The sequence below is a fragment of the Amborella trichopoda genome, chromosome 4, assembly GCF_054954075.1.
Source record: "Amborella trichopoda isolate Santa Cruz 75 chromosome 4, AtrichopodaSantaCruz75HAP2 v2.0, whole genome shotgun sequence".
NCBI classification, from domain to species: Eukaryota; Viridiplantae; Streptophyta; class Magnoliopsida; order Amborellales; family Amborellaceae; genus Amborella; species Amborella trichopoda.
The window spans coordinates 14810773-14871720 of NC_142339.1; the positions used below are offsets into that span (position 1 = coordinate 14810773).

Consider the following 60948-nt stretch of genomic DNA (forward strand, 5'->3'; position numbering starts at 1 on the left):
AACTTCTTCCACACTTAATCATGCATATATTTCAGCAAACAAATGAGAATGCATCATAATCCACCCTTTTTCGACCAATTTCAATAGCCTTTTGTACAAATTTCTTTCATTCGTCATGCCACATATCTTTAGTTTGTGGGTTTCTCCTTCAAAGGCAACATATAGATCTTTACTATACAAAAGATCTTCCATCTTGGATTTCTAAGTTGCCCAATTTCTTCATTTACATAAACCATTTTGCTAATGGTTCATTCTACACATGAAAAACTACTAATAACCCTAGCTATGATACCACTTTTTGGGGAAGCGATACCCCATCAGTCTCTGCACGAGTAAACTAAATCATGAAGCAGAAAAGAGGCAACAAGCAAACAAAAATCATTCATAAAAAGCAGGTGAAGAAGAGTACTCGATTTATAAGAGGAAGATCCTTCTTACAAAGGGAAAACCATGAGACAAATTTGAAGATCCATTGTGCATCATATTGAGCTGCAATATTCTCTCTAAACCGATTTCTCTCTTGGTGTAACAAACGATGAAAATTGTTGCGACCCAAGTAAATAATTTAAGAGGAAAAGGTTTATAAAAGGTTGACACCTTAAAATGTAGGATTAAAAAATCCACCAAAAAGGTTGTTTTGGCGTTGAAAAAACCTTTAATTGATTATCCCTGCATCCAAATATATGGATATGGGGCAAAACAAAAAAACATTTCAAGTTCCAAAAATAATATATTTTGCAACATATTATTTAGACAATCCATTTTCAAAATTTTTATGAGTTTATAGATTTGAACCATTTTTAAACATGAAAATAGATTCTCGCACTATCTTACGAATCTTTTATACCAAAATTGTATCTTATGGCAAAATTTGGAGGTGTGCTTTACTTTGATGGTTTAAGATTGCAAATATATGAAAATCACACCCAATTTAAGGCACTAACCAATTTAAGGTACTAAAGGGCTGTTTGGATACCTGAAAATGTATTGTCTGTGAAATATATTATACCCGTAATACATTACTGCATAATACATTACCTGCAAATAAATTATTTTGGGTAGTATTTAGATGCAACCTAGGAAATACATTGTTACTGTTTGCCTATGTCCTTAAGAAATATGGGAAATGCATTATCAACATATTTTTTTTATTTTTTATTTTTTTTTTGGCTTTATACCTAAAACATGGTTCATCGTACAATCCATATTAGTACGTAGCTTAAACTTTATAATTGCATCAAGAATAAGAATTAGCCACACCTTTTGTATGCATTTGCATCTTGACTTGGAATCACATGTTTTCAAGATATTAACTTTTTGGAGTAACATACTTTTATTATGATTCATCATATTTTTTATGTTTTCTTTTCTTGTGCTAAAGCCTTTCGATTATCTCTTTCCAGATAACTTCCATGGCAAATTTCAAAGAAAAAAAAAGTTTGGAGAAATTTAGCTAGTAACCTAAAAGGCTAATAGGTTTATGCCTAAGATGTATTGAAAGAGAAATTATGTTGGGGCAATGGAGGAGATTGAAAAGATAAATTAATTTAAAAAAATTATGAAAAAAAAAACAATTCAAACACACTAATTTGACGATTCTATGTGAGTGAACTCAAGTATTTCGAAAATATCAGCAAACAATAGTAGCAAAAAAAAAAACCAAAAAAAATAAACAGAGAACCCAAATCCGTTTTTTTTTGGAACAATAGCTAGTAGTTGCATAACTCAAAAAATAAGCCTTGGATATCTGGAAATAAACGATCCGTTTTTTTTGGAATTTTTTGGAATAATGGGCTGGGCCTGCCAGGTTAGAAGGCCGAGAACCAAAATCCTTTTTATGGAACAACAGGCATAACCCAAAAAATAGAAATAAACCATAGCTAGGTTGAAGAAGATAGCTAGGTTAAAGAAGATGGGGCTCGTGATTATTTTTGAGGTTAAAAATAGAAATAAACAATAGCTAGGTTGAAGAAGATGGGCTCGTGAGACACACGAGAGAGATTTCCGCCGATTACCCGTAAAGCGCGTAATAGATTTATTGATTTTTGAAGAAATCTCGGATAATCATTTTCCGCCGATTACCTGCCTAAAGCGGGTAATAGATTTATTGATTTTTGAAGAAATATTAAGTAATCTTTTTCTATAATTTATTTTTATGTAATAGATTTTCAGGTTCCCAAACAGCCCCTAAATGTGCATACTATTCACATGTCCTGCAAATTGAAGGGTTTCCAGAGTATTTTTGAAATTTTAGAACTATTTAGGGGCATTTTAGAGTCTTAAATTGATTATTTGGATCTCAAATTAATTTTAAGATTTTATAGGCTTATAAAATGTGCAATGTCACATTGTGGGAGTCTTATGTTGTTGGAATAGATTTTATTTAATGAAAGAAGAAAGTTCTCTTGCTTGATTTACAGTCTTCTCTTGGCTTGATTTACAACCAATATTTTTCTCCATTTATTGGAGGCTTTTTATTGTTTGAAGATCGGAAAGAAGGTGGATTTCTTTTCCCACCGTGCCATCCTACATCACTTCACCTATTGAAAATTAATCCAATAAATAGCAGTTTACACATAGACACATAAATGAGTTCACAAAACAGCCATTTATACTGCAAGATAATTCCGGCTCATCAGCAACACTTCTCATGAAAAAACCGGTCTTTATTGGAATACACAGTTCTTTTGCATGGAGAATTCTAGGCAGTTTTCGGAATAATCCACTATACACTACCTGACTTTGGCATATTTGCAATTGCAAAAACTCACAAGTATGTTTGAATAATTACCGCAGATTTTGATAATCATCAATCCTTAGAAATGCAAGGAACATGTGACCTTCAGTCACCCCAGTAAACAGCAAACTATATGGTCATCACAAGAGGGGATCGAAATATATTAAAGAATCATCCAATCGAACAAAAATTCCTAAATTTGCACGAGCATTGTGAATGAATACTTGGCAAAGCCGGAGAACTACCATGGATTACCCTGAATTTTGAGACTTACCCATAACACCAGTCATCTTTCAATTCGGCCTAGGATCCACAGAGCTACTTGGTTGTTAAAACGTGATGCCACTAAAGGCATCACTTCTAAAGGCACAGCAACTGTGCTCAGCCTTCACACCATGAATAACAATCAAAGGGACTATGAGGGCTTCTTTTGGTGAAGGGCCGCAGAAGCTATGGAGGCCTCTGCTATCAATGCAATGGGTTGGCGAGCTTGCAAGCAAGCTCCAATGTCGAAGGGGTGTAGTTGCGATCCATCAAACAATAGATTTACACCAGGGAGAACAACAACTTTGCTCTCAGAATCATCAGGTTCTGGTTTCGTAACTGTGGATCCTTCCTGAAGACCAGGCTCATCAATGGGCCTTGTTGCAGCCTCATACACAGGGGAAAGAGCATATGATCTGAAAATGATTTAAAGAAAAAAAAACAGAAAATGAATTAGATTTTCCTATCATGTTTGATAAGAGGAATAGAACAGAACAAATGTTTGCAAGTTTTTTAATCGCACTTTTGGCGTTGATGTGCCACTTAGCTGTAGGAAACCTCTTTTCTTTCTTGGATTGCACCATTGGTGCCCACATATTCAATTCTTTGGCTTTTGATTGGTACCCGAAAAGAAAAAAAAGCGCAACAGCAGAGGCTACAAGCAATAAAGGGCATTTCAGACTATTCAGTCAATCAGCACGATCATGAGACACTTCCATCAATAGTTGAGAGAAAACTAGTTACTGCCTAATTTTTGAAAAATGAACTAGTTACTGACTAATTCACCTCAAAGTCAAAACACAATACTCAAGCAGTAATTATTCAGACAACCAACTATAAACTACTGACCCCAATGGTGACGACAAAAACCTTTGTGAGTTTGAGGGGACATGCAAAAGCATTAATTATATATATATATGTATACATACATGTATATATATATATATATGGAAAACCAAGGGGCCGTCGCTTGGTGTGATGGTAAAAGGCTAGGGTAGCCGGCACAAGAGTGCGGGTTTGAGTCTTAAGAGCAGCCACTTTGCGCATAAAAATCCAAAGGTCAGGATCATTTCCAGCTCATCCCTCCCGGGATCCTGCATAGGCGGGACCAGCACCGGGTTACAGCCCTTTTATATGGAAGATGAGTTCAAACGTAACTCCTACTCTTTATATCAAGCTATTACTTCACTTTACCAGGGAATAGGTATAAATCGATACCAGCATCTTTCATTGAGATTTACCTTTCTACCACAAATGTCCTTATTAGACACTCCTGCATATCACCCATGCCCTTTTTTTTTTCCCATGACTCTTTCTATTAATGATGTAAACTTGTATGTGGGTGTTAGGTATAACATTTTTGAAACAAAAAATTGCCGCCATGTGCACAATCTAATAACTTAAAGGGAGGAGGGTTACAAATGCTGGGTAACTACAGCTGTAGAACAATGAGTCATTCCTTCTCTGGCCAGGTGAGCAGCAATTGAGTTTTTCTTCTCACCAAGTGTGTCTAGAAGAAACCAAAAGATCATGACACAATTGGAAAAATTGCTCAAAGAGGTGTGCCAACCTCCATAGGCAAAGGGTAGACTTGTTGGGCCAGGAAATGACATTTTGTGAATCAACTTCAAGAATAACTGTTTAAGCCCCAACTTGCATCGAATCATTGCATGGTGAGCAGCAGGCTTTGAATTTCGATAAAAAAGACATCACCAATACCAGCAGGTTCAGAGTAGATGAGTAGGATCCCACTGATGTGGGTTTCAAAGGTGCCCCCAGATCAGGTCGGCCTAGTTTCCCCATGGCGCTGCCATTGAAGTTTAATTTGATGGTTCCTTTACTTGTGGCAACCACAAGAAGGATCTTGGGCTCTTCTGTACATATTTCTATGCTGGGTTGCTAAAGAATTCAGCATTATTTCTTAATGCTAATCATTCATAAGGGAAGCTTCACCAGTTTGAATCAACTATATATATATGATACAATTCAACCTTTATTCTCAAAGATCTAGTTTCCATTTTCAAACTTCTCATGGAGTTGCAGCCAACATGACACCTATCACATTTGCTCCACTTCTCTGCAGAGCATTCAAATCTCTTCAATATTTCTAGTGCCACTTGGTCTCTCACCTTTCCAAAGTTCTTATATTCACAAGAACCCAAGGGGTATGCCGGGAGTTGCTCTTTGAACCCTGGGAACATAATGAGTTGAATTTTAGTGCATGTCATCCTAGAAGATAGTGCTAGTGGGTTCTTTGTAATGATCCTCCCCCTCTATAATTTTCAGTGGCCAAAACAGGTTACCTCTTCTTGCATCTTGGCTTGATGTGTATTTAACCTCTTCATGTGACTCTGTGTGGAGTCACTTTAATCAAATAGATTGAAATTCTGGACCTCATAATGTCATGATTGGTCCATGAAGAGATCAATATACGCATGGCAATTATTATTTCTTCAAAGAACAAACAGAGAACTAACATCGGTGAAATGATGAACCAAGCTATGGTTCAGCCTACAACTTTCTCTAATTCTAAAAATAGTATAATTCTCTCTTAAAATATCTTCATCCTAAATCATTAAGACTGCTCGCTCAAAAGATCACTAAGATAACGCTAATTGATCCTATAAACACTTGTTTAGAGTCTCCCGGAAATCAAGATCCTTAAAAGGTCATTCTGGCCCTTTTGCCACCAGCATAAAAGGATAATACCCCAAGTAGAAGGTCCAAAACTTTTCCCGCTTCTTGATGCAGTGGGCAGATTTCATTGTCTTTTAATCATGGTGGGGACTTAAGGATCCTATCACCTTCAGAAAAAAAAAGAAAAACTACATGTCAAAACTTGCCGGAGTTAAAATCCAAAGTTTCCAGGTGTCTGGAGGGGCACAGGGATGGTGAAACTTTATTAAAAATTCCAAAATCATGGCAAAAAAACCATTTTTTTCCTGTTAGTTACTGTCATCATTGACTCCAAGTTCTGATGAAATCTAGCAGGAAATATCAGCAAATTCCAGTGAAAATTCAATGATGAAAATTAAAAACAGGTTCATATTTTGGATCCACAACCTGCTACCCCTTGGTTTGAACAAAATGAGATCCCTATCAAGTATAATGCGACTCCCAGTGCTCATGTTGCCTGCACATAAAAGATCCTTATATTCTAACTTATTACACACTTAGGAAATTCTAAGCTTTGCAAAAGGATCTAACACATGACTCTGAAGTGATCAAGAGCACTGGCTGTGCTTTAACAACCCCTATTATTCTCTGATAAGTATTAAGACCCAAAAATTATTGTGTGAAAAGACCTAATTTCTTAAAAATGCCTGCTTCAGAAGGAGGGTATCTATGAAAAGACCTAATTACTTAAAAGATCAAGAAGGTGCATTCGACCTAGCACAGCTTTCTTACCATTACATTTTAACACTTCTGTAAGGCTTTGTCAGTAATTTTATGGAATTCCTCCACATACAGATTTTTGATAGTCGGCCTGCCAAGTACCTACCACGGCCAAAATCCATAGACACTTCTAATCCAATTATGGTGTAATGAAGGAAAAGGAACTCACAAACAGATGCAAGGCAAAACAGTTACTCAAAAAAACCAGTTAGTATGTAACACTCAATATAACAGTGAAGAGGCAAATTCAAAAGTACACCCATGTCACCAATTTTTATTGATGCAGCTCGCAGAACTGATATACACTGTGTTCCAGGTTTGTTGAAGGACAAGTGTAATCACACATCCATATGCATAAGCATGGGGGTGAAAGATATATTCCATTATCTGGTAAGTACTATCAGCATCAGCCCAAACATGTCAAATGTACGTTTAAAATAAAAGCATATGGGCTGTTTAATAAGCACTTGATTTCTATTTTTATGATTATATACTTCAGATTTTAAAAGTAAAACATCATGCAGCACTTTGCTTCTTCAATGGTATATAAAGTAAGATTCAGACTTATGTAGTCACAAAAATCATCAGTAAATAAACCATGGACAAGCGGCTTAAAACAAACTTAAATTAAGAATTATGGGAACTCTGCTAAAAGATGCAACAAAATTTACCTGAGAATGCTACCATCAAAACTTAAAATTTCAGATCGGCATCTTTGCCGATTTAACAGTTTGAGTCGCTGATGTTCACTTGAGCTTCTCGATATTGACAAGGAAGGCTCCAAAAGAGAATTCCATCTCCCACTAGCATAGCTTACAAGTTGGCGGGGTGATTCTGAATCCCTTGCATGCTGTTGTTCTCTGTGGTATAAAAGTCTCGCAACAGGACCAGTTGCCTGGTACTCCATACATGTTTCACGTAACCTTTTCCTTAGAGCTTGCATGGCTTCATGATGATCAAAAAGTGAATCTGTTTGAAGCAACTGGGAGGACACGACCCGATTGCATATCAGGCCACACAATTTTGGACTGAAAAGTGGAATACCAAATTCAAGGCTAAGTGGAACCCAGTCATATGTTTGCCCATCAAGAGAGGCATTTTCAGATTCATCTTTCTTATATAGCTTTATTAGGCGAATATAACCGATTGTCAATAATTTTATCTTGTTTGACAAATCTATCAACAAGGAGTTCAACTTTGTCGTTTCCTCTTTTGATAGTCCCATTTCTTCCCCTACACTGGCAATTGACCCATTGACGTTTCTAAGAGGCAATGGGATGTCCTTCGTAATTGGCCTTTCAGAGTCATCAAGATCATGTTTACTGAGAGGCATTACCAGCACAGCTGAATGCTTCAGAAGTGAATTTAAACAATGCAGAAGTATGTTACCATTTACCAAGTTACCCTCAAACTTCCCTCCTAAACCTCCAACTGCAGATCCATCCCATCCCCATATTAGGGCTTTTTGACAACCTGCCAAGGGTGCTGGAAGCAATCTCAGACACTGCCCTTTCATCAGTACAACTGATAAAGGTCCATTACCCACAGTTGAATACAGTGCCAGTTTCATCCATGGAGTCATGGACGAATAAGAGGGTGGGCCAAAGTGGATAGGACCAGAAGGTCCTGGTAGAACTGATGAAGAAGGAAGGGGAACCATTGATACTATGATGTCATAATCACGATGAAACAATCGTTCTAGTGTTACTGGAGCGAGACCAGCCAAGCTCTCACAACGAAGAATATCCACACGATATTTTCTTCTCTTCTTAATAGTGTTCTGTCCAGTACTGAAACTTTCAGTTAGGACAGTATTTCCACCTTTCCATAAATCATTCTCTCTATCCAAATTTCCGTTTTGATTCACGTAATCAGAATGTGAAATGGCTCCAACTTCTTGCACAACACTTTTTAATAAATAAGAATCCGCAGGAGAACCAATTTGAACACTTCCAGAAGATAATAAATCCAGAGGATGATCATTGATCTTTTCTTCTACTTCAGTTGAAGAATAGATAGCAGATTCTTCTATGAAATTTTCATCTGTACCAGAAGCAGCCTCAGCTGAGCTTGAAGTGAGAATTCCCATTGTATCATTGGCATCCACAGCCACATCAGCACTTACTCCACCTGATCTCAGGCATTCCAAAGTGCATCGAAGACTATATGCATGATTGGCAAATTCTTGCAGTTCACCCTCAAATTTTGTGCCTTCTAGTGATTGAAGATCTTTACAAAGCTCCCCAATGCTAGCATCACCTAGTTTTCCTGCTTCGTATAGTGTTACGGCATGAGACTTCAGGCCTACATAAACAATAAACAATAAAGTCACACAATAAGCAATAAAGTCACCACAAAATAAGCAATAAGCAATAACTTCATAAACAATAAGCAATAACTTCAGGCCTACATAAACAATAAGCAATAAAGTCACCACAAAATGAAGGACATAAGATAGAACCCCTCAGCATCTAACAAAGCATACATGAAATCATAAAGGGTGTGGAACAAAAAGGAATGGTATCCGGGAAGAAGATTGAACTTCCTTTTCTGAAATGCCAGGCACATTCCAGTAAGCTGAGAACTGCATGCTTAATGATATGATCAATAACTGATTCATATTTGTCAAACCAAATCCTGGTTTATGTGTCAACTGGAATTTTCCTTGCATTGATAATATGAAGGTTTGAGATTTCAAACAGTTATAATAGAAGGTAAACAACAAGCAACTGCTAACTCCAGTGCCTTTTTCACCAGAGTTAGGCTTTCATTTTGACTCTCGGTTTTTCCTTTTTCATCCATTTTCTGAAATAATGAAACTGTACTTCTCATTTCCAATATATACAAGATAAGGAAAGTGCCAATAAAGTCTCATCTTTCTAGTTTAGAACTGGGAGCAAAGACCCAAGCAATTCAAAGAACCCATATGCTCCTATATAAAATTATGCAGAAGTATTAGTCTTTAAATCAAGCTAATATGTTAGACAAGCAGCCATAGGCATCAATTCCATGACACACTCAAAAGGTTAATTGGAAATATATATATATATATATATACATATATATATATATATATATAGGATATATTAGGGTATTCACACTATAGAGTAATTTATACTTGTACTCAACAAAATTTGGACACCTCTATACCTTTGTTTTGTACATGGAGTATTTTTTTAATAAGGGTATTTTTGGCCATTAGGAGTGTGACATCATCTACATGGGATGTGACATCACACCCCATGTAGATGATGTCGCATCCCTTCTAATGACCAAAAATACCCTTGTTAAAAAATGTTCCATGTATAAAACAAGGGTTTATAGGTGTCCAAAATTTGTTGAGTACAATAATAAATTACTCTATATTGTGAGCACCCTAACATAACCCAATATGTTAGAGCCTTACTTTGATTGTTTAGGGCCTCGGCTCTATATATATATATATATATATATATAAATATGGGAAATGCTGGCATAGGCCCACTAGCCTACAGCTACATATTGGCCCAAATTGAATCTCGGCAGATCTGACGGACACGAGCTCATTTCCTATTTTAATTTTAATTTTTTTTTCTACAAATCCAAATCATGTGAAATTTTAAGCTACTATTCTTCTCATCAACGTGCACCTAATAAAAATATTAAAAAAATAATTTACAAAATATAAATTGACCAAAATACCCTTGTAATGTTTTAGGGGTATTTTGGACAATTTATTTTTCACGAAATATTTTTTTGATATTTTTATTGGATTATAATATTTTTAAAGAACACACGCCCAAAATTTCAAGTGATTTGGATTTATATAAAAAAAATTAAAATTAAAATACGAAATGCAATCGTGATCATTGGATCGGCCCAGATTGAATCTGGGCTGTTGGGCCTATATGTAATTGCAAGCTAATGGGCCTATGCCAGCATTTCCTTATATATATATAACCTCATCATCATAGTCTTTTCGCAATTAATTGAGGTCAGCTACATGAATTTTGGTCCGTCATTCTGCTCTATTAAAGGTCATACCCTCAATGAGCCCAGTGTGTGCATATATATATATATATATATATATATATATAGATATATATATATATATATATATATAGAGAGAGAGAGAGAGAGAGGAGAGGCTCTAAACAATCAAAGTAAAGCGCACCGTCAAATATTGTCGAGAAATGTGGTTTCATACTGGAAATCTTTACGATAGCCTTAAAATATATTTTCATATTTAATTATAAAATTTAAAGCTTCAAGAATAGTGTAGACTGAGCAGATCTATGAAAACTTGAAAATTGATGGTCCAAAAATGCATTACAAGATGCATTTTTTTCCAAAAACTTGAAATCCATTTTTTTCTCATGCCCATACATCTTGATGTCGAGATGATTAATTTGAGGGCATCAAAAAAACCTCTTCTAGTGAAATTTTTGAGGTGAGCTCTAATTTGATTGTTTAGAACCACAGCTCTATATAAACTTTTTGTTATATGTGTGTGTGTGTGTGTCTATATAAATATATATATATATATATATATATATATATATATATTTATTTATTTCTTTAAGTTCTGGTTTTTCTAAAAATTCAAACTTAATTGTTTGTCCTACACTAGATGTTTCTATTCTTGTATTATTAATTGTCATGGGATATAGTAAGGTTAGGAATGGAATTCCAAGTATGACTGCCTGACTTATATATATATATATATAGGGATTGAAATTCTGCAATTGATTGCAAAATTTCAATTGCTTCTCTGGTTTTAAAATTTATGCCTAAGATGTCGGAAAAACTATTTACAGATTTACTAAAAAAGACAAAAATACTCATACTACTTAAAATTGCTAGTGTACCTTCAGCAAAATGAAACAACACTAGCTTGGCAGAAAATTAGAGAATGATCAGACCTGGCGAAACAGAGCCCATCATAAGAAATGATGTGATATTTGCATCAACAATAAAAGCAACACGGACAGGGCCAGAAATCGTCCGCAATTTATCTGGTCCTTGACGTTCAACAACTGGAACGGCGTTTCCATCAGCAGACATGTCTGCAGAGCTCATACTGGCATGAGAGCCATCTTCTTCATCACTAAGTATGCTACTAATGTAGCCCGGTCCATTTGATTCTTGAAGAACTGAAGATGGGTCAAGTACTTTTACAGCCCAGCCCAGTCGACAAGCAAACGATGCAGCAGCCTGAAGCTGTGAAAGATCTGCCTGTAATGTTGCAGCCAGCTCAGCAACAGTGGCATTCTCACTCGAAACGACAAAAACAGCATAGAGTAACCTGGACAATGACCTCGATGTTTCAGGATTGAAGTCAAATAAGCTTATATCGAGCCAATCGTGACATTAGGACAAAGATTAATACTTTTTTTTTTCTCAGAAACATCCTATGGTGAAGGGGAGAACTTACTCCTCAATAGGATCCTCATATGACTGCTCCCTGTTGGAGATGAAACCTTCCAACTGAGAAACTGCAATAGATGTGATTATAATTTAAAAGTCATATTCCAGAGCCCAGAGTACAACGATCATGACAAGCTATGGCAAATGCAAACTCAGTGTATGCTGCTAGAGTAACAAAATTTGTAGTGTCTTTGCCATTTCTTATAACTCAGATTGAATGCAAATTACATGTTATATACATTGATGCATTTCTGTAATTGAACAACCTGCACAAAAGGAAACTTGTAATTTCACCATGCTCTCGAAGTTGGCAATGAAAGGCTAGTTTCAGAAAGAAACATCAAAGAAAAGTTTCCCATGATTGAAGAGCCACAAATAACATGTCACGTTATGGGTGAGTCAATTGTAACTTGGAAGTACAAGCTGCATAATTGTAGAGTACACAGTCATGTTAAAAAACCCTCGGTTTGATTCTATGCCTGTGCCATTTCTTGAGTAGTTTGCGCCCATTTGTTGAAGGTTTTAACTAACCTATAATTTCAAACTCACCACCAAGGTTCTCCTCATGGGTTCTGACTGCCAGGATGGATGAGTACATCTGAGGCACCACAATCAACCTATAATTTCAAACTTACACTACTGTATTCAACAATAGGTAGCCTTGTGGATGCCAACTCTCTCCACAAAGATCTAAGCATGGTCTTAGTATACTTCCCAGAACTTTTAAAGCAAGTGAACTTATTCATCTTCAATCAAATTGTCTCCTTGTGGATGTGCACTTCTCTCCATAAGGATGTACACAAGGTTGTCAGTGTAAATCAATATATGTCTCCTTGATTTATTAAACAAACCAAGCATCCAAAAGATGACACGACACAACCAGATAACAGTATTAGCACATCAACTGTTTTTTTTTTGAGAAAGGTTCACTATGATTTAGCACATCTAACTGTCATCAAGCACATAAGTTAGATCATACTTCAAGTGAGTAGGATTTTACAATTTCTACTACATAATAATCTTGACAGAGACAATTATAGAGTGGACAATCACCAGTAACAATAGCCACAATAAACATGGGGTTTCACAAGCATACTCTGTATTAAACTATAACATGAATCATAAAAATCGTGCACAAGCCTCTTCCCAGAAAATGCCACATATTACAATAATGAAATGCCTAAACAACCACAACACTCCCCTCCTCCCTGGCCATTCATAAACAGAAGAGAATACATCAAGTTGCACCAAGTCGAATAGAAGAGGGGCAGGTGGTTTTCTTTGTTTCGGTGGGTTGGGTGATGTTGGGAGTGGTTTGAGGACAAGGAGAAGAGGAACAACAGAGAGTGGATAGAGAAGAACAAGGAAAAAGCAAGCAAATAGGAACGGTCCTCAGCAAGCAAGGAGCTCATACCTACTCCTTCCCACCAATACGTTTGAGTTTCTATAAATGTGGGGAAAGAGTGCCCAGAGAGTACCACTCAAGTAAATGACTTTTTCCATTATGTCAGCCAGGTGCCAAAGGAAGTGGCTCTCTACTGGTGCCCATTGGATGACACTGGAACGTAAATTCAACAGGTGAAGGTGCTGAGAAAGAGACTGCACATGATCTTAACCTCGTCAAGACAACTAACACCTCAGTCATACAAGAGTCATCATATCAATGGAGTTGGCAAAAAATTCAAAAACCTTGATTACCCATGGAGCACTCATCAAAGTTAAAATTGATCAATCTAGGAAGGGGAGGGGCACAACAAACATGTTTTACACTTCTGATCCGACTAAGAAGGCATCACACAACACTCAACAATAATGTCTTTGACCCCATGGAAATCAAGGCAGGACAAGGCCCAAAAGGCAATCAATCTCTTACCCTCGCATTATAGCAGAGCGTATCCTTTTAGCAATATGATACTTTGTATTTTTAATTTCATATTGTGCATGGACAAAGTTGTAATACTTGTTGTTCCAATATCTATTGTTTTTGTAATGTATATTTCATTAACTCATGTATATGAAAGGTATGCAAGCAGAATATTATAAACATATATATATATATATATAGGGAAAAGTTTATATAGAGCCTAGACTCTAAACAATCAAATTAGAGCCTACCTCAAAAATTTCACTAGAAGAGGTCGTTTTGATGCCCAAATATCCTCAAATTGATCATAGCGACAGCAAGATATATGGACTTGAGAAAAACATGGATTTCAACTTTTGGAATAGTGCATCTTGTAACACATTTTTGGATTGTCAATTTTTAAGTTATTCATGTTTTCATAGATCTGCTGGATCTACACTATTTTTTAAGCTTTAAATTTTATAATTAAAGATGAAAAATATATTTTAAGGCTAGTCAAAGATTTCCAGTATTGAAACAACATTTCTCGACACTATTTGAAGGTCGGCTCTAATTTGATTGTTTAGAGCCTCGGCTTTATACAAACCGCATCCCTATATATATATATATATAAAGATTAGGAGCGCAACATCGTGTATTGGCCTCGCGTGCGCCAACGGTGTTGATCTTCTTTTTTCAATCGAATGTTCCCAATTCAAAAACCCTCTCTCCTTGAACATTTGAAACTATCCGTTTCCCGTACCTCACTCAATCGCCTGATAGAGGGCAGACCTTTTCCCTCCCTCTATGCACTCCCTCTCTCTCGCACGAAGCCACCCTCTATGCTCTCTCTCTCATCGCCCCTAGCCATTTCCGCCCCTCTCTCTCTCATTTTGAATCTAAAGCACGCCCTCGCGTAGGCCATTTGGAATCTGAAGCATGCTCCTCCCTCTCTCATCTAAAGCACGCCCCTCTCTCTCATCTGAAGCACGCCCCTCTCTCTCTCATCTAAAGCACTATCTTTGAGGCCATTTCAGGTATGGATTCTTCCCTCTTTTTTTTTTTTTTAAGCTGCTTCATCCATTTTGAATCTGAATCATATTGCAGTAGGGTTTGCCATTTTTAATCTGAAGCATATTGCAGTAGGGTTTTCTTACTTTCCGAGTTCCTTGATTAATCTCACAATATTTTTAGATCTGTATTTTTGGGTTTTTTGGATGAGTGATGCTTGCTTATGGTTTGTAAAGATTGTATGAGCTCAAAACCATTTTACAAAATGAATCAAGCTTTGATTGGGGTTTTCTTTGCCACATTTAGGGGTTTTTAGTTTTTCAGTCATTGAATGTTTTACACAGAGCAAAAAAACTACGACCAAAGGAATTCTGTACAAATTAATATATTACAGATTTTTTTGCCACATTTGGGGGTTTTGGTTTTTCAATCATTGACTGTGTTACACAGAGCAACAAAACTACGATCATAGAAATTCTATACAAATTAATATATCACAGAATTTTTTGCCACATTTGGGGGTTTTGGTTTTTCAGTGATTGAATGTGTTACACAGAGCAACAAAACTATGATCAAAGAAACTTTGTAGAAATTAATATATGCCAGAATTTTTTTCCACATTTGGGGGTCTTGGTTTTCAGTGATTGAATGTGTTACACATAGCAACAAAACTATGATCATAGATCTGTATTTTTGGATGAGTGATGCTTGTTTATGGTCTGTAAAATTGTATGAGCTCAAAACGATTTTACAAAATGAATCAGGCTTTGTTTGGAGTTTTTTTTATGGTACGAGCTTTGACAAACCTGATTTGGGGGTCTGTCAAAATGAATCAGTCTGTCAAAAATCAGGTTTTTTTGGATGAATCAGTTTGTCAAAGATTGTAATGACTTAAAAGACCCCCAAACTCAGTCTGTCAAAGATTGTAATGACTTAAAAGACCCCCAAACTAAGCATGATTCATCCAAAAAAAGCCTGATTTTTGACAGACTGATTCATTCTGATAGACCCCCAAATCAGGTTTGTCAAAGCTCGTACCATAAAAAAACCCCAAACAAATCCTAATTCATTTTGTAAAATGGTTTTGAGCTCATACAATTTTACAAACCATAAGCAAGCATCACTCATCAAAAAACCCCAAAAATACAAATCTATAATCATAGTTTTGTTGCTTAGTGTAACACACTTAATCACTGAAAAACCAAGACCCCCAAATGTGGCAAAAAATTCTGGCATATATTAATTTCTACAGAGTTTCTCTAATCATAGTTTTGTTGCTCTATGTAACACATTCAATCACTGAAAACCAAAACCCCTAAATGTGGCAAAAAATTCTGTGATATATTAATGTGTACAGAATTTCTATTATCGTAGTTTTGTTGCTCTATGTAACACATTCAATGGTTGAAAAACCAAAACCCCCAAATGTGGCAAACAAATCTATAATATATTACTTTGTACAGAATTCTTATGGTTGTAGTTTTTTTGCTCTGTGTAAAACATTCAATTACTGAAAAACCAAAAACCCCCATATGTGGCAAAAAAAACCCAATCAAAGCCTGATTCATTTTGTAAAATGGTTTTGAGCTCATACAATTTTACAGACCATAAGCAAGCATCACTCATCCAAAAAACCCAAAAACACAGATCTAAAAATATTGTGCAATTAATCAAGGAACTCGAAAAGTAAGAAAACCCTACTGCAATATGCTTGAGATTAAAAATGGCAAACCCTACTGCAGTATGATTTAGATTCAAAACGGATGAAGCAGCTTAAAAAGAAAAAAAAGGATGAATCCATACCTAAAATGGCCTCAAAGATAGTGCTTCAGATGAGAGAGAGAGGGGAGTGCTTTAGATGAGAGAGAAGAGCGTGCTTCAGATTCAAAATGGCCTACGCGAGGGCGTGCTTCAGATTCAAAATGAGAGAGAGAGCGGCAGAAATGGCTAGGGGCGATGAGAGAGATAGCACAGAGGGTAGAGGGTTGCTTCCTGCGAGAGAGAGGGAGTGCATAGAGAGAGAGAGGGAGGGAGAATGTCTGCCCTTTGTCAGGCGATTCAGTGAGGTACGGGAAATGGACAGTTTCAGACGTTCAAGGAGAGAGAGGGTTTTTGAATTGGGAATGTCCGATTGAAAAAAGAAGATCAACACCGTTGGCGCACGCGAGCCCAATACCCGACGGCGCGCACCTAATCTTTTCCCATATATATATATACACACACACACACACACACATAGTTTTTGTAATGTATATATACATTAATTCATGTATATGAAAAGTATGCGAGCAGAATATTATAAACCTTCATATATATATATATATATATATATATATATATATATATATGGAAAAAGGTTTTGTCAGCCCATGGGTTTATGGAATAGTGTAAGCCTAATAGCCCAGATTGAATCTGGACCGATCCAATGATCAAAATTGTATATGCGAAATATTTTTTTAATATTTTTATTAGGTGCGCCTTGATGAGAAGAGTTTATGCTCCAAATTTCATACTATTTGGATTTATTTAAAAAATATTAAAATTATAATATCGATATACAGTCCTGACAATCAGATCGGCCCAGATTCAATCTAAGCATTGGGCTTATATTATTCCATCAGCTAGTGGGCTCACCCTAGCATCTTCCTATATATATATATATATATATATATATATAGGAAAAAGCTAGGGTGAGCCCACTAGTTCACAGGAAAAAATGAGTCCAACTGTCCAAAGTGAATATGGGCTGATCTGACGATCACGGATGTCCGGTAGCATTTGAATTTTAATTTTTTTCTACGAATCCAAATCACTTAAAATTTTAGGCGTGTGTTCTTCTCATCAAGCCGCACTTAATAAAGATATAAAAATAATAATTCTTGAAAAGAATTGACCAAAATACCCCTGAAACGTTTCGGGGGTATGTTGATCAATTTATTTCATGTAAAATATTTTTTTGATATTTTTCAAAGATTCACCTATTTTTTATGTACACACTCTCCAAATTTCAAGTGATTTGGTTTTGTAGAAAACAAATTAAAACTCAAACACTACCGGACATCTATGATCGTCAGATCGGCCCAGATTCAATCTGAGCCGTTGGGATCATTTTTTGCTATAAGCTAGTGGGCTCACCCTAGCATCTTCCATATATATATATATATATATATATAAGTAGTCTGCACCTGCGGGAGCCAAGCAACTCATATGCGTCGATCTGACTTGCCCGAGTCATGTAAAGGACCATAAAAAATCCACAAAAATATGAAAAACCTACAAAAAAATAATAGGAAGGAAAAAAAAAATGAATAATATTAGTTGCAAAAGATGGAAAATGATGAAAAATCGATCTTCTTTGCCAAAACTTTTATGAAACACCAAATGATATTATAATTAATATTATTGTACTCTTCTAGTGCCAATTCAAATGAAGCCCATCAATTTCCACCTCACAAGTTCACATTTGAGAATGAAAAATAAACAATAAGATGATACATCAACCTTACACTTATAATATCTCATAGACACAACATAGGAGTCCCATATAGAGCAATCTAATACAAAATACAGCACCCTAATACTATTAAAAACATCATGGAAATACATCAGGCCCAGGGTGTTGGGTAGGGGGTCTCTCCTAAAACCCAACATTATAATTACATAGAATTTTATCATCGTATACATGAAAATCATTCTCTTATATAAGAAAATTAAAAAAATAATTTGAATCTTACACATTTTTGTGATAGATTGCAATAAAAAACGTAACAATAACTGAAATAATGCTGGACAACTGAAATTATTAAAAAATAAAGCAATTTCATGAATCTAAAGCGAAAAAAATATATATATATATATGTATATATACACAAAATTTTGAGCAAACTCCTAGTTCCGTTGCTTTGAAAAGCGGACCGCCCAGTGCCTAGGCGGTCCAGAAGGTCTGGGCGATGCGCCCAAGGCCTAGGCGGCTAAATTAGGGGGCTGTCCGTTGGTGCGCCTGCCTAGGCGCCAGGGAACCCGCTTAGGGCGCCCAGCCCAAGGCACGCGACCGCCAAAGGGCGGAAATACCCCTCATTGAGGACATTTTTTGTCCTTTTTTTTAATATAAAATAGGCAAAATCGTGGGTTTTAGGCTCATTTGAAACCTAAAACCCATTAGAGCCTATTTTAGAGAGAAAAACCCAAAAAAACTAGTTTTTGGTGATTTCTATAGGATCGAAGGGTTTCTCAAAGTTACGAGAAATTGATCTACGCATCACCCATTAATCTTAGATTTAGTTTTCGATGTTTTATAAATCTATTAGATTTTTTGAAGATTTTAAGTCCTTAGAAACATAGAGACATTTTTCTTTCTACTGAGCCGCCCAAGTTCTAGGCGCTCGCTTAGGTGCTGGGCAGCCTGGACCCACCAGACCGCCTAGGCGCCGCCTAGCATTTTCTGAAACACTGCCTAGTTCTGAGATCTTCGTAGTCAATTCAATTCGACACCTCCAGTTATTGTCAAATCTTCTTAGGCTGACCCTAGACAAAACCTCCAAGCCAGTTTTGGGTTTCAATTTGGATCTAGAAGATCCGAGCTCTTTAAATTTTCAGATGAATAGTGAATCAAAAAATTAAAATCTAAAATATATGAAAATGTAGGCAAATACAATAGAGACTCACCTGAGTACTATAAAACCTAGGCGAGTTAGCCCATGTTTCACAATAAATCCACCAATGTTTTATAGTACTCGAGCAGTTTCTACTATATTTGCCCGAGTACTGTCACTTTTATATGTGGGTGCACCCACATGTAAATTATATATGGCCCCTGCTCTTAGCTACCAGATCTGAGTGGAAAGCTGAGATGGATTTAGTTGCAATATCACAAGTTAGCCCTTGTGCCTCATATCTTGAACCAATGGCATAGAGTATTTCATTCTTATTTTTTATTTTATAAACTAATTTTGCATTAATTTTTGGGGTGTACACACATCTAACAGAAGGTGCAGTGTAAAAGAATATGAGTGTTTGATTATTGTTATTACACAATATTGTTCTTAGGAATTCTATGGAAGTCATAGAGTCATTGATGTTAGGCATGTTAGCTACCATTAATTTTTAGTCAATACATTATTTCTTTGATTTCTTTTCTGTTATTCGAATTCGCATCAAAGGGCTGCATCGGCGAAGGAGCGATGCTAACGCTTAAGCACTCGCCTCAATGCAGGTCACCTAAGAGGGTCACATCGACCCATGTAAGGTGCAAAGCCACCCATGCTGCTTTGGTGCGACTGCATAGACATGATGCGTGATTTGTTGGGGGGTGGAGACTGCTCACCTCTATAGGTTACCTAGGGGCATCAACAAACCAAGTGAGCTTGCCAGCCAGCTTGCTCGACTTATAACGATCGAAGTCTGATCAATATTTTATAGATCGACAAGCCAAGCCAGACACTAATTTGTTAATCAAGCGAAGCTCAATCTGAAAGCAAACTTGGGTCAAGCTTAGCTTGAGCTTGTCTAATATATTATATATCCTTATAATACATACTAATTTAAAATTCATAAATGTGCATTTGAAGAACACTTGCAGGCTAGAAGTATGGTTTATTCTTGGCTCGTTTATCGATGGAATTTGCTTGCCTTTGGTTTAATTTGGCTCGATTCTGGGCTTGCTTACAGCTTGACTTAGCTTCTTTATTGGATTCCTCAAGTAAACAACCCAAGCCAAGTCAAACTCAAGCTTACCTCCCCTTATTCAAGGCATGATCAAGCCAGATGTTTCAAAGTAGAGTTAAGCTAAACCCAAACTCAGAAGCTCATCCTCCAATCATGAAAGCCAAGCTTCAAAATGTCCAAGCTCCTCTCAGCTAGGCCTAGTTAAGCTCGTTGACACCCTAAGGTTAATCTCAGTACCTACATAGACCAATACCATTATGGCGTTTGAAATTTTTGCATTACATAAAAAAGTAAATAAATGTGAAGGCCAGATATTTTCACCAATAATCTACTTGGAAAAACACATTCAATAAGACAACATAATTGTTTCCTATTGGTTCAAGGTACAGGATTCTTTGTTATAAGAACAAGTATGTCAATGGTATTTATTAGTTACGACACTCCAGAAAGAGGTAGCAATAATATCACCACTCAAGCTGTTTTAACATTGAGCACTATGTGTTCCCCTATTAAGGTGACAACAGAATCTATAATTCGAAAATTACTATCATCAGAACAAGAACATGGCACCTAACAATTTACAGGCTCATTGACAGAGTATTAATAACAAATTCAGGGGGAAAAAATATGTAAAATATCCAACCTTTAAAACGATCATCTGGATAAACAGGCACATCAAAGTAGATCAATCCTCGGCGATAAAGTCCCCTTATAATTTCAGGATCGAAAAGAACAAAAGCATTTGCTTCCTCCTTGCATATTTTGTCAATTGTAGCCATCTCTTCTTCAGTCAGTTTCTTTAGGATGAAAATCATCAATTAACACCAGTCACACAAACCATGCTATCTGGGTTCAAGCACATGCATTGGTGTGCACCAGCATCTGAGTGTGCATGCATGTGTCTGGGACTTAATCATATGACAAAAATTGATCAACATGCCAATAGGAATTACATTTACAATTAAAAATATTTAGACTACTAAAATCAAGACCAAAACTTACCCTGAATTCCTCCAATGTGAAATTAACAAGGCATACACCCCACCATGGTTCTATTGTAAAGTTAGCCGGTTGGCTAGGCAGCAACTCTTTTGCTATCGACTTGTTGAGCTTCCACATAATTTTCTGGATTTCCAAACAGATAATACAATTTTGGTATTAAAAAAGTAATGCTCTGCAATACCGGATGCATAATAGAAAAGCACAAAAAGACAAAGATTAACACAAACAGTAACAAACTTTGACCTCCCATCTAAGATGTTCGTGGGGAAAAGATGACCAAGCTAAAAAGAATGAAATAATTAACAAGGCTTTCTACACCACATACTACAGTGCAGAAGATGTTCACAATGAGAAAGATGAATTGTATCTCAAAAGGATGCAAATATCTCACATACCAGGTTTCTGTTATTATGACAAGAACAAAAAAAGAACAAGAAACCCCAAAAATAACAGATTGTGCGGCAGTTCCTAAGAGAAATAACGTACACATTGTAGGGCACCTTCTATATTTGTAGCAAAATGAGGGGTACCAATAGCAAATTCCTAGATATATTGTGTCCTCTACTGCATAAAAGCATTTTTCAATGCCAAGAAGCATCAATCTATAAAAGGATTTTAAATCAAGATCATATGAAAATATAATTTTACGACAGAGCTAACTATGCCATCTCATACTCAGCATGCGTCAAAATTGAATTGTGCATGGCTTCAAAGTACAACTATCGTGATTATGAGTAGCAGAGTCAAAATTTTCCCAATCATGTTACCTTTGATCTGCATTTGTTCATTATATCAATAAATTCATTCCTTCCTATTCCTGTAAGTCGTAAAGCATCTGCAGCACTGAAATTTGGAATACTGTCATATGGCTGCTCTGCAGTATAATGCCATTAGAATACTTCAGAAATTCCCTTTGATAAATTCATGAATCATATAAACTAAAGGTAAAAATAAACATGGAGAAGATACATGGACTATAAAAAAGTATCATCCCTAAAAATTTATGCAATTACGAACTAACCTTCTAGAAGATCAGAAAAGTTGATAATTTAAGTCCAAATATACAACCAGAAAATCAATGACTACTAGAATGAAAACCAGGACTCTCCGACGCATCATCTTAAGAAATACTAAAAGTTAAGAACTACATTTATTCCTCCCTTAAATCTAAAAAAATATGCTATAATGCATTCCACAGTAACTTACCAGTGTTGCTATGCATATATATAACAAGGACATGCATTTAGGAGAATCCAACACACCAGTGCACTAGACACGAATGTCAACGTGTCAGCAGTGTTTCAAAAAGCACTAGGCGGCCGTGGGCGTCCAGGCCGCCCAGTGCCAAGGTGGGCGCCTAGAACCTAGGAAGCCCAGTTAAAAAAAAAAGAAAAAAAGATAGAAGTCAAGAAGAGAATTTTGATAGTCCATAAGACCATAATCCTTTTCTTTTTTTTTTTAACAATACCATAATCCATATCTTCATACAATGCTAAAACAGTAAAACCATACAAGCATATACTAATAGTCCGATACACTGTAGACTGTACACACAAAAGTTAGATAGTAGAAACTAAAAATAAGAAAAAGAAAATATACAGAAATTTAGAAAATATACAGTCTAGGACACAATAGTCAACACTCAACACCAAGAGTCAAGCACTCAAGCGTCTTCAACTCTTCATTCTCAGTCATCATCATCATCGTCAAAAGGAATCGGGTAAGCCTCATCATATGCATCAGATTAGAGGCCATCACCATCAGAGTCATCTCTCTCTTCAATATAATGCTCGTCCTCCTCTGTTTCTTTTGAATCTGCATCTTCCTCCTCATCTTCTTCTACCTCCCTCATACTAGTATATGCAGATGAGGCCCTAGGAGTCTTGGCTGCTCTACCCTTTTCTATCTTTTTGTGCTTCCCTGAACTCAAATATTGTATAATCTCCTCTCTAATAGCCCCAAAAACATTTTTACACAGGGCAACATCCCCCTTTATACTGGCAAGATGTTTTTTAAACCAGTAAATGCCTCCATTAGTATCCTTTCTACAATAATTACATTAAATACGATTTTTGTTATTCGGATTCAGGTTATAACCATACTTCCAACCAGGATCACCACTTCTAGAAGAATCTGGAGAAGATATTTCTATAGAACAAGATTCATTTTCATCCTTTTCTGGTTCTTTTAAATTCATAAGTTGTCTAATCTCATCCTGAATAGCTTCAGGAACCTTTTTACAAGAAACAACTTTTCCTTTACTACCGGCAAAGTATTTCTTGAATCAGTTAATACCCCCATTGGTATCTTTTTCACAAAAATTACACATTATACAATTTTTATCGCTTGGTTTTAAGCTATAACCATACTTCCAACCCAGATCACTTCTTGTAGAAGAACCAGAAATAGATATATTCAAATGACAAGGACTTTGTTCCTGTTTTTGTTTTACAGAACTCATATATTGCTTAATCTACTCTCTGATAGCTTCATGAACATTTTTACAAGGGGCAACATTCTCTTAATACCGGCAAGATGTTTCTTACACCGGTTTATGCCCCCTTTTGTATCTTTTCCACAATAATTGCATCTAATGCAATTTTTGTCATTTGGATTCAGGTTATATCCATATTTCCAACGCGGATCTCCACTTCGAATAGATATTGAAGAAGACATCTCAAAATAAAACAAGTAATCTAAAAAATAAAGTTTTGCACTTACTTTGATTGCTCAAACTCCAAACTCCCACCTCTGAGATGTTTTCTGGCGTTAAAATAATCTAAAACACCCTCTAATAGGATTAAAAAACTCCAAAACTAAATCTAATTTACCTGCGTGATGCTCGGATCCATTTTCCGTAACTTTGAGAAACACTTCGATCCAATGTAAATCCCAAAATTTAGTTTTTTTGAGGTTTCTTTCACTCTAAAATGGGTTCCTGTGGGTTTAGGTTTCAAATGAACCTAAAACTCATCCTTAAAAGCATTTATGTTTCAAAAAAACTCAATAGAACAAAAAAAAAAGTCATTTCCGCCCTTAGGCGGGGCCCAGGCCCTGAGCGGCAGCCCAAGGACTACCGCCTAGGCCTGAGCGATGCGTCCAAGCCTTTTGGACTGCCTAGGCACTGGGCGGTCTGCTTTTTTGAACAATGCGTGTCAGACATGCAAAACAAAAATGTTGATAATAACATCTGGAAATTTTTATGTTTGAATAAGCAAAAACATAATCTCTGCCCTGTGGACCCTCAAGTCCACAAATTGGATGAACAAGTCACGCATGTCCGTTTTGTAAGACACACGAGTCCAAATAACAAGAAACATACATCATGTCTTCTCTATGGACATGCAAATTCACAAATTAGACAAACAAGACACACAGGTCCACATTAGAAGATACATGTGTCTGTTTTGTAGGACACTCATGGGCAAATGTGGCTTATGATGTGGACCCATATCTTTGATTTGGACCCTCTCTTTTTAAGTTTAGTTTATTATTACAAATACACACATTACTTCTATTGTATAAATGTTTATAGACGTGTGTGATGCAAGGACATATACAGATGTATCATATTGGACTTGGCAAAATATAGGTAGGTAAGTTGGACTATTCTAATCTCAATCAGACACAGATTCATTTATCCGTTTCCTTGTAACATAGGTATACATGTACTGGTGCATGTTGACTAAGAGGTCAATTCATTATATATGAATGGAAACAATGTTTCAAAAAACATACTTCAAGTTGTATTATCACATTTAAATTCAAGAAGTCTCAATAATTACAATTTACTAGCACAACCATAGTAGTTACATTCACAAAAATAACCACTTTCCCTGAAAGGATTAATCTGACTTAACCATTTCATATAAAGCCATTCCACGTTAAACCATTCTTATCAATGCGATCTTGAAAGTGACCTGTTCTAGTTTTGACAGAAAATTAAATTAATCAAGTTTGGTTTTGTTGTAAACGTCATTCTTTTGCGACCTAGCTCACCTTGCTGGCTGCTTCAATACAGATCTTGTAAAAGATAGTTTCCAATCAAGATGTTCATGTGATTTTTGAGTGTCATTCACATGCCACATCCTAAAAAGACCAAATTTGTGTCACAGCAAAATTTTCCATACTTATCTTTGTGTTCGTTATAGCATTTTTTATGCAATCTATTAACGGTTCTTTTAACATCTACCATCAAAGATAACAGAGATATTCATTCAAATTGAGGGTAAGAAACTCATTGGGAAGGACAAAATGGTGCAGCTCTATACACTTCAAGAGTGCGGGTTTGGAAAGTTCAGCAAAGAAGCAAATAAATGAATTTTTCTAAATCATAAAGGATTGGCACATTATAAGATTTTATTATCAGCACATACATCAGCACAATCTGAACAGATTCCATCAGTTTGAATTTGAAAAAGAGGTTTCAAACTGTTAAAGATTAAATCATTATGTGGTTGTGAGTGTTGGAATATTAGGTTTTAATAAAATACTTAAAGGGCATTTCTGTAATATTATCATCCAGTTATTGTCAATAAAGTTTAAGAGGTGCATGTGCGCTAGGCAATTAGTCTACGCACCTCTCTCTCTCTTCACTTTCATCTTTTCTCTCCTCTCTTACGTTTCCTCTTCTTTTTCCCTTCTCTCTCTAGTTTTTACTGATCATGGCACTGTCCACAACTGTTCACATGGTATCAAAGCAGATCTGAATTGATTTTCTCCTTTTCTTGAACTTTTCTTTTTAAAACAAAACAGAGAGAGAGAGAGAGAAGAAGTGAAGAATGGAAAACCCATTCTCGTTAGGTGTTGATCTCGTCAAGCGGTATCCAGTTTTTTGTGTGTGGGCGTATGATGGCTTGCACGTGCTGTGAATGTTTATGCTGCTGAAGTTTCCTCTCTTGGATGTGAAAAGCAAGAGAAACAATTACTGAAATGTCTCAAAGTGTGTGGCTGAAGTAATAGGAGTCCTGTTGGGGATCATTGATGCTTGAACGATAAGTTTTCTCTTCGTAAGTGATTGAAAAATGTTACATGTGCAGTCCTTTGCGTTGCAAACTGTTTTTGTGATTCAGTAAATTTATGTAGTTCAATCTAGTGTTTTAGGGTTCCTAATTGTGCTCCTGATATATCCTTGCATACCTTTTTTATGTGTTATTATCTTTCCCTTATGGCTAAAGAAGTAAGTCTGGAATTTCTACCATTAGTGACATGATAGAAATTCCAGCTGAGAAATTAAATGGGCCTAATTACCTCTTATGGGCCCGGTCTATAAAAGTATTTCCAGGTGCAAGGGGAAAGATGAAGTTTCTGACTAAAGATGGGCCAAAAAAGTCAGATAATGGATATGAGGACTTGAGGAGTGGCTTGAGGAAAACTATCAAATTTGAACCTGGTTATGGAATAGTGTGGAACCCCATGTGAGGGTTAATGTCATGTTTTTTGCTACTGCCAAGGAAGTGTGGGAGGCAATACATGAGATGTAGTCTTCTGATGAAAATATTTCTCGAATTTAACTTTATGAGAGCATGTTCCTTTTACAGCAAGGTGAAAAGAGTCTAAGTGACTATTATTGTATTCTCCGAGGTACGTGGGAAGAGTTAAACATGTATCAACCTTCGTGAAATGACATGGAGCTTCTAAAGAAGCACAGGGAAGTCCGGCCTTAGTTCTGAGCATCATTCTGTTAGTGCCCAGATCTTAGCTAGCAATGAACTTCCTTCTCTCAACAAGGTGTACTCACGTCTTCAACGGGTTACTATATCTACCGCCAATATGAGTGATGGATCTGCCTCAACTTCCACAACGGGCAGATGTGACAGTAGGGTCCGTCGTAGCGGTAATAGAGGACATGATTGTGATTCAAGGGGAGGTTGTGGTTGAGGCCAAGGAAACAGGAAGTGCACCCACTGTGGACGGAACAATTATACGGCTGACAAATTTTGGGATAAGTTTGGTAAGCCGCTTGGGTTAATCAAGCAGCCAATGTTTCTAGGACTGATGAAATACATACAATTGGCTCCAATAATCAGAGTCATGCTCTTAATTCAGCTAGTGATTCAATTTCAGTCTCGCGTGAAGAATATGATAAGCTAATCAAGAATAGTCAACAACCACCTACTCGTCCATCCTCTTCCACTTCCACTCTGGCAAATATACGTACTTCTGCATTTCTTGCATCTCAGAGGCCATCTCCATGGGGTCATTGATTCAGGAGCATTTAATCATATGACTGGTGAGTCTTTTGTGTTTTCTTTTCTCAATCAATTAGATTTCACTGCTTCTGTTACATTGGAGCTGATCAATAATCTATCAATAATCTAAAATTGTTAGTTCCTTCATTAGAGTGTTATCAACCCTAGCGTGTGAGGCTTGTGAGTTAAGCAAGCATCAAACGATTTCCTTCCACACAAAAGTCAATAAACGAATGTATGTTCCTTTTACAGTTGTTCATTCATATATTTGGGGTCCTACTAGAGTTCAGAGTCTATCTGATAACATTTTTTTTTTAATTTTTGTGGATGATTTCTCTCGGATGGCATGGATGCATTTAATGAAAGGCATTGTCTATTTTTGAAATGTTTTATAAAGAAATTCGAACTCAGTTTGGAAAGAATGCTTGTATTTTGCGATCGCATAGTGCTAGAGAATACTTATGCCAAGATTTTCAGAAATATTTAACCGCACATGGTATTTTGTATCAAACACTTCCACTCTGGCAAATATACGTACTTCTGCATTTCTTGCATCGCAGAGGCCATCTCCATGGGGCCATTGATTCAAGAGCCTTTAATCATATGACTGGTGAGTCTTTTGTGTTTTCTTTTCTCAATCAATTAGATTTCACTGCTTCTGTTACATTGGAGCTGATCAATAATCTATCAATAATCTAAAGTTGTTAGTTCCTTCATTAGAGTGTTATCAACCCTAGCGTGTGAGGCTTGTGAGTTAAGCAAGCATCAAACGATTTCCTTCCACACAAAAGTCAATAAACGAATGTCTGTTCCTTTTACAGTTGTTCATTCATATATTTGGGGTCCTACTAGAGTTCAGAGTCTGTCTGATAACATTTTTTTTTTAATTTTTGTGGATGATTTCTCTCGGATGGCATGGATGCATTTAATGAAAGGCATTGTCTATTTTTGAAATGTTTTATAAAGAAGTTCGGACTCAGTTTGGAAAGAATGCTTGTATTTTGCGATCGCATAGTGCTAGAGAATACTTATGCCAAGATTTTCAGAAATATTTAACTGCACATGGAATTTTGTATCAAACACTTCCACTCTGGCAAATATACGTACTTCTGCATTTCCTGCATCTCAGAGGCCATCTCCATGGGGTCATTGATTCAGAAGCCTTTGATCATATGACTGGTGAGTCTTTTGTGCTTTCTTCTCTCAATCAATTAGATTTCACGGCTTCTGTTACATTGGAGCTGATCAATAATCGATCAATAATCTAAAGTTGTTAGTTCCGTCATTAGAGTATTTATCAACCCTAGAGTGTGAGGCTTGTGAGTTAAGCAAGCATTATACAATTTCCTTCCACACAAGAGTCAATAAACGAACGTCTGTTCCTTTTACAGTCGTTCATTCAGATATTTGGGGTCCTATTAAAGTTCAGAGACTGTCTGATTACATATATTTTTTAATTTTTGTGAATGATTTCTCTCGGATGGCATAGATCCAATTAATGAAAGGCATTGTCTATTTTTGAAATGTTTTATAAAGAAATTCGGACTCAGTTTGGAAAGAATGCTTGTATTTTGCGATCGCATAGTGCTAGAGAATACTTCTGCCAAGTTTTTCAGAAATATTTAACCGCACATGGTATTTTGTATCAAACACATCGTGTGCACACCCCTCAATAGAATGGGGTAGCAGAGAGGAAAGTTCATCATATAATAGAAGTAACTTGTATTTTGTTGTTAAATATGCATGTGCCAAAGCTTTATTGGAGAGATGTTGTAATGATTGCTTTTTATTTGATAAATCGCATGCCATCCTCTGTTTTAGAGGGAAAATCACCACATTCATTACTATTTCCTAATACACCTTTGTTTACAATTCCTCCGCGAATTTTTTGGGTGTGTGTGCTTGATTCATGTCCAGGACCCTGGTACTGAAAAATTAGATCATCGATCTATTAAGTGCGTGGTTTTAAGATATTCAAGTACACAAAAAGGTTAGCACCCTCGTTTGAAGAAAAATTTGGTTTGTGATGACGTTACCTTTTTTGAGTATACTCCATATTTTTCTGATGAAGGGAAAATGACTGACATTGACTCAAGGGACCTCATTCAAGTGGAGAGTTTGCATGATGGAAAGTTCATTCCTTCTTCCTCTTCTTTTTCCATTCCTATCCAAGTTCCTATTTCTTTTTATGACCCTCTTGCATCACCTCAAGTGTCTGTATCTCATGCCTATTTCTAATGTTCCACAAGAGCAGCACTGCAAAGTATATATGAGAAAGAAAGTCAATGAAGTGTCTTTACCGCCAGCTTAGCCAATCATCTTCGTTTACAGATCCAATCTTTGTTCCAAAACCCACTTTTGTGCATGATAATGCTGATCTTCCGATATCAATTTGTTAAGGTCAGTGATCTTGTACTAAATATCCAATTGTTCATTTTGTTACATTTGAGAAACTTTCTTCCTATAGGAATTTTCTAGCTCTTTCCTAAATCTATATACCCAAGTCCTATCAGAAAGCTCTTTCACATACTGGATAGAAGAAAGCAATGGACAAGTAAATGGATGCACTTCAATCAAATGGTACGTGGGAGCTTACTGATCTGCAGGCAAGAGAGAGACTGGTTCGATGTAGTTGGGCGCACATAGTTAGATATCAACCAGATGGATATGTGGAGAGGTTAAAAGCCAGGCTAGTGGCCAAGGGATATACACAAACCTTTGGTATTGACTATTCTGAAACATTTGCACTAGTAACCAATTAATTCGGTCTGATTGCTTATATTTGGAGTAGCAAATAAAGGGATGGCAACTGTAACAACTTGATGTTGAGAACACCTTCCTTCATGGTGATCTACAAGAAGAGGTGGATTTGGAACAACCACCAAGGTTTGTTGCTCAGGGGGAGTCCGACAAAGTATGCATGTTGAGGAAAGAAATTTACGAACTGAAGCAGTCCCCAGTTGCACGGTTTGAGAAGTTCAGCGAAATTGTTATGTGATGCAAATAAAAAATAGGGAAAATTTCGTACAAAACGTTAATTCTCCATCTTATTTCGTGGTAGACCCTCCTTCCATTTTTCTTTCAAGCGGCATAAAAATATCCTTAAGGATTTCACCGTACCCCCTCATCTTTTATCTCCCTCATTCATTCACTTTTGACCATAAATATTAACCCCAACAAACATTTTTATACCATTTCAACCCAAAAACGTTCCAAAAACGTTTCAAAAACTTTTTAACCCAAAAACTTTTTTAACCCACCCCATTATATCTTTTAACCCAAAAAAGTTTCAAAAATATTTTTTTATTATATTTTTTGCCTTTTCAACCCCTCAATGCCAGGTTGAAGGCTCGCTATCTCTCTCATATTGGGTTGAAATGGTATAAAAAAGCATGTTGGGGCTAATTTTTATGATCAAAAGTGAATAAATGAGTGAGATAAGAGATGAGGGGGTATGGTGAAATCCTTACGGATATTTTTATGCCACTTGAAAGAAAAATGGAATGAGGGTCTACCATGAAATAAGATGGGGAATTAGGGTTCTGTACGAAATTCTCTAAAAAAAAAATTTTAAAAAATATATATTTTTATATTTTTCTATGATGTAGAGTATGTTATTTAGATTTTAGTTTTCTCTAGGGTTATTCTTGTCTTTTTTAGTTGTAGAGATTTAAAGGGTAGAATTGGAAATTCAGTTTTTTTAAAAACAAAAAAATGGATATGGATAGGAATTAGCATGGTTGGGTTGGTTAAGCTATATTAGACTTGTTTTTAAGAGATAATGGAGCAATAGAGTTTAATTTTTTATATTTTTTATTTTTATTTATTATTCCTTTTGCATCAAGACAAGAAGCGAAAGAATTCGAAATGAATTCATTCAGGAGAATTTAGGTGTGGTACCAACAGGCGATAAGATGAGAGATAGTAGACTTAGGTGGGTTGGCCATGTGTGGTGTCGATCAACTACAGTACCTGTTAGAAGGTGCGAGTTAGTTCAAGTGGAAGGACTTAAAAAGGTAAGGGATAGGCCTAAAAGGACGTAGTTGGAAGTAATTAAGAAAGATATAGAGACTTATGAGGGTATAGCCTTTAATAGAGTAAAATGGCAGGCCAAGAATTGTGTAGCCGACCCCAATTAATTAGGAAAAGGCTATGATGATGATGATTCCTTTTAATTTGTATGTAAAGGGAAGAGCTCCCTTCTTTGTAGATGATTGGGGAATAAAGAAAGAGCTTGATCTTGTGAAAAGATATTTGGGGTAGACTCCCTTGCAGACTCAAAGAGAAGGTATATAGTCTCTCAACCCTTTTTATTTTATTTTATTTTTTATTTATTATTTTTCTCCCTGCATCATTATGACATATGGGTTTCGAAGGAACCACGTGGATCATTTAGTATTTATCTAGAAACAATCCACTGGAATTATTATCTTGGGGGTTTGTGTTGATGATATCATTATTACAGGGAGTGATCAAGAAGGAATTAATAAATTGAAGGGTAATATGTTATGTTCAGACAAAAGATTTAGGACATCTTAGGTATTTTCTTGGAATTGAGGTAGCCATATCCTAGTGTGGTATCAGTTTCTCTCAAAGGAAATATGTAAGAGATTTAGTGAAAGAAACAGGGATGTTGGGTGGTGCTAAGCCAGTTGATACATCTACAGATCCAAGTATTAAACTGTCAAAGGATCATGGAGATTCATTAGAAGACCCTAGCAGATACAGAAAGCTTGTAGGAAACTTATCTACCTAACAATCACTTGGCCAGACATAGCCTTTGTTGTGAGTATAGTGAGTCAATTTATGCATTCCCTCATAACACCACATTGGGAAGCAATAAGAAGGGTTTTGGGATATTTGAAGGGGGCTCCAGGTCGAGGACTCATATAAAGGAAGAATGGCCATTTTAGTATTGACATGTACTCTAATGCTGATTGGGTAGGATCTCATTTAGACAAAAGATCCAGTACAAGCTATTGTACCTTTGTTGGAGGAAATTTAGTAACCTGGAAAAGCATGAAACAAAATATGATAGCAAGGTCTAGTGTAAAGGCTGACTAAAGAGCAATGGCTCGCACTGCATGTGAGCTAATGTGGTTGAAAACCTTGATGAAGGAAATCGGATTTTTGATTACTGAGCCGATGAAGATGTTCTGTGACAATCAAGCAGCCATACATAATGCTAGCAACCCAATCTTTCGTGAGAGAACAAAACATATCGAGGTTGATTGCCATTTTATTCAAGAGAAAGTGACAAGCAAATAATAGCTCCATATGTGAAGTCGAAGGATCAATTGGCTGATATAATTACCAAGGCTCATGGTCGAAACCAGACTCGACAATTTTGTTCCAAGCTGGGCATGGGTGATATCTATGCTCCAGCTTGAGGGGGAGAATTAAAGATTAAATCATTAAGTGGTTATGAGTGTTGAATGTAGTATAGGATATCATTGTCCTTTTTATAAACTTTAGGACATTAGGTTTTACTAAAGTACATAGAGGGCATTTCTGTAATATTATCATTCAGGCATTATAAATAAAGTTTAAGAGGTGCATGTAGGCTAGGAAATTAGTCTTCGCACCTCTCTCTCTCTCTTCTCTTTCATCTTTTCTCTCTTTCTTTTCCTCTTCTTTTTTCCTTTCTCTCTAGTTTTAACACTTCATGGTATTGTTCATAGCACTGTTCACAGCATTGTTCACAGTATTGTTCATACAAACACTACTCTAGGACATAAAAGTTAAAACACTCCATGAATACTAACTTACCTACTACTTTGAAATATGGGCCTTGAAGAAGGGCCTCCAATCCCAAGAAAAACCATAGAGATGTTTCAAGGGAACTATCCTAAGTGCAATAGCATCACGGCACAAGTTTGAGGCAATTTGGGAAAACCTTCTAGCGAGAGCCATATAGGTGTTACATACTCTCAGAGCTAATGGCTGAGGTAAGTAATACCCTGTTATATTATTGCTTACTGAAAAACCTAGGGTCATGACAATTAGCCCTGTCACGCTCATCCTAGAGGATACATTTATCAAGGATCCAATATGATATAGAGAACTTGAGGGAACAGTAAAATCAACAAGAAACAAAGCCAAACGCAAGAATAATTCAAAGAAACCTATGGTCTCTTCTCCATACCCCAAGATAGGGTTCTAAAAGCTTAAGCTTTTCTCTCGTTGAATTTCTGAAAATCATGTTGAAAGACACCTTCAAGGCCCCACACACCTCTTATATATTATAATATGCATGGAACTTGAGAAAATAGTAAAATTGGGAAAATACAAAGCCAAACACAAGCATAATATAAAGGAACATATGGTTTCTTCTCCACATCCCAAGATGGGGTTCCAAAAGCCTAAGCTTTTTCTCTTTCAATTTCTAAAAATCATATGACATGACTCCCTCAAGGCCCCACACACCTCTTATATATTTTAATTTAATGTCAAAAAACATTAAATATCCATAAAATAATTAAATGACCCAAAAACCAAACTTAAACAAATAATCATCATGACAATTTTGCCCTCATGAACAGTTCTCGTGAAAATAAAAATAAAAACCCCAAAATCCTAAAAAACTAAAAAACCCCAGAAATAAACCGTAAAACTAAAACTATAATATACATCCTTCAAAATTGAATAAAAATTAAAAATAAAAATAATTTTGCCCTCCATTATTCTCCCTTGGTTGAAGAAAACTCGTCTTTGAGTTTTGAAGTATGTTAAGATGAACTCAACGTCAAAACGACCTTCTTCAACCTTCTTTTTCTTTGTCAGCTGAAATGTTATTTGTGGTAAAAAGAATTCCTCAATAAACCGATCTTCATATGTATATTAAGGAATCAAAGCAAATTTATCAAATATGGATATCCATGAACTCCCATTGAAAATTGTGTAGGAAACTTCAAACCCAATTGTCTGGTCGTTAGAGGTTTTCTCGAAATCTATTTCCTCTCTTTCAAAATTCAGGGCCACAACCGACTATTAGTCGACCAGACTTCCACTGCACTACTCGGATTCCAATGCTCTACTTTTCCATATTAATGGGATCTTCAAAGGCCACGATTTGGATCACACCTCCTATAGCCTTCTCTCCATATACTTCACCCTCTTCCGAAATTTCTTCTTCATCATCATCATCTGGATCCTTATCATAGATCGGATCCCCCAAACAATCTTGTTGTTCATCGGAGTATGTGTCGAAGATTGGTAGTAAATCCCATTCTACAACTTGTTGATTTTTTAATCAATTTGTTTCAAAATCAAGAATCTCATCCTTCAAATAGAAAACCCTAGAGTTGTATTCCCAACATCTAGGTCATCTATCACTATCCTCATCACTCGGCTCCCCACGCAGAGCGTGAAAGTGACAAGGCTTATACTTGAGATCTTCTTGAGCTGAAAGATCACAGGATCTTTCCCATTGTCGAGGCTCGTGACTGCTGCATCAGTTGTTGAACTTGCCTTTCAGGTTTATCAATTCTGTCATCTTTGGGATCACAGAACGGATCTACAACCCCCCTTGCCGAACCCCTTCTTGCTGCCATGGGATAGCCAAAATCACAAACCCTAGGCAAATAATAACCAAAAAACTGTTGAAATCAGTAAGATATAGGTTATTTCAGCAAAACTATGGTCAAAATCAGTGAATCCTAGATCCCACTATAACTTCCCCACTTTGTTGTTGATCTAGGGCACCAAAATTGACGCTACAGTATTGTCCGTACTGTAGTCAGCAAGTTGGGGACTAATAATATATCGACGAACCAAAACACTAATAAGAAATCGGTTTTATTTCAAAAAGTTGGAAGAAATATCGGGTCCAAAATACGGATTGCTAAAAAATATACTCAGTTATAGAATCATGAATATTTTGGATTTGGCTCAGAAAAACAGAGTGAAAAAATCAGATGTGTAAAGATGACATATTATAGAATTATGATTTACAATTAGTGTATAGATACATTAAAGCGAATGAACAATAATTTCATGGCCCTACCTAATGTTGTTAGAGTAATAAATAAATCCAATAACAATGCTAACTCTATTGTTACAATGCAAAACATATCATAATTTTACTGAGAGAAAAAAATTAAACAACAAGAATAATACTAAACATAAGGAATGCATTAGTAAATAACAAGAACTGTAAACCAAGTGTAGGATTAATATTCAAAGAAAAAAGCAAAAAAGACCCTCAGTATAGGATTGCAGTCAACTAAAACAAAACACAAAGACCCAAATATGTAAACTAGTGGCCCATCAAAAATGCAATATTATATACACCAATAAAAGAAAAAATAAGAAAATATAAAATTAATCATACTCTCTATGCATAAAGAAAGCCACAAAATGCTTAAGCAAATTTGAATTGAATTCCTAGCTACCTAAATCTTTAGTATCATTGAATCTCTCTTGATATTTATAAGGACGCTCTAGATTTAAAGAAAAAAAAGATATTTCATTAGATTACTATTCTTCCAACTCTAACTATTATTTTGAGATATACGATTGTTTTTTATATCTTATTTTTTAGGGAATATATAGCCTGTATTTTTTTCCTACAATTTTTCTACGGAAACATATTGGTGAAATGTTTTATAGAATGTTTTTTTTAAATCAAGGTTCCTAATTTACTCCCATTGTTAATGTGCTTAACTTTAAACCAAATTCAATTTTTTGATGATCTTTTGAAAAGCTTGGAGATCTTAACGGATTTCAAAAACCGATTTTTTCGAAAAAATCGTATTTTAAATGGAGACTAGCTAACTATGGTCCATATAGAACTGCAGTAACTTCTGCACACTGCAATAGTAACTTCTATACTCTACTACAGTGCGATTCATGTAGATCGTGGGCTCTAATACCAATTTGAGAACTTGAGGAAACCGTAAAATCAGCAAGAAACAAAGCCAAACACAAGCATAATTCAAAGAAACCTATGGCTTCTTTTTCATACCCCAAGATAGGGTTTCAAAAGCCTAATATTAAATGTGGAATGACACCTTTTTTCTCTCTTTCAATTTCTAAAAATCATGTGGAATGACACCCTCAAGGCCCCACACACATCATATATTATAGTCTAATATCCAAAGATATTAAATGTCCATACAATAATTAAATGACCCAAAAAACCAAACTTAAGCAAAAAAAATTTGAAATGACCAGTGTTCAAAAAAGTGGACCGCCCAGCGCCTAGGCGGCCAAAACTGGGCGGCAGTCCCTGAGCAGTCGCCTAGGCAATACGGAACCCATCTGGGCGGCCGCTCAAGGCCTGCGCCCCGCCAATGGGCGGAACTTTTTTTTTTTGTCGTTTCTATTGATCTTTTTTAAATATAAAGGGTTTCAAAGGATAGGTTTTAGGTTCATTTGAAACCTAAACCCACAAGAATCCATTTTAGAGAGAAAGAAACCTCAAGAAATATCATTCTGACTTTCATTGGATCGAAGTGTTTCTCAAACAGATCCAAACATCACCCAGGTAGATTTGATTTAGTTTTGAAGTTTTATAATCCTATTAGAGGGTGTTTTTATTATTTTAGCACCAAAAAACATCTCAAAGGTGGGAGTTTGGAGTTCGAACAATCAAAGTAAATGCAAAACTTTATTGTTTAGATTGCTTGTTTTATTTTGAAATGACTTCTTCAGGATCAAGTCGAAGTGGAGATCCGGGTTGGAAATATGGATATAACCCGAATCCAAATGACAAAATTGCATTAGATGAAATTTTTGTGAAAAAGATACAAAAGGGGGTATAAACCGGTTTAAGAAACATCTTGCCGGTAATAAGGGAAATGTTGCCCCTTGTAAAAATGTGCCTGCAGCTATCAGAGAGGAGATTAAGCAATATATGAGTTTTGAAAAACAAAAAGAGGAACAAAATCGTTATCATTTGAATAAATCTATTTCTGCTACTTCTAGAAGAGGTGATCCGGGTTGGAAGTATGGTTATAACCAAAAACCAAATGATAAAAATTGTATAAGGTGTAATTTTCGTGAAAAAGATACCACTGGGGGTATTAACCAATTCAAGAAACACTTTGCTGGCATTAAAGGGAATGTTGCTTCTTGTAAAAAGGTTCCTGAAGCTATTCGGGATGAGAATAGACAACTTCTGAATTTTAAAGAACCAGAAAATGATGAAAATGAGCCTTGTTCTATGGAAAGATCTTCTCCAAGTTCTTTTAGAAGTGGTGATCTGGGTTGGAAGTATGGTTATAACCCAAATCCAAATGACAAAAATCATATTAAATGTAATTATTGTACAAAGGATACTAATGGGGCCATTTACCAGTTTAAACAACCACCTTGCCAGTATTAAGGGGGATGTTGCCTTGTGTAAAAATGTTCCTGACGCTCCCAACGAGGAAATTATACAATATTTGATTTCAAGGAAGCAGAAAAAGATAGAAAAAGGTAGAGCAGCCAAGACTCTTAAGGCCTCATCTGCACATATTAGTAAGAGGGAGGTAGAAAAAGAGGAGGAAGAGGCAGATTCAGAAGAAACAGAGGAGGACGAGCGTTATATTGAAGAGGGAGATGACTCTAATGATGATGGCCTCGATTCTGATGCATATGATGAAGCTTCCCCTATTCCTTCTAATGATGATGACTGAAGACTCTTGGTGTTGAGTATTGACTATTGTTTTGAGTGTTGAGTGTTGAGTGTTGACTAATGCATCATAGTCTCATAGACTGTATATTTTCTGAATTTCTGTATATTTTCTCTTTCTTATTTTTCGTTTCTACTTTCTAGTTTCTAGTTCTACTAACTAATTTTTTTGTGTACAGTCTACAATGTATCAGACTATCAGTGTAGGCTTGTAGGTTTAACTGTTTTAGCAATGTATGAAAATATGGATTATCAGAAATTCAAAATTCTCTTCCCGACTTCTATCTTCTTTTTTTTTAACTGGGATCATGGTCTTATGGATTATCAAAATTATTATGGATTAATCATTATTAGTCTATCATTTTTTTTTTTTTTTTCAACTGGGCTTTAGCCCTCAGTTTTTTTTTTTTTTTGTCAACTGGGCTACCCAGGTTCAAGGCGCCCACCTAGGTGCTGCGCGGTCTGGACCCCCATGGCCGCCTCGGTGCCGCCTAGCAGTTTTTGAAACACTGGTAACGACAATCTTTCCTCAATGAATAGTACACGTGTATGGTACTTGTGATTACTGATTAGTACTCATGAAGTAAATAAAAATAAATAAAAACCCTAGAATCTAAAAAAACTAAAAAACCCTAGAAATAAACCCTAAAACTAAAACTATAATATAAATCCTCCAAAATTGAATAAAAAATAAAAATAAGAATAATTTGACCTCATCACAATATCACCCTCTACACGAAGGTCGAAGGTCTATGATCAAAGACAATTGCATATGTTGTTAAATAGGCACCACATCTCATGCGACTACTGAACACGAGGCTCCTTTAAGACATAGAAGTTATGAAGACTTCAACAGCCTGGTCTCAAGTTATCCTTGGACAGTTCCTAGCTCCTTATGCAACAGATATAGCTAATTTTTCATTCAAATTATCATACTTAGATAATTGATTCAAGAGCCACTAATTATTGATAGGCAATCTTTACAGCTTTTTTGCCTAAAGCCTCATGTAGCTAATATAACTATTAAAGAAACCCGTGTTAATGGAAGTAGAGTCTTCATTTTTATGCAAGGTCTACTTCCTTCTAACTTCAAAATATTCTAAAACACAATACTAATAGTGTTTCAAAATGTCGATGGCGCCTAGGCCGCTGAGAGGGGGGGGGGTTCCTACACCGCCCAGCCCCAGTGCCAAAGTGGCCCCCCAGAACCTAGGTAGCCTCGATACAAAAGAGAGCAATGGGTGTTTAGTAGTCCTATTCTAGGTCCAAATATTATATAAAAACACACGTTCATATATTTTATTTTTAATACAAACAAAAAAAATATTTTTTTTTTTTGTATTTTTTTTATAATACAAACAATGAATATTTTTTGTTGATAATGCAAAACAATATTTTTGTTTATAATACAAAAAAATATTTTTGTTTGTAATACAAAAAAAATTATTTTTGTTTATAATACAAAATAAATGAATATTTTTTGTTTATAATACAAAATAAATGAATATTTTTTGTTTATAATACAAAAAATATATTTTTTTTTTATAATACAAAAAAATTTATTTTTTTATAATACAAGCAAAAAAATATTTGTGTATTTTTGTATTTTTTTATAATACAAACAAAAAATATTTTTTTTGTATGTTTTGTATTCTAGGTCCAAATATTATTTTTTTTGTATTTTTTATAATACAAACAAAAAAAATGTGTTTGTATTTTTTTTATAATACAAACAAAAGGGAGCAAGGGGTGTCTAGTAAGCCTCAACTGATGGGTATTTTTGCACCTAAACAGGCGCAGTCCCCAGGGCGCCCACCTAGGTGGGTTACTAGGTGGGCGCCCAAGGACAGCTCGCCTAGTTGGTCCGCCCATGCTTGGTCGATCCCAGGCCCCCCTAGCCGGCCTAGGCGGGCTGCTTTATGAGACAATGAATACTAAAAAAGTACCTTCTATGTTTCACTCTCTTAGTAAACTTCCTTTATAAACAACCAGTTGGTACTTAGCAGAGACACCAAAGTGGAAACATCCTTTTTTGGCACCTTCATCCCATGACATAAAAACATATCCATTCTATCTCATGAAATAAGCCCTATGTTCCAGATTCAATATCATAGGGCTATAGACCTCTCAACTTTCCCAAGATGGCTACCACCAACTTAAACAAAACAGGCACCCCATCTAATTGTTTTCCTTTTAAAAGATGTTCTTTTTTACATAAAGGTTTTTGACAAATGTTCTTTGAATGTCATGCGTCTTCTTATGGCCCACTATGCTCTAGAACCATACTAATCCATAGAAACTTTGGCATCTTGCTAGCCTTAAGCTTCATAAAAACAAAAAAAGGTAAAGTAAACAAATTAATCGGGGACATATAAGGATTTCGTGACCCCATGTTATCACACTGGGTATTCCTGCATAGCCATTGCAGGACATGCACTAGATTGGAAGAAGTTGGGTCAAAAGAATATCTATACTCTTTGTTGGGGTTTGTGTGACCTTCAAGGTATCATAAAAATACTAACAAAAGGGCATATTGGCATATAACACGTGAGCTAGGCAACGACACAAATGAATGTGGGTCAATTCCCAAGATCATAAACAACTCAAATTGCCAAAAAAACTCCACTACAAACTTGGTCTATTGTGCATACATAATGAGAAACATGTACAGCAACACATTTCTTAACTATTTCAATTTCAACATGCAATTGACAATCACATAGACATTGTATATATTTGATTGACTAGGAGCACATAAAGAGAACAATGAGGAGCTTTCTAAATTAGCGAAAAACGACATGTTATAAAAATTGGCGATGTAATATAAATAATCAAAACTTAGAAGAATATAAAATGCTAAGAAAACGCTAAACAAATAGTAAGTAAGGCTAAACTTAAGGTATATGATAATCTATACAACAAAATGGAAACAAGAAAATGTGAAAAGACGTCTTCCAATTAGCAAAAGTGATAAACAAAAAGTGTAAGGATCTAAACCATAATAAATGCATTGTGAGAGAAGAACAAAAGGTTGTAGTAAAGGATGAAAAGGTTAGCTAAAGGTGGAGAATTTATTTTTAAAAAATTATTTAATGACGAACACAAGGGGAACATAGCGGTAGATGGAACCGTTGGCATAAATGAGGGCGGAAGTCATAGATACATCCGTAAGATTAGGATATCGGAAGTGAAAGAAACTTTGAAAAGGATGAAGACAGGAAAGGCTTTAAGACCAAATGGTATCCTGATAGAGATTTTGGAAGTGCATGGGGGAGATCAGCATTGACTGGCTCACCAAGTTGTTCAACAAGGTGTTGAGAATAAAATGCTACATGAAGGAAAAGTATTATAATGCTTATTTACAAGAATAAAAGGGACATACAGAATTGTGCAACTATCAAGGGATCAAACTTATGAGCCACACTATGAAGCTGTGGAAGACAGTGAGTGAGCAACGATTAAGGCATGAAACGAGTGTATCAGAAAACCAATTCGGTTTTATGCTAGGGAGGTCAACAACTGAGGCTATTTTCCTACTTAAGCAACTGAGTGAGAAGTTTGGGACAGAGGACAAAGACCTCCACATGGTCTTTATTGATTTAGAGAAAGCTTATGATAGAGTACATCGCCATTTGATTTGGTAGGTGGTGGAAGAGAAATGAATCTCCAGATACTACATCAACTTGGAGAGAGATATGTAGGACAGAGCACTAACTAGCGTGTGAACAACTAGTGGAGAGACGAGTGAGTTTTTAGTGACAATTGGTCTACATCACGGATTAGTGTTGAGCCCATAACTCTTTGTTTTAGTTACGAACAACTTAACTAAACACTTAAAAGATGAGCTACCATGGTGCATATTGTTCACGGATGACATAGCTTTGATCGATGAAGACCCGAAATGGCATCAACACAAAGTTAGAACTTTGGAGAGATGCTCAATAATCTAAAGGTCTTAAAATTAGCCAGACTAAGACAGAGTCAATGGACTGCAAGTTTAGTAATCATAGGAGTAGAGAAAATGAAGTAGTTAAGATTGCCGGCCAAGAAATACCAAAAAGAGCGCACTTTCAATATCTTGGATCGGTAATCCAAGAAAATAGAGAGATTGAAGAAGATGTCACACATAGAATTAGAGTTGGGTAGGCAAAGTGGAGATGTGTAACCAGAGTTTTATGTGATCGCCGCATACCAATGAAGCTGAAGGGAAAGTTCTATAGGACAGCTGTGAGACCAGCTTTGCTTTATGGGGAAGAATGTTGTGAGGTCAAGAGACAACATACCCATAGAAGGTGCAGTTGAGATGAGCATATTGAGATAGATGAGTGACAAGACAAGAAAATATAGAATTTGAAATGACTACATTCGAAATAATTTAGGTGTGGCACCAATAGGAGAAAAAATGAGAGAAAGTAGACTTAAAGGGGATTGGCCATGTGCTGCACAGACCTAGTACAGCATCTGTTAGGAGGTGCAAGTTAGTTCAAGTGGAAGGCTCAAAAAGGATAAGGGGGTAGGCCCAAAAGGACATGATTAAAAGTAGTGAGAAAAGATATGGGGAATTATGGCCTGAATGAGGGCATGGCCTTTAATAGAGCAGAATGGCAGACCAAGATTCATGTAGACAACAAATGAACGCAAATTTGATGATAATTCATGCTATCTATGTGCAGATATTGTGGGATGCAAAAGTCAGCCACCGAAAGTATGGATAGTGTCGCTAGATCTAAGGATTTAGAGCTAATTTGATCAAAACAATATAAGACGCATGGATCATACGACTTTAACCCTCCAACATCAAAGTTGCAGAGATTTGAAATGGTTTTGTGAAATTATTCGGGTGTAATCAAGTTGACAAGCAAATCAAGTTGACTTGCACACTATATTCAAAGATCAAGCCATCAACTTGAAGATCCACCATGGAAACGCAAGTATCGAGCCATCAATCATCATCTATGCCTCTGTTCTACTGTAATAACACTGAAATTAAACCACGAGCAGCAATTATATGGGCAAAATAGGGTAGAAGTGGTGTGTGGTGCATCGAGCTCATTGGTGGCTTGAGCCACAGCAAGGATTAAGCCCATGGCACCCGAGCAATGGTGGTTCAAGAGGACAATGGGGCGGGGATGATATAGAGAGAGAGTAGGAAGAGGGAGATGGGTAAGATATTGGTTTTGATGGGAGAGCCAAAATGGACTTAAAAATTCAATTCAAATTGAATTGAGATGACTTCTATTTATAGTGTGAGGTGAGGGAAAATCCAAGATTTTATAGAACCTTCTTTTGTTCACATGCTTGCTTCAAGCAATTTGTGCCATCAATAATTGTGATCCTTAGTGTGAAGAAATACGCCAAATCTTGGTCATCCATTCTATAATAATCCAACCATGACAAGAGATGGATATATAAACCATTATCCTATAGAACCTTAAGCCCTTTCTTTAAATTTGAATTATGACAGCATCCACATGTCATCAAATGACATCATCCCTGCCAGCTCATCTTATCCCCTCAAACCTCTAAACCTTTTAGGAGCTCCAAGAGAAGTATACATTCTTCATTTAGAGTGATCTACACAAAAAAAGAAGGGTTAGAGTGACATGATGACATCATCATGATGTCACGGCCGCATGGAGGTGTGTGGCTGGACACCACTCAATTGAGCTCAATTGAGCTCCAAATGGAGCCCCGTGGCCATTGTGGTCCATGTGTGATCCAATATGGTCTAATTCAGGACAGGGACTGAAGGTCATTGCCCAATTTGTTATTCTTACATAATTCTGACCTATTTTTCCTCGAAAAAGTAACTTCCAAAAAATCCAAAAATTCCCAAAAACCATTTTTAAACCTTTTCTTCAAAGTCCAGATAAGTTCTGCAAAGAAAAAAAGATTAGATTTAAAGAAAATGCAGAACCTATGGTTAAGATTTCATCAAATTATGGCAGTAAAACTATTTGGTGTGTCAAGCCCTCCCACAACGTTCTAAAACCAACCCACTAAGACCCATGACCCACAATCTAGATCACAGGGCTCATGCTCGGTCCATAAAAGCTAGCCAATAGGTGGTCGGACTCTGCACCGGATGGTGGCTTTTGGTGCTTCTCTAATAACAAGTCATGCCCAATTAAGGACGACTAACACCCTCATAAGTGTACGAAGTAATATCTTCAAGGCACATGCGCAACATCCCTCAATAGGGCGATTAATTAGTTGTCAGGGATTTCGCGCTCGTCTTCACAAACCTCATCGATCCTCACGTAGGAGTAAAACCTTCAGTATAGTTACCCGAATCGTGTATTGAGGTAGCGATTCAACGTTTCCCAAGATGACTCAAAATTCTAAGAAGATACGAATCATCATTCCAAATTTCATAAATCTCAATCCACTTATTTTTTGAATTCTGATTCCAAGAAATTGGCAAATTTCATGAATCTAGTTCCACATTTTTTGGATCTCGACTCCTAGAAATGGGGAATCTAGATTTCAACTCACAAAAATTGCAATTCCTAGGTGCACAAGACCGAGATTCAACGTAGATGAGACCTTGATCTCAACTTTTAGGAATAACGAATCAATTTGGAAGATAGATCCACACTATCAAAACCCGGGGTTCATAGATTCATCGAACATGGAGTCGAATTTTTAATAACACGAAATCAAAATTCAAATGCAAAGTATGGTAGTAATGACTTTTGCAAGTAATCGTCAACTAGGATATTCAACTTCCACTTACCTTGTGAGTATGAGTACTTAACCAGTTCATCACCCTCACGAAATTAGAAATTGTCTCACTTTTGATAGACCTTGATATTGAAAGGGTTTTCAATAAATCATCGAAGCACATGGCTCTCTAGGAGCTCGAGGTCCACATTATAGAGACTCGTTTTGAGTGAGAAGATGCATATCTTTCTTTCATCATCGAATGATGCATGAAGAACACATACAACATATTAGTTTGGTTCCTCACTTTTCATGTACCCTGATGTTGAAAGGCTATCGATAAAGCATCGAAGGACACGGTGCTCTAAGAGCTTGAGGTCCACATCTCAAAGACTCTTTTCTAGTTAGAATCTGAAGTTCCTCGTTTCATCCTCAAAATAACCATGACAAACACATACAAGATATTGTTTTCTTGGAGTTCTAGAAACTCCAATGTTATGGAGAGCTACGTTAAAGGGCACTCAGTACACCTATACAATTGTTAGGGGAGGGTTGTCAAAGATATTGATCAGAATAAAATGAGAGCCCTGGATACAGATTCCAACAAGATAGGACACACAATCCTTATTTTACTGGATCGCAATTCCAATATAGTAGGAATCACGCAACAAGTGATTTGCATTGTACGAACAACAATTCTAACTATAGGAATCATCTGACTCCCGCGATTCTAATTCCTAAAATGGTTAGGAATCACAGGTGTTTCTAACAACTATAACCTTCAGCCTCTTGGCCAATACCAATGGGCATATCTCTATCTTAGACAAGGGATAAACCCAATTGGTAATAACTCAAGCCAAATGCCTCATGCTCATGGCTACATAAGGGCTTACGACTCTATGTATGCTTTTGGCACACATATGTGCACCATCCCAAGCCTAGATTACAAAGCCTCAGGATAAGTCATATAAGTGCTTCAAAGCACTAGAGGTCACAAGAAAGAAAGACCATGTCCTAGTCCAATCCCTTTGGACTATTGTTTCACTTTCAAGCAATAAGCCTTGGATCAGCATCCCAAGCCACATCCCATTCATGGTCATATCACAAAAAAGGGCTTAAATGACTAAACAATCCCAAAAAAATAAGATGCATTCATTGATGAAATATGTGGAAGAGATTGCAAGATACCCTCTCAAAAACATAACTGCCACCACAATCGCAGACAATAAAAGATACATCAGACCGGTTTAGATCCTCCGCTCTCTCCATAGCTCAAATCTATCTCCCTCTCAATGCCCCCCCACCCCAAAAAAAAAAAAAGAAAGAAGAAGAAGAAGAGAAACAAAAAGGGGGGAGGGATACGAGAAATATATAAATAAAGAGGGGAAAAAGAAAAAAATAAGGGTGTTTGGTCTTTTTAGTTTTCCAACCTCCACTTCTAATTCTTTTTCTCTCTCTTTAACCGTCTCTAGTCTCGGTCTTTATTCTTAATCCAACCCTTTTAATCTCCTCCATCATCTCTCCAATCTCTCTTGGCCTTCAGCTCTTACCTAAATCGATTGCGTACCCCCTCATCCTCTCTTTCCTTTTAAAGGTGCTCCGCTTCTAAACAGGCTCTCTTCTACCTGCCCTAAACTATTACCGTTTCACCTCTTCTCTCTAAAATATCTGTCTCACCTCTATATCTTGAGTACCATCATTTCCTCCCCCCACAAACACCTAGGGGAAAAAAACTTAGTATTTTTTTCTTTCTTTTTGTTCCTTGGGAAATTAGTATGCTCCTCTCTCTCTCAATCTCTTCCCCCTCCTGCTCTCTCTCTCTCTCAATCTCTGCTCCCTCCTGCTGTTACTCTCTCTCTCTAGCCTATCTTTAATCCACCTTCGCCAGCTGTCTGAGGCTTAATGCTGATATTTAAATCCACTTTGCAATGATAGCCGCCCTCAGTAGCCAGCAGCCAAAGCCAGAAGCAACCTCACAGCTCACACAATGACTCCCTTGGGAGATGGTTGCTTATCCCCAAAAGCAACCCCAAGGCCTGCCCATCTATGGACCTTCGCCCATTAGAGATCACTCGCTCACTACGCCAGAAGCCTCTGCCCCATACTACCCCCTACACTCCCCACTTAGCTAGAGCAGTGTCCCAGCTTTTATCTCCAAACAGCAGCAACCCCAGACTCCTTTCGACATCGTACTCAAGCAGCGGCACTTATCACAGCAGCAACCACAGACTCCACTCAACATCATACTTATGCAGAGGCACTCTTTACTCTTGGATCTTGTATAGATGTTGCTATGCCCTCTCTTCTCCAGTTCATAGAGGAGGATCAGTTACAATAGAGTTCCTTTTCCTGGATCTCCATATGTTTTATTTGTTAGCTTCTCTAACCTTTCTCTCTCTCTCTCTTCTTTTCTCCCTTCTTTTTCTATTCCCCCCGCCTATCATAAACTTATGTAGTCTGAACACCCAACTTGTAGGATGCCACCTGTTCTCTCATCTTATGTAAGCTTTTACCTTTTATTCAATATTAACCTTTTTTTCAAAAAAGAAAAACCTGATCTGAAAAACCCTAGGTTTTCCTCGAGACATTTGGCACCATTTATCCACTCAAAAACTCAGTTCCCAAAACCCCAAAATAGGCTCATTTGAGGTTTTGGGAAACCGCTGCAAAAAGCAAGTTTTCCAAAAACCTGGTTTTGGATGAAACTGTTCCCCCTCCCCCACCCCCACCCCCCACATCCTAGAGGCAAACAACACCATTCAATATTTTAGGGATCAGGCCCAGTATAGTGAGTCCTACAAAACTTAAGGCAAGCCCTGGAGTCAACAAAATCATTGGTTGCTCCCAGACCGTGGGAGAAGCATACCAGTCTACTGATGCACAACACATACATTTCATGACGATATCAGCAAATGCTAAAGGAAATGATAGTCACCACAACACCTTCCTATAAGATTCGAAAAGTCTACCTTTACCTTGTCAAGAGAGCCCAAGTGCAGCTTCTGTGGCATTCTAAACCCAATTGAGCAAACAAAGGCGATATGGATCAAACCAAAGTGATCTTTAATTATACCATGAGAGGACCCAAGCTTGACTAGACGGCAGTAGTCAAAGTTGTTTGCTAAATAACCCATGAAAGGGATCACGTGACATGGAGACGACGCAGGTGACACAGATGCATGCACACGTCACCAGTTTGAATCAGGTCAAGAGCGGAGAAGCCATGGAATTCAATTTTGAGAAAGCAAATACCAAGGGTTATCACAATATAATGACACGTGACCTAGACAACACATTACAGATGTAGAAGGCATTAATCTGCAGAGTACTAGTATAATTACAATACACTTGTACACATGCACAAGCAACAATAATGCACCTGCTAATGCAATCATGCCCCATCTTACATGGAAAGGTTCAATATGTAAACAATTTATAACTCTAATTTATTTTTCAACTTGATGGCGACTTCTACCAGTTTGATAGTGTTCTAGTAAATGTAAATCTTAGATACTTCAGTTCAATGGAATCTATGAATGTCAGAACATATGGCAGAGAAAGAGAAAAAAATGGCAGAGAAAGAGAAAAAAAAGGTGAAGATGGAAATTTACAAAAGAAATGCCAAAAACTATTCAACCCACAAAGGTGACTGATTAACAGGCTACATAATGATTAATGGTAGCACTGGGATCGTGTAAGAAAACTCTTATTTTGTTGGAAAACTTTTTCCACTAAAAGAATTTAGGCTAGTCATGTGAATGGAATTTCTCAATGTATTTCTAGAAACTTAAGAAGCAGGTGATTGATGATACCATTCCTCATAACTTCATATATCATGTCACAGTAATATCGGAAAGGTGACACCCTCATTACTCGGCAGACATACTCCGCAAGGTGATAAGGGAACAGCTGTGAAAAGACATGAACTCATTAGATGCACGAGATTGCATAGTGTAACATTAATGGTGCTCCAATGCAACTATGTATATGTGCAAAAGTTGAAATGAGGTGGAAGATGATAGCATACAATCAGCTATATCACTGCAAAGAATTGACAACTTAAAGCGATTAAATTCGATATTACAGACACCAAAAAGAAACTAGGCCAGTCTAAGTACACACCGCTAGATTCTTACGCAAATAGCGCATCATCTCCTCATAGTATTCCCCCTCTTTACTGACTTTACGGGCAAAACATGTATTCCACTGAAGGCGCTTTTTGATGCAATGGTCCATAACCCTGTGTTCAATTGCAACAGAAAAGGCAAAATCAATATGACCTGCACATAAACTAAATAATAGTACATCCACAAAAAGCAACAGAACTATAGTATCACAGCCAATTGTTGGAAGCATAAGTTGAAAGGTATGCGCCATATTGACAATAAGAAAACAATTAACACGGACACTAGCTAAAGGAGTAAGACACTAACTGGAAAAAAATTTCAGGACCACACAAAAAATGTACTGCATTTTATAGTTTCTACAAGTTCAATCTGTTTTGTTTTTTTCCTTTTAATAAGTTAGATCAATCTGCTCAATTATTAAGAATGAAGAAAACATAAAGACAACAAGTATCAAAGTCCATGAATGTGCCCCACACTGCCAGTCCAGCAATCATGGCTTTCTATATATTAGAAAACTTTGGTACATTAAATTGAAGCGAGAGTATAATCAACCAGCTCTAAGACCAGGGAGGTGTACAAATCCATGAAATAAACAAGAGAACAAAAAAACAAAAAGGATAACTGATAAAAGAAAACAGAGAAGAGAAAGAAGTTTCTTTTCTTTTCTTTTCTCTTTTTGACATATTAATGGTGGGAATAGAGGAAGGGACATTATGTTGAGGCATCGGTCTCCCTAAGCACCAATGCTCCCACCCCCATTCCCAAGAGAGAAGTATTGTCGAAATGAAATAAAATGATATGCAATAAAAATGGGATTCGTCTTGTCCTTTTCATTTGATATGATAGACCGATTACAAGAGCCAAATGGTCCAGATTTGCGCTATAAAAAGAAGAACAAAAAATAACTGAAAAGTGTTATCCACATACTTCAGACCATTTTCCACCTTTCAAGGTTTGAAATGAGTCAGGGTCACTAGCTCATGTAGCGCCCTAAAATTGATCCTATAGTGCAGGTAAAAATCAACATCATAACAAAGTTGCAAGGCATGAGTTGAAAGCAATATAAGTCACACGCCAAAACCTTTTGTGCCATTCTTCCTTTGTAGATAAGGTCGCTTGAAGCCTTTTAGGTAGATTCTCCCAAGGGGATTCTTCCTTGATTGATTTTAAAAGAAGATGTTCCTCAATAGTTGCTGGGACGTGCTGCATTTTGATTATCAAATAGCTCTAAGAAGCACCTGCAAGCCATTCCCCAAGTACAATAAGGAAAAGTCACAAACAAATAAGGATATGCATGCCTAAGCAATCAAAATGTATAGCTACTCTTGTGGCACAAATTACAGCAAAAATACTGACCTCTTTACTTTATTGTAAGACAACCGGCTAGAACGTATAGGTGACTGTCCTATTACGAAAGAGAAGCTATGAAAACATGTTCATAACATACTAAGTATAGGGAACATTAAGCATGATAATGATACAGGAAAACCCAATGATTTAAAAAGGTTCTAGAAAATGTTATACTAAAACCAAGAATATATGCCAAGCTATGGTCTGACTTGAGATTTTCTTTTTTGTATGTTTTTTCTATAGCCATTCCATCAAGTAGAGTGAAAAGTTTGGATTCCTTGGGAAGCTAACACAAACTACACAATTACCAATAGATTGGAAACCTGCGGTGCATAGGACTTGATGCCACCAAAATTTTAAAATTTATCTGGGTGTCCACCCAAAAAAAACAAAAAAATGTGAAAGGATAGGCCATATCACTCAGAAGCATGTTGAGATCTACAACAACAAAAATGAGGAAACAAGAGAGAGTTCCAACCTCCAAAATTTCCAGTAGTGCAGATGCAAGCAGTTAAGTCAATAGTTGTGCCTGTGCAAAAGTGTCAAAAAGAGTAAGAGGATCCTTGTCTTCTCAATAATGGATAGAACCCTAGAAGGTGGATCAGCATCTAAGTCCAAAATTTCCAATAGTATGGGGTACTTCGATAAGGCAACAGAGTGTGAAGATTCAAGGGCAAAAAGTGACCTTGACTAGTGGGTGCCAAGCTCACAACTACACCAATTCAGTAGCCAGAAAGCTAGTGCAAGATATACAATCTGATTCTGTCATGCCTCTTAGTTAAGGCTGGAGTGCTGGACAAATTCTAAGTCTAGGCCAATGGTTGATCCCAACAGGTGGACACCTGTTTGGTGTGATCTGTAACACCCGAAGAGTTCTCACTGCAGTTCACTGTAGTCATGTGACATGAAGAAGTTTTCACCGCATTAAGAAGGGGTCATACAAAACCTTCGATGTATTTGATGAAACTTCACCGTGGGGGCTCTAGGTGATGACAATGATGGATTTCACCGCAGTTATGAAAAGATTAAAGCTTGAACTCCCCCACGGTCCTATTTCACCACGGTCCTATCTCAACCCTATTTCACCCATGAAGCTATTGGTGATAAGGGAAAACTGAGAAGATCGAGGGAAGGAATTCAGGATAAAGATCAAATGAAATTCAAATTCATTGAGTTGGGTCTCCCATGGTTAAAGTTTTCCCGTGGGAGATCAGAAACTTGATCTTATCTTTGCCTAACACCAAGCTTTTTGGATGAAGCAATGGATTCACCCATCCCATTGATCGGGTTTGTAAGACAACCACTAATCCTGAAAGAGAATGACATGGAAAAGCAGCATGTCGTATCCATAGATAACTCTATGAATCTTCATTCTTACCTGTTCATACCAGAACTATACAAAATCTTGTTTTTCATTCTGGGAAGGAAATTAAATCAATTTATATTCAGGTCGAGTGACTAAAATGGATAGAGCTATATGGCTCCAAATAACAACGAACTTCCAATCTTAACTCGAACGAGTACCCAATTTAATTAGACGTTGATTCTTGCATTGAACGCATAAACTTTAAAAAATTTTATTTTTATCAAAATTATTATGTCTTCCTCTTATATGGTAAGAACTTTCATTGGTAATTCCAGTTCTTATGCTAGAACCATTTTTATACCTATACCAAGCATTATTCTCTTCTTATAGCTAGATCCAATCTCCTGGTCACTGCAGAAAGGAAAAGAATTTCACGGTCTTCCTTTCGGGAAGGGAAGATTAGGGGAATCCTACTGATTGTTGTTTTCTTCATACCTCAAGGAAAAACATGAAAAAAAAAAAAAGCTCGAATGGTATGATCCCTCCATCGCCCCAGAATGAAAAGGGTGATCTCATAGTTCTTCGTCTATGAATATGTGTTGTTAGGTACTCCATTTTCCCCATTGAGGCCGAACCTCAACCTTTGCTCGAGAGATAGTTGTCCATACACTAATAGGGGATGCATGGATTCTCGAGAAGAGAGGAGTCGAGATGGTCCCCTCGGACTACCCAAATCTCGTGAGTGAATAAAAATTTGGATCTACATTGGAACTCAAGGAATAAGGTTGGATAAAGGTTGGAGATAAGCTTAAATGGAGGCTTTGACAGGCATCAATGGATTTGGAGACCGTTAGGGTCAATGCTTCCCGCGAGTAGAGTTTTCACTGCAATAGGTAGGGAATGTTCTCTTATCTCTTCCAAACCGCTTTGGTTTGAGATAAGGCAAAATAAAGGTTGAAGATAAGTTCAAATAAGGTCGATAATGAGATTTGAATAAGTTTGAAGATCTCAACAAAAACTGCATGGAGATTGAAGAAGAAGATTTTCCCACCACACACTAATTGCAGCCAAATCAATCAAAATTTGATTTCCAATCCCAAAAGATTCAAATTTAAACAATAGCAATTCAAATTCCAATTGGAAGGATTCCTAACAACCAAATATGTTTCAAAGCACCATCAACCATTAAAATGGAAGACGAATGGCCAAAGATCATCACATCATCAACAAATCCTATCTTTCTCAACAAATGTTTTTTTTTTTAATGTTAAATGTTATCTTTCTCAACAAATTCTCTCTCTAGAGTCTATAAAAGTACTCTGATCAACGAAAGAGGGGACTTTCAGACTTTTTGGGGGTTCTTTTTCATTTTTGAATATGGCAAAGAGCGAGGCAGATCCACTGCAGGAAGCAGGACAAAGCTTATTTTAGATTGTAACCACGGTGAAAACCCATCCACCATACTTTTTGTAGGGTAAGGCCACAAAGGCTCAACGGTATTATTCTGGAGCACTTCATGTGACGTGGATTGACTGATCAAGGGTATTCTTTCTTGCCTAAATGAGTTGGATATAAACGAAACAAGCTTCTCTTTTGTAGCACTTGGAACTCCTCCTGAACCCGTATATTCATATTTAATAAAAATAAATAAAATCTGTTCCCCATTTTGTTGTCTTATCTGTTTATATTTTGGAGTTTGTCTTATCTCGTCAATTCTTCTACAAAAGACACATTTATGGTGCATCAACACGCAACTATAACAGGAAAGAAATGAACCCTTCATTCATCTTCCATCAACAACTTATGCATCGACTTCCAAAAGAGAGTGAAAGTAATGGTTGAACTTCACTACCCAAGTGACCAACTGCCAAATGGATCTGCATCAAGGATATACACTAATTTGCTGGCTGAAATTCTTCATCATGTCTTCCTTCCAACCTCTGGTGATGATAGGATTATTTGGGAACCATCACCCATGGGTATGTTCTCGATCTCTTCCTTCTTTTGCTCTCTCACCCCCACCACTGCTGGCCCGAATATTTATTGGCCATCAAGAGCTTGGAACCCCTTTTTGCCCCCTAGGATCCAGGTTTTTTTGCTGGATAGCGCTACATGAGAGATTGTTGACGATCGATCTTCTCCAAAGAAGAGGAATGCAATGCCCTAATAGATGGTCCTTGTACATGGAGAATGAAGAAACCAATGCACACTAATTCCTTCACTGCGATTTCGCCAAAGAACTGTGGACCTACCTGTTGGGTCCTATTCCAGTGGACTTGGGTCACTCCTAGCTCTATTCCGCACTTGTATCAGGCTTTTCTCTACACTCCCTGGCCCAAGGCAGGAAGAGAACTTTGGAAAGCATCTGTTTTAGCCACACTGAGGGTTTTGTGGATTGAAAGGAACCATAGGATATTCGGAGGAGAAAGATCTTCAGTTGGGGCTTTGGCTGACAAAGTCTGGAACTTGGCTTTTTGGGCCACGAACCACAGGTTGTTTAAAGGAATCCCCTTAACTGATTTTTATAGGAACTGGCACAACTTACTCCAGGGGGCTAAGCCAACTATCTCAAGCTCAACTTTGATTGCTGCTCCCTTAGGAACCCCGGCCCCTCCAGAGTAGGTGGGCTCTTTCGAGCTCTTTCGTTCATCCGATGGACAGATCTTGCACGCCTTTCCCTGCCCCATTGGCCTCAAGGACTCAACTGTAGCCGAAGCCATGGTTCTTTTAGAAGGTCTACGTAGATTTCGCATCACCTGGGGTCACACCCTAATGGTGGAAGGGAACTCTAAGAACGTCATAGCTTGGGCATCAGGCCTCTCTCCCTGCCCGTGGCGCCTAGATGACATCTTTGATGAAATATCTCATTGGTCACAAGATATCTCAATCTCGTGGTGCCATATTTTCCGGGAGGCCAATTCTGATGCTGATTATCTTGCTAAAGAGGGAGCCTACTCTCATTGCCCCTGGGGGGCTTTAGATTTTGTTAGATCAGCCACATTCCTCCTTGGAGTTGTGACTTTGCTTTTGCACCATTTTTAATACCCTTCGGGATTGTATTGGGTGCCCTCTAAGAGGGTCCCATTTTGTATACATTTTATTACTCAGTAATACAATTATAGTCACCTTTTCTCGGAAAAAGAAAACAAGGATATACACTAAGGAAACAATTGACATATGAAGAGAATGATGGCGACGCCAGAGAGTAGAAAGAAGCATAAGGAAAGGCCACAATAGCAAATGCTTTGTTCAATGGTTGAAGTGAATCTAGAGTGTAGTTAGTAATGAACGGGACAATGAAGTGGACCCATTGAGACTCTATAGATGTGAGAACAGTATCAGTCTCTGTGCTCATCAAGGCAGGCTGAAAGCATAACTACGTGCCCACCAATAGCAGTCCATAATGTGGTACCAAAACTCCATGAATAGCAGCATTGTGTGCAAGATATGTCCCTCCTATACCTAAAAAATATCTTATAGCTATACAATATTCAGAGTGGTAGTTCACTACTACAAGTTTTTGTAAATGCTCTGTCACAACAGTGTAAAGGTATTCTTGAGAAGGTAATTCTAGTCAATGTTTCACAAGCAAAAAGATAGTCACTCACAAGCATTCAAACTTTCCTTCTCTCAAATATAAATGCAAACAACCCCCTTAAAAGTCACTTGATGCAAATCAAGCAATACTTGACATGGATTCATAGCATTAGTGAATATTCTTACTTCACACTACTATCACCAGATTCCATTTCTGAAGATTTGGTTATGTCAGGTAACATGATCATAGGACTTAAGTCATAATATATCAAATGTGAGTAGCAATGGCACTTTCTGGAGCTCTAAGGCTCATTTTCATGAGCAGATTTACAAATGTTGCCATGCAGCTCTCTTAAAACACAAATGTGTCTCACAACATCACCAAATAGGTACTCTAGGAAAGAAGAAATTGTATATCTCGAAGCAGCAATCTGATCTGGAATCGAAACCAGAAAAAGAAAGCTGATCTCCATTAGAAATAACATACCTTCCTCAAGCTCCATCATTTATAGGATATTAGCAAACTCCAAATTCCCGAAATAACACATCGATACAGGGTTACCAGAGAAATTTTCCGTCACAATAAAAAGTTTTAAAGCTGAAATTTTGAACAATGAAGTCAAAAAACTTAAAGCAATCACTACTGGATTACAACAGATCAATCTTGCCCTAAAACAAAAGCTAACTTTTGGCAATCAACATAAAGAAATAACCACGTCGATACTGAAAATAAGTTAGAAAATCAGATTTGCAGAGCCATTACTGAGCTATGGAGAAGACAAGACCTGCATCAATTAATCTTCAGAATATTAGGGTTATTCGTGGCTTCTACTTGGTGGAGTTAAATGGGGTGTATAGTACACGATCTGGGTGGCAACTCGTTGCTGCAATCAACGAAAGAAATTCCAATAATAAATGAAGATATTAAAACTGGGAAGAAACAAATACAAAAATAAACGCGGTTCCTTTGGAGAGGCTTGTCAACGAGACTCGCGAGTCACAAGTGAAGCGCAGCCAGCGACCCGGACCGCCTGGACAAAGGCAGACCAAAAACTTTTTCGAAAAGGATTTTTGTCTTCGCGCAAGGCCGTTTGGATAGGGGAAAAATTAGGAATCTTCGAGGTATTTGAAATCTAATAAAATAGATGGGATTTCGATAGGATTTTTGTCACGGATTTCTCAAATATTGTTTTTTGGATAAATTTATGGAACCGATACCATCATTTCGTTATTTAATGATAAAACTTGTTATAGATTCTCTCTATAAAACTTTAACATACTTTCTGCCTTTAAAACTCAAAATTTGGGATAGCCTCTCTCTAAAATTTTTGAGTAGTTTCTCTCCTTGAAATTTGTTATGGTTTCTCCATAAAATTTTAATATATTTCTTCTTCAAAATGTATAATTTAAAATTGTTTCTCTTAAAATTTTGATACAGTTTCTCTCTCTAAAATTTTCAAGTGCTTTCTTACTCAAAAAAAAAAATCCGATGTTTTTTCTCTCTAAAATTTAATGTAGTTTCTCTCTCTAAAATTCTAAGATAGCCCCTATAAAACTTAAAATTTAAGATAGTTCTCTCTCTAAAAAATTTGAGATAGTTTTTCTCTCTAGAATATAGTTTTTCTCTCTAAAATCTTAATATATTTTCTTTCTCTAACATTTAAAATTTGAGATAATTTCTCTCTAAGAAATTTGAGATAGTTTCTCTCTATATAAACTTTTAGGTATTTTCTCTTTCTAAAAGTTGATGGGTGCAGTTTGTATAGAGCCTAGGCTCTAAACAATCAAATTAGAGTCTACTTCAAATAGAGTCGAGAAATGTGGTTTCATTACTGAAAATCTTTATAGTAGCTTTAAAACATATTTTCATCTTTATTTATAAAGTTTAAAGCTTCAAAAATAGTATAGATCGCCAGATCTATGGAAACTTGAAAATCTTGAAAATTGACGGTCCAAAAATGTGTTATAAAATACACTATTTCCAAAACTTGAAATCCATTTTTTTCTCATGTCCATGTACCTTGATGTCGAGACGACCAATTTGAGGATATTTGAGCATCAAAACAACCTTTTCTAGTGAAATTTTTGAGGCATGATCTAATTTGATTGTTTAGAGCCTCGGTTCTATATAAACTTTTCCCAAATTTGATATAGCTACTAAATATTACATTTTTTAAATTCTTTCTCGCTCTAAAAGTTAAAATTGGAGTTAGTTTCTCTCTCTAAAAAATTGAGATAGTTTCTATCTAAAAATTTAAAATATGTTCTCTATCTAAATTTTGATAAAGTTTCGCTTTTTAAAATTTTAAAATACTTTCTCTAACTAAAACATAAAATTTGTGATAGTTTCTCTATTTAAAAATTTTGAGATAGTTTCTCTCTCTCTACAAATTTTAGGTAATTTTTCTCTCTAAAATTTGATATAATTTCTATCTCTAAAAATTTATGTATTTTCCCTCTCTAAAACTTAAAATTTGAGATCTCTCTTAAAACTTTGAGATGCTAATATCTCTAAAAATTTTAGGCAGATTCTCTATAAAATTTGATATAGTTTCTATCCTTAAAATTTTAATATACTTTCTCTCTCTAAAACTTAAGATTTGAGATGGTTTCTCTCTCTGCAAAATATGCTATAATTTCTATCTCTAGAAATTATTAAGTAGTTTCTCTCTAAAATTTGATATAGTTCCTAACTTTAAAATTTTAATATATTTTCCCTCTCTAAAACTTAAAATTTGAGATTGTATCTATCTCTAAAACAATTGAGATAGTTTTTATATCTAAAAATTTTTAGGCACTTTCTCTAAAATTTGATATAGTTTTTCTCTCAAAAATTTTAAGATGCTCTCTCTCTCAAAATTTAAATTTGAGATAGTCTCTCTCTCTCTTTAAAAATTTAAGATAGTTTCTCACTTTAAAATTTGACATATTTTTGGAAAAATTACAAAAAACCCCAAGACTACACTTTCTATGTAAATTACCCTCAACTTAAGTTTTTCTCTCACTTTTTTCCCCAAAATATATTTTCTATGCAAATACCCAACCAACCAAATAAAAATAAAAAATACCTAAACTACCCTCTCTTACTTTTACCTTACACACGCCTCTCACTCCTCTATCCCTCCAAAATATGGGCTCTAGAACTATGTAAGTGCGGTCCAGCAATAGGTCTCCGGTACTATGTAAAGTGAGGTTTGGCAGTAGGGCTCCGGCATTGTGTAAAGTGCGGTTCGACAGTAGGGCTCCGACAATGTGTAAAGTGTGGTCCGACAGTAGGGCTTTGGTAATGTGTAAAGTGCAGTCCAATAGTTGTAAAGGGCGGTCCGGCGGTAGATGTTACTGGATTCAAGGGCTCTGGCGCTATGTAAATGGTGGTTCGGTAGTACTTAGTTCCGGTCCAGTAGTTGTCATAAATGGCAGTCTGACAGTATTTAGTTTCAGTCCGGTAGTTGTCTTAAAGAGCAGTCCGGCAATACTTAGTTTCGGTCCGACAATTGTCTTAGGATGGTCCGGCACTTGTGCGCTCTACGAATGTGATGGTGCGCTCCGGCAATGTACTACTGGGGTCCAAAAGTCAACGTCAAATCTGGCCAAAATGATTTTTGTGTACATGAAAGGCATTTCCGTCTAGAAAAAATGAACTTTTTTCCTTGGAGGGTATTTGCATAAAAAGTTTATTTTGGGAAACAAAAGTGAGAGCAAAAGTTAGGTTGGGGGTAAGTTGCATAGAAAGTGTGGTCGGGGGGTTTTTTGTAATTTTTCCTATAGTTTATCTCTTTAAAACTTAACATTTAAAATAGTTTCTCTCTCTAAATATTTTGAGATAGTTTGTCTGTCTATAAATATTTAGGTACTTTTTCTCTCTAATATTTGATATAGTTTCTCTCCCTAAAATTGCAACATATTTTCTCTCTCGAAAAGTTAAAATTTGAGAGTATTTCTCTCAAAAAAATTTGAGAATTTCTCTCTTTAGCAATTCTTAGCTACTTTCTCTCTCTAAAATTTCATACTTACCAAATGTGTCCTATGTTTCAGGTCGAGGGAGTCAACGAGTGAAATCCATGAAGCTTGAAAATTCAAAAAAGTAGGTTTTGATTTCCAAGATTTTTAATTTCCATGGAATTTTAATATCCTAGCTATTGAGCAAACCAAACGGTGGATTTTAGTGATATCCAAGATATTAAAATTTCATGCCCCAAAATCCATGTGCCCAAACATGTTATGGAAAAAGTTTTTTACGTTATTTACTAAACTAATTGGGGAAATACTGAGACCCGCCTCTAGGGACGCAATCTTTTTTACCTTATGATGGTAATGATGATGATTCCGGCCATTGTCTTCTTCGGCCACCCATCACACATATGGGTCACACCCAATCCCCTGGCCAATCGCCTTAGGTACAACTCTGACCTTATCAAGGAGCAACCCATATCGAAACCCTTATCGGCTGTACACAAAATACCCAGCGCTACAAGTTTTAGACATCACCCCTAGCCATAGCCAGTCAAATCTTAGTTGAGTCTCGGTACTAATAAGTCCTCACAATCCAATCTGTACCACATGCCTACTAGAGCCAACATATCGCTATATATGATTTCAGCACATGCTTTCATATGGTCTTTAAATTGCCACATGAATGAAATCATCATTACTGACAATGCTCTAGAGCTAGCTCGGAAGAATCAGCCAAATAATAAAAACTGGAGGAGTCACACCCTGGGCAATAACAACAATGATAATCATAGACCTCCCCTGGAAATTCCTTTAAAGCCCTTCAAAGAACCACTCGAGGATGTGCTTGCCATGCTTCTCGAGAGAGAGTAGGTTTATCTGCTACCCAAACAAAACCTTCAAGTGGCATAGGAACACACTCACAACACCCAAGAATGTATGTTTTTCAAACAGGTTATCTAGGATCTCATCAATTGTGTGGCAATCAAAGTTAATAAACCAGATAAACCTACAAACGATGCCAATCAAATAATGGGGATATTCACCAATCCACTATCAAACAACACGGCCGAAGGGCAGACCAAGGATAAAAACATTGTAAAGGAGACGATTAATGTTGTCTTTGTAGAATACTATGACGATCTATTGCAATAAATCTATCATACATATAAGAATGTCTTACAAAAGCCCAATACGTTGCCAATCTCTAACAAGGAATCCCACTGAAAGGAGGATATACCAAAGCAGAAGGGATGCCAATCTAACTGCGTTCAGGTATTGACACTCCAAACTTCCGAGGAGGAATCGAGAAGAGTTCCACGAAGTCAACACTATCTATATCACCAGAGACGAGCTAACACATAAAGAACCCCTTCTTCTAAATTCTAGAGGTCCAAAGATTTGTGAAAACATTCAAGAAGATTATGTACACTGAACTTGGGGAAAGGATAAAGCCTTTCATCCAAGTCACTCTTAATGGAAGACACTACATCATTCTAGAATGACATGCTAAGACAAAGACCAAGCGACACATGTTTAAGAAGTGATGAAGGCTCCATAACCCAAAAACAATCATATAGAACTGCGTATCATCATCAGAACATGACCACTATACACACTGTATCACAATTGTCAAGCACAATCAAGAGACACCAATCAAAGTATTTGATGATTATAAATAGCTAAAGCAAATAAAGAAAAGCAATGAAGAAGTCCAATGATTGAGACATGGCAGGCATATTCAAATATATTAAGAGTGTTTGTCGTTGTATGAATGAGCTAATACAAGTAGCTACAAAAACAAGACTCACTAGCTAACTCTTCCATATTTCTTCGCTTGACGAATTCATATGTGATTGATTAACAAAGGTTTTCAACATCT

General features: G+C 36.6%; 1 protein-coding gene across 7 annotated transcripts; it reads right to left on the reverse strand.

Moving 5' to 3' along the window:
* Positions 1–2651: 2651 nt before the first annotated feature.
* Positions 2652–56299, reverse strand: LOC18423248 (FAM91 carboxy-terminus protein). Of its 7 annotated transcripts, none has more exons than XM_020672343.2 (12): positions 55901–56274; positions 50279–50322; positions 50004–50160; positions 48918–49035; positions 48608–48704; positions 22091–22197; positions 21324–21446; positions 20965–21118; positions 11811–11871; positions 11299–11681; positions 7069–8701; positions 2652–3417 (listed from the first exon to the last, which is right to left on the reverse strand). In XM_020672343.2, the coding sequence occupies exons 3-12, from the start codon at positions 50129–50131 to the stop codon at positions 3153–3155; spliced, it is 3069 nt and encodes a 1022-aa protein (XP_020528002.1). In that variant the 5' UTR covers positions 50132–50160; positions 50279–50322; positions 55901–56274; the 3' UTR covers positions 2652–3152. The 7 variants fall into 7 exon arrangements, with proteins under 7 accessions (XP_020528002.1, XP_020528032.1, XP_020528016.1 ...); XM_020672373.2 differs by having other exon boundaries at positions 22091–22192; positions 55901–56214; XM_020672357.2 differs by having other exon boundaries at positions 50279–50327; positions 55901–56212.
* Positions 56300–60948: the final 4649 nt, after the last annotated feature.

What these genes read in the sequence shown, in the direction of transcription:
- LOC18423248 (XM_020672365.2), bottom strand. Translation starts at nt 50,131, where the DNA reads ATGCAGCACGTCCCAGCAACTATTGAGGAACATCTTCTTTTAAAATCA. An exon ending in AAGGAAGAATGGCACAAAAG is followed by an intron (nt 49,036 to 50,003) that starts GTTTTGGCGTGT and finishes AATTGAACACAG; the next exon opens with GGTTATGGACCATTGCATCA. An exon ending in TGAACAAATGCAGATCAAAG is followed by an intron (nt 21,447 to 22,090) that starts GTAACATGATTG and finishes TTGGAAATCCAG; the next exon opens with AAAATTATGTGGAAGCTCAA.